Source organism: Sinocyclocheilus rhinocerous, unplaced genomic scaffold (assembly GCF_001515625.1).
Source record: "Sinocyclocheilus rhinocerous isolate Xijiao unplaced genomic scaffold, SAMN03320098_v1.1 scaffold357, whole genome shotgun sequence".
NCBI lineage: Eukaryota > Metazoa > Chordata > Actinopteri > Cypriniformes > Cyprinidae > Sinocyclocheilus > Sinocyclocheilus rhinocerous.
This window is the reverse complement of record NW_015649568.1, coordinates 729,923-785,930: the sequence shown is the minus strand read 5'-3', so window position 1 is coordinate 785,930 and position 56,008 is coordinate 729,923. Positions and strand designations below refer to the sequence as shown.

Below are 56,008 nucleotides of genomic sequence, written 5' to 3'. Positions count from 1 at the left end.
CCTTACCAAGAACAAATGAATGAAAGCGCCACTTTCCAAGTTCTGCCACAATCCACGTGAGGATTCATGTCCAAATGACAGAGTGCTCCAGTTACTGTCAATTACCATTATCTCTCCAACCAGGCATACGCTGAGCCTACAACTAAAACAGATGATAAGAACGGGCATAAAAAATGCATTCCACATTTATGAATGACCCTGTTACATAAGGGACTATAAACGCAGAAAATAATTTGAATTCCACTGCGACAGAATATTGGGATAAAAGAACAAGTCAAGGAACTGGAAATGGGAAGAGAACAGCATCAAGATCAAATACAAATATTGCAAAACCGTACTGTCAACCTGATTTCATGAGAATTCATATGTATTTTACGCTACAAATGAGGACAATAGAATCAATAAAACCAACAAAAGGGCAATAATATGAAAGTGCTGTGACAAGTCTCGGTTAGCCTAACGCATTACATGTAGCAAGTTTTTTTTTTAATAATAAACAAGAAAACTTAGTACATAGAATAGAAAAAGAATAGGGACCGCTAGTGTTAGAGGGTCATTTTTTATAATAAATAAAACAAGACAAGTAGCAAGAATAGAAATAGAATAGTGTGTAAGTCTTAGAGGGTCAAGTGTTTTTTTTTTTCTTAGAATTAGAATAGAGAGAGATAGAGTTAGAGGGTCAAACAAAGATGTATTTTTAGCCGTTTCTTGAAGATGGCTAAAGATTGAGTTGGGAAGGTCATTCCACCAGGAGGGAACAGTTAATGTAAAAGTCTGTGAAAGTGATTTTGTGCCTCTTTGGGATGGCACTATAATGCGCCGTTCACTTGCAGAACGACACATTATAGAGGCACATAATTCTGAAGTAGTCAATTTAGGTAAAGGGGTGCAGAGCCAGTGGTGGTTTTGTAGGCAAACATCAATGCCTCTAATTTTATGCAAGCAGCTATTGGTTGCTTGTGCAAATTGATAAACAGAGGTGTGACATGCGTTCTTTTCGGCTCGTTAAACACTAATCTTGGCAGCCACATTCTGGATTAGTTGTAGAAGTTTGATAGAATTGGCTGGAAGACCTGCTAGGCAATAGTCCAGTCTGGATAAAACAAGAGCTTGAGCAATGAGTTTTGTAGCGTGTTCCAAAAGAAAGGGCCTGATCTTCCTAATGTTGTATAAAGCAAATCTGCAGAAGTTTCTCTCATTTACTTAATATGAAATGATAACATTTCGTTCTGTTCTGTGTGATTTCTGCTGCCAACTTGTTTCGAAGAATAAATAATGTTAAACAAGACTACACTTTAAACCCTTAAAATGAATAATATTTCTGCAATTGTTTAACCATTACTAATCATGTAATATTTACTTTGTTTGCCATGGGACTCAAAAGGCGTTTTCTCCGACATGCTGTGACTGACAATAGAACCATAAAATAGAATACCTCAAAAAACGCAGCATAATTACAAAAGGAATAAATTTTATTCATGTGCTGTAATCCAAATCTTCAGAATCCATACGACTGCGAGGAACAGTTCCAAACTCAAGCCTTTATTCAGCGATCTTCATCTCCATCCCTGACGCGCTCATTACAAATTCAAAAGTTGCCACTTTAAGAAACTTTAGGACAGGTTTTACAGCAGAAAAATCAAACGCTCATTGGCTCTCGTCACAGATTGTGAAATGCCATGTTTCTGAGGTGTGTTGTTTGAGTGAGAAATGCGCGCCTTCACGGAGTGGATCAAGATACTAATCTGGATAATGTTTTCAGTGATTAACAACTTAAATTCTGTTCTGTAGCTACCTCACACAAAATGTTTTCCCTGCATATTTCAGTCAGTTAACGTTTTATATCTTTTTATATTAGCTGTAAAATGGGTAGGTTTAGGTTTGGGGGTAGGTTAAGGATCTAAAAATCTAAATTGCTTATCGATAAAATGATAAAATGCATTTATACAAATATCTTGATATAAAAGATTTGTAAATTTATGGTTTTTAGCTGTAAATGCGTTGCAATTTTATGCTTTAAACATTAAAATACGTCCAAATTGTACATTTCAGCATCAGTCAAAACATACAAAAATATATGTTATGTGCTGGTAAATTGTATGTACTAGTACCTACGTATAAACAATGAGACCAGGCTTGGACTGTGCAAGACAAGTGGCATAATATTAGCTTGGCTCTCTGGAATACTTAATCCTGACTGGCCATTTACAGCATGCTGAAGTCAGATATCCTTGAATAATAACCACTAAACATTGGGTCTCATTCACTTACTCACAAATGTGTCTTTGAAATCTGCGTATAAACGATTTCAAGAACAAATCATGATTCATCAATAATTGTTGTGCTAAAATGTATTCTATATTACGTAAAAATGTAGGAACAACTGAAATCACATGCCCACAATTATTACATACTCTGGGTATATATATATATATATATATATAAAAGAGTTAAAAAAGTGTGCATTATAGCTCGAGCTGAGAGGTTCCTCTGTATAAAAACACAAGATACATGCATGTACAGCTGGTTAATAAGAGGTCTGTAATCTAGGACACCTGCCGTAGCTCGAGGATCTCAGACGAGTGTGTCTTGAGAGAATGTCATTATGTTTGCTGAGAGACGAAAGGCTGCAAAAGGTTATGTGGAAAGCCCTTATATGCAGATGGTTTGGGCAAGTTAATGCAAATTACTGCAGTCGCTCATTTAGAATACTTCAAATTCATTAACATTAGAATGAGGTTTAGAACAAATTCTGCATGTATGGACGTTGTGAATCACGCAGAAATTTTCTGAGATATCCTGTGCATATAAATGCAAATAATCCATGCAATTATGAGTAAATGAGACCCATTGTTCAAGATGTTTTATTTTGTTTGTAGCTGTGCTAGTTCTACTTCTCTTGCACTAAGAATTACACCATCACATGGTTGAGAGCTCCATTTGTGATTTGATCTTGTAAAGTTCTTTGTTCTGCTCACTGCTGCTGATTGTTTCTTTGAAGCTTTAGTAACCTTTGATTATCTGAGTCCTTACAAGCCTTTTTTATCCCCTCATATATGTCAGCAAACCGCTGCCGTCACACCTGTTGTGCTGAGCGTCACAGTCAAAAGCAATTTAAAGCAGGTGAGTCCAATGGGCTGCATGCAGGAAATTAATTGTCTCTTCAGAATAACTAAAGCCTCCACTAAGTCAAATGAGATATTTCAGAGAGAAAGTGCTGCTGGTGGAGAGAGCAGATTTTCTCTGGTTGCTGAAAGTAATCTCTCATTGGACAGGCTGTGTAATCCACACATCTGCTATTCTTGAGAACACTGAGCAAGCATATGTAAAGCAGCCGTGGTTTAATGATTTATCGTCCCTCTTATTCATTAAATCATGGGCTCTAAGTGGAAAGCCATGAGAGAGTTCTGAGTCAGTACATGATCCAGCAGATGTTCTCTAATGGTGGGTCATGGGTCTGTTCTGATTGTGCTGTGGTAGGGAAAAACAAGCCTAAATAAAAATACAGCTACCCATATTGTGTATCTATCTACAGTTTTTTTCCCACAGGATTTTGTGAGACTATTGGGGGTGGATATCGTTCCCTCCAACCGGAGAGTACTTTTTTACAGAGAGTAAAAAGCCTTTGACTTGTACCTGGACTTTAAAGTGGACAAAAAAACACCAGATCTATCTATCCATCCATCCATCCATCGTTCTATCATTTTATCGTTCTGTCATTCTATCCATCTATCTATCTAAAAAAAAAAAGTGAATTTATTTGGCTTTTGCTATTAGGCACTTATCAGAAGGCAATGAAGTTTGGACGTGCCCTTTAATTGCCTCGCAATATCAATATGTTTATGCAAGCAGTTTCTGCTCTGGAAAATTAACTGTCAGCTTGTTTGCTGATGTACGTAAATAAACAAGAAATGGATGCGAAGACAATTTGTTTTCAGTCCTTTCATCCTGTTACGGGGTAACTGTCAAAACAGATAAAAGAAAATGCGGAAAGTTTGCCAAGTGAGGGGAACAAGGATGAAATGAGGATGACACAATATTATAAGAGAGCCCAATTTGCTGCCTTGATTTCAGTAACACATTGAATGTTGGGATGAAAAATGCCTCTCAACTTTAACATCCTGAGCTCTACTTACAATGTACTATGGAAGATACACTATAAAACAGTCCAGCCGTGAAATTGCGCGGCTGTTTCCATATAGCGCTCCGCTGCTTCATGGTTACCCTCTAACCTAGCAAAGACTAATGAGTGGTGTTTGTTAAGACTACCATCACTATTGTCATTGCTCTTACTTTTAACAAACCCCCATATCCAAGCCGATTCCTGGATCATTTCTACATACGTTTCTTAAATATTTCTGTCATGCTTTAGGAGCTCAATGAGTACACAATGGAAAACAAAAGAGACGCTGCATCCTTCTGAAACGTTAAACTCTGATGCTGCTGTTAGTGAGACTTTAGAAAAATTAGTGATTTACAGTACGTTATTTATGGAAGTATGTTTCCACCTTGAAGAAAAAAAATGAAAATAATTTGGACTTTTTCACATGTGTGGCTTTATATCGCACAATGTGACTTTGTATCTCAAAAATGCAACTTTTTTCTCATAATTACTACTTTATATCAAGTCACCTTTATTTACAAAGCACTTTATACCATACAGATTGTGTCAAAGCAGCTTTACAGTGTTAAACAGGAAAATAGTGTGTCAATAATGCAAGAGGACAATAACAAAACCAGACCATCATTGATTCAGTGATGTAATCGTCCAGCTCAGTTCAGTTTTCTTTAAAAAGTGTAATCAAGTCGACAGTTTTGCCAGAAATTAAGTGTCACAAACTAAGCAAGCCAAAGGTGACAGTGGCAAAGAACCAAAACTCCATCTGTGATAGAAATAGAGAAGAAAACCTTGGGAGAATCCAGGCTCAGTCGGGGGGCCAGTTCTCCTCTGGCCAGATGAAACCAGCATGGTGTGGTTTAAATTCCAGGCTGCAACACAAGTCAGATTGAGCAGAGGACTCGTCTGGTTCTCATAGTCTTTGCAGAGGAATTGTGCCGATGGCCGATGAGGTCTTCGCAGGAGATCTCTAGGGCTCATCTAGTTGACATGGTCTCCACTGACATTCAGGGCTGTAGAGATCATCTCTAGGTGATGATGTCCCACCATGTGGTCTAGATACAGACTGGATCCGGGTGGCTACGGTGACCTCAGAATAAGAATGAAACAGACTAATATTAGCGTAGATGCCATTCTTCTTACGATGTAACAAGTACTTTGGGTGTTATGGGAAGTGTCCCTGGTTCTGGTTGACCTAATTAATGCAGTCTAACAATCCTTTAATGGATTTGAATTATAGAAATGTAGGTAACGCTTTAGATTACAACCTGCAAAGAACTACGTAAGTATACTGAATTTACGTGTACATTTCTGCAATTATAGTGTACCTATAAAGAACATACGTGTAGGTATAAGGGAACAATGTGTTACGTTTGAGTAATAAGGGGGTAACAACCAGATATGCAACCTGCAAAGAACTGCGTAACTAAACTGAAGTTACAGTGTAACTTTTTTGTAATTATAGTGTACCTATTCAGTACCTCCGTGTAGGTATAAGGGAATAATATGCTAAGTTTGGGGAATAAAGGGGTAACAACCTGTAAAATTACAAATCATTTATACTGTAAGTATTTTGAAACCTATTCTATTACGTGGTTTGTATGGCCTAAACAACAATCTTATGTTTGGGAATGATTTAGAAAGACGATATATACTTTTTATACGATACTGTGGTATTTTTATGCAAAAAAAAATGTAGAGGGTTTAATTTGGCCATCGAACAATTAATTTAAAACTAGTGCAATATTTTTCTCTGTAATTACTGTGCAAATATACACTTGTTCTGTGTTTAAGTCCAACTTGTTCCTCCCTTGTTCCATGTAGTTACAGGGTAAATACAACATTTGCGGGCTGTAAATTAAAGTGGTGCTTTGTTCCCTCTTGTTCCATGTAGTTACAGGGTAAATACAACATTTGCGGGCTGTAAATTAAAGTGGTGCTTTGTTCCCCCATTGTTCCATGTAGTTACAGGGTAAATACAACATTTGCGGGCTGTAAATTCAAGTGGTGCTTTGTTCCCCCCTTGTTCCATGTAGTTACGGGGTAAATACAACATTTGCGGGCTGTAAATTAAAGTGGTGCTTTGTTCCCCCATTGTTCCATGTAGTTACAGGGTAAATACAACATTTGCGGGCTGTAAATTATAGTGGTGCTTTGTTCCCCCCTTGTTCCATGTAGTTACAGGGTAAGTGGCTACAACAAATTGCTCTGAAACGATTGTTTATACAGTAGGTCATACATACATAATATATCAGGTATGTATCAATAAACATGGTGGACTGTTTTATTTAATTCAAATATTGTTTGCAATTTACTATAGGCCTACTGCTGGGTTAAATTAACCCAAAATGGGTTTTAAAATTAAAATCACAGACAATATGACAACAGTAACAACACAGGCAACAGATAGCCTAATAACAGATTCAAATTTATTACACCAGTTCAGAAAAAAGCAAAGCAACTCCATACTTATACAGATTATACAGTTAAACCAAATTATTTTGAAAAGCTTGTTTAAGAATAGATTTTGTTCAATTTGTTCATGTTTTTCACCCACTGACGAATTTAAACTATTATGGCCAAACCACCACGCCAATAAATACGCAGTAATAAACACTGAAAGTCAAGATTAAACTGTGTATTATAGCGAACTGACAGGATTTTACTGTCTTTGATTTTACCGTTTTGATCCAGGTCCTCAAGCACCATTTTGACTAGCGTTAGTTCAGTTCCCGGTTTAACCGCTCATCAGTCGCTGCTCAATGTTGTGAGAACATACTCGGACAAAACCCTCCAGTTTTAAAAGAACACATTCCAGTCAGTTTCAAAAATCTCTCTCCTCTTCGTGTCGATTAGTTTTCTTGTATTTTCTACACATATTCCTGTCATGAGCGCCGCAAACACGGATAGACTCGTCTCATGCGCCATTCCAGCTGTTTCCAGTTCGCGCTCACCACACACTGCTGCAGTTTTAAAGGAACACACTCCAGACAGTTTCAAAGTTGACCCTCGTCTGCGCTTCGATTAGTTTTCTCCTATTTTCCACACATGTTCCCGTCTTAAGCACCGCAGTCACGGATTTCGTCGCACACAGAGCCGTTCACGTTTGAACTCACGTGACTTGCTGCATGCTCTCATTCACGTCCTCCACATTCATAACCCAGCAACATCGGGTTACTTATTACTGATATCAACCCAAATTGGGTCACATCAAGCCAGCTTCCTAACCCAACAGTCTCAACCGAGCGTTTGGATTGAAACAATTACCAGCGTGTTTTATATGTGTAGGCTATAAAAAAGTACACAGTGTATGCTTTTGCTTAATCGCTTGCAAATATAAGAGGTCATACATACCCTGTAATATTAGAATAGGTACCCCTTAGTTTCAAAATACTTACAGTAGAAATAATTTGTAATTTTACAGATTATTACTCCTTTATTCCCCAAACTTCGCATATTGTTACCTTATACCTACACGGAGGTACTGAATAGGTACACTGTAATTACAAAATAGTTACGCTGTAAATTCTGTTTACTTACGCAGTACATTGCGGCTTGTAATCTAAAGCGTTACCGTTTTGTTTTGTTACCTTAAACCACATAAACACATTTCATTAAACCAAATACACAACATTATGTTCTTTTTAGCAACATCATATGACCCCTTTAAACTTTGTAGGCCTATATGGTACTTTACATGATGTGACAGCAGTTTTATTGCATTCATTATTATTGAATTATTATTGAATATTATTGAATTCATTATTAAACAGAGCCGACAAATGTCTCATCTTGTACAGTTTATGCGCGCTCAGCACCGCCGCTCCCTATACACAGAGTAGGCCTACACGCGATAGCGAATTCGAAAGCGAAAGTTTAACGCGAGCGGGCGTTCAAAAACGATTTCAATTCCTCGCATTTTGGGAGCGCCTCCCTGATGCGCTCAAATTAGGCTATACAATATACCCCCATATCAAACATATCTTAGGCTGGGCTGTGTAGTTACAACCATCAAGCTCTGTCTTATGTTTGAAAAAAAAAAAGGTCTTTATTTGCTCGTTGAATATTGAGAGAATACTTTGATTATGGTGGCACTTATTGTTTGCATTTAATAAGACTAAGAAAAAAAATTATTTATGTTTTGTTATTTATAGGCTACTGTTTTTATTTCTATGTTCAATTTGTGGAAAGGAGTTCCTTTAGGAGGTCACACACAGCTTCCATCAGAAGTTCTAGAAGCTCATAATTCATGTACAGTTCTAAGGTCTGAGACTTATGTAAAATCATACAGGAGAGAAGCCAGTCAGTTGAGTGGCAAACCCTTTTACAGTGCTTGGATATAATTGTCTTTTGCTGCATATGATAATTCATTCTCAGAAAGTAGATATTCCCCAAACTTCGCATATTGTTCCCTTATACCTACACGGAGGTGCTGAATAGGTACACTGTAATTACAAAAAAGTTATGCTGTAAATTCTGTTTACTTACGCAGTACATTGCGGGTTGTAATCTAAAGCGTTACCGAAATGTAATAGTGTGTTATGTGTATGCCAGGTTAAAGAAATGGTCTTTAATCTAGATTTAAACTGACAGAGTGTATCTGCCTCCCGAACAACGCTAGGTAAATTGTTCCAGAGTTTTGAGATCGCAGCGGACGTGAAGGACTATAATGCAATAAGAGCTCACTCAAGTACTGAGGAGCTAGACCATTGAGGGCTGTATAAGTAATTAGCAAGATTTTAAAATGTATACAATGTTTAATAGGAAGCCAGTGCAGTGTTGACAGAACCGGACTAATATGGTCATACTTCATGGTTCAAGTAAGAACTCTAGCTGCTGCATTTTGGACCAGCTGGAGTTTGTTTATTAAGTACACAGAGCAACCAACCAATAAAGCATTACAATAATCTAACCTTGAGGTCATGAATGCATTAATGAATGTTTCTGTATGTGACATTGAGAGCATAGGTCGTAATTTAGATACAATTTTAAGATGGATAAATGTAGTTTTACAAATGCTAGAAACGTGGCTATCAAAGGAAAGATTGCTATCAAATAGCAAACCTAGGTACCTAACTTCTACTAGCACAGCCTTCAAGTGTTAGACAGTGTTCCAGGTTATTACATGCAGAGGTTTTTGGTCCAATAATTAACACCTCTGGTTTTTTTTCAGAATTTAGCATTAATTTAGGAAATTACAAGTCATCCGGTTTTTATTTTAACTATGCATTCCGTTAGTTTTTCAAATTGGTATGTTTTGTCAGGACAGGAAGAGATATAGAGCTGAGTATCATCTGCATAACAGTGAAAGCTAACACCATGTTTCTTAATGATATCTCTCAAGGGTAACATGTAAATCATGAAAAGCAACGGTCCTAGTACTGAGCCTTGTGGTACTTCATACTGCACTTGTGATCAATATGATACCTCTTCATTCACTGCTACGAATTGATGATGGTCAGATAAATATGATTTGAATAATACCAATGCCACTAATGCCAACATAATTTTCTAGTCTATTCAAAAGAATGTTGTGGCTGATAGTGTCAAATGCAGCGATAAGATCCAGAAGCACTAATAGAGAGATACAACCATGATCGGATGGTAAGAGCAGGTCATTTGTAACTCTGAGAGCGGTCTAAGCACTATGATATGGTCTAAATACTGATTGGAAGTCCTCACAGATAACATTTTTCTCTAAGAAAGAACAGTGTAACTTTATATCTCCCAATTACAATTTTATCTTATAATTGTGATTATTTATTCAACAATCCATTCATTTTGGATAATCCGTTTCAGTCGGATATTTGTCACAATAAAAAGAAAAAATCTGTTGCTACTTCCATTATATCGCAACATTTAATTACATTTTTTTCTAGTGATTTTATTTTTGAGGGTGCCTTGTCTCCCTTGATGATTCCCTTGAGAACTCTTACATATAAATGCACCTAATATGGTTATAATATATATATTTATATATATAACCATGAAAGCTGTTTACTTTGGTTCTTTTGAATTTGATTCAATGTGGCTATAAAATTTGTAGAGAGCTAGAGGAAGTAGATACAGTATAGTCATACAGACTGCATACAAAAAAGGGCATCAATGAGTAACCATTATGCATAATTTATACATATATCTCTATATATATAGAGAGAGAAGCAGTATTTTTTGGAATGAGAACAATATTGTAATCACTTGTGTTCTTTAACACAAAATCTGTTTGCTCTCAAACTCCCAAGAGCTTTGCATGGAAGCATTGCAACTTGCTAGTACCAATAGTACTTGTAGCCCATGAGCATCTACAGTTATACAACAATCTCTGATCAGGTCGGCCTCATATAAAAAGCAACTGCAGGAAAAAAAACATAATGCATAATTGGACGCACAGTAAACTGCCTCTCACCAGAAGCAAATGACAGGAGCTGTTGGCATGCTGCAGGCTGGCACATCACATGTCAGTGTTTCCGAACGCCAGCATATAAACAGCTTCACTGTTTCCTGACTGTAACGAACGATTTAGCTGACAAACAGGACAAATGACTGTCAAGGATCCAGTTGTATTTGAGTGACCGAACCAGAGCAAGGCTGACACATCAGGCTGATCTGGATATGTGACCCTTGGCTTGTCCGCAGCCAAGAAGTTCATCCGACCCTTCTGCAAGAATGCGATAACTGTGGATTTAAAAGCTCAGTCGCACGTGTAGTGAGGCTGTCAAGCAAGATACTAACAGATGGCTGTTCAGCATTCACAAACAGTTATTTTTCTGTTGATTTGTTGTTGTGCCGTTTTGTTTTCCTGTGACAAATGCCATGAATTTTCCTCCAGGGATAAATAAAGAATGTCTGTCTGTTTTTCTTTATAGTCATTTCAACAACAAAGCCTTTTATTTCAGTCCAATGACTGCTGCATTTTATTTTTCGGCTGTGTATTATAACTGTGCCAACATTTTATCATTATCCTTTTTGCAGAATACAGCAAATGGATTGTAAACTAGTTTAAATTATGCTACTTGTAAGTTTTTAGATATGAGTTATAAATGTGAAATTAGGTTTTGAATATACAGACATAAAAAAAAATATATTCCCAATTTTCCAGCATAGTTGGTTTTATTTATAAGGATTATAGATTTGGGTTCCCAATATGTTTAGAGGAACAGAGAGATTAGCCATTTCATTTCACACACACACACACATGTCTGGTTTGCTATCCTTGTGGGGACTCTCCATAGGCGTAATGGTTTTTCTACTGTATAGACCGTATATTCTATTGCCCTACACCAACCCTAACCCTAAACCTACCCCTCACAGGAAACTTTCTGCATTTTTAGATTTTCAAAAAACTTCATTCTGTGTGTTTTATTAGCTTGTTTACCCGTGGGGGCTACAATTTAGGTCCCCACCGTGACACGAGTCCCCATGAGTCTGTGTGTATTCAGGTTTAAGTCCCCACCAGAATAGAAAAACAGGTACACGCACACACACAAACACACACTACCCCTTTCCATCCAACAACAACATCATCATCGCAGTCAGATACACATTCCAAGAGCAAAGGAAAGAAAACAGAGCTCAGATCTTATCATAAATTAATGTCAGTTTCCTAATACATCGATATGCATGCTATCAGTATATCATATGAGTTACTTATTCCCTTTGAACTGTTTTACCTACAGTTTTACCTTCATCCTTTTGATTGGCAGAGGAACTGAGCTTTACCTCTTTAATGATGAGGTGAAACTGGCTTTCACTGAAGAAAAAAAAATTACATCAGTGTGAGGGTCATTTCAGGAAATAAACAATCCTACCAGTTCATAAATAAAGAAAAAAGATGATTCTTTAATTGCCATGTGAAAATATAGTTCGTTGTTTGAATTACTTATTGATTATACTAATGCTTTCAAATAGGAGGCACTAATTATTGTGCTAGGGTGGACTACTAATGAGAAGAATGTAAATGTGGTAAGAGAAGGAAGTGTCACAGTGCCCTCTTGCGGCGTAACTCTTGAACTCCTCGCCTCAGAGTTCAACTGTCAAGTCAGGCGCCTCATACAATATAGAGCAAATCCTATGCTGCAGTTTTTCACGTGTGTTTTCTGAACCGGGGGGCTGAGTTAATATTTGAAATGTAGCGTCTCTGAGATTTGAATGACATTTGCGGGGAAGAAAACTCTGGCAGACTGACAGCATCCATGTGTCACTGGATATGAGCACACATGAAAGATTCATTTGCATCGCTTCGAGAAAATGCTTTGTCGCGCTATGGACCTACAAGCACTCTAAAAAAAATATGAGTGACATATAGCCGCCAGTGTTTTTATTATTTTACTAAGATTTCTCCTCCCTGTAACCTCAAAATGTCCTAAAATTCATTGAGACAGATTTTTAAAAGAGGACGTGGTGCAATGAATCTGTCCTGAGGTTACAGAATGATTGGGACACATGTCGTTTTTTAAAAAATTATTATTATTATTATTATTGTTGTTGTTTGTTTGTTCGTTTTCTTATATTTTAACTGCAAAATATGGGGGGAAATGAAGGGGTTTGAATACTTTCAGGTTCATGTTCCCAGTTGTGGAGCCTTATTCCAGTTTTTAAAGCATCTAGATGAGCACACACTGATGAAATGCATTTGTGCACGGTTGCTCTTTACTCTTGATCTGATCTGAACTATCAGATTAAAGGCTCAGTAACTAGATATAAATGGCTAAAAGCTGTTTCTGATATCTGATAGGTGTCAGATGGCACAATAGTGAAATAATACATAGGCCTACTGCTGTAAAATACTTAAAGTAATAATGGCAGACTCACATATAAGCTGCAAATAGGACATTGCACAAAAATTGTACAAACAGATATTTTTCAAAATTTCATTATGAAATAGTGTAAAGATAGTCAAGACAAAACGCATTTAGGCTATTTAAAATAAATAAATAAATAAAGTTTTGGGTCAGGATCATGTGACACTGAAGACTGATGATGCTGAAAATTCAGCTTTGTATCATATGAATCATTTACATTTTTAAATATATATTAAAATTGAACAGTTGTTTTAAATTTTTATAATATTTCACAATATTACTATTTCTTTTTACTAGCCTATATTTTTGATCGAATAACTGCAGCCTTGGTGAGATTTCTTTCAAAAACCTTTATCCTTAATCTTTAAAGAGGTCATATGATAATCAGTAATTATGTCCCCACTGGATGCAAACAAATTTGTAATGGGTTTTCATGTTTATGTCTCGTCGCTCCGGCCGGCCACGGCATCAACAGTATGGTGAGGGGCGTAACATTTCCGTCTCACGCTTGAGGTATTCGGTCAATCACAACGCACTGGATAGCTGGCTAATCAGAGCACACCTCGCTTTTCAGACCGATTAGTTTTGTAAAAATCGACGCGTTTCAAAAAGGCGGGGCATAGAGGAGAAACAATAATGTACAGTATGTGGAAAATAATGTTTTTTTTTTACTTTAAACCGCATAAACACATTTCATTACACCAAATACACAAAATAATGTTCTTTTTAGCAGCATCATATGACCCCTTTAAAAATCATAATGACCCCAGATTTTTTTAACAGTATTGTTCTTTCACACCAAAATTAATATAAGTGATCTCAGAATTATTAACTTGATTGAAATTCTGTCCGTGTAACATTTTATTTGAAGTGCATTTAAAGAAAGTTGAGCACAATGAGCTTTTATAACCCATCAAATGCCTACAGATGCAACATAAATGATTTTATTAGAAAAAAAAAAACGAATTTCTTTAAAGTATTTTAATTACATGCTTTAAATTGCAATTAAATGTGAAAAACATTAATCTTCTATTTGGAACTATAAACATATATGAGTAAAAGCAACAGATATTATGAGATTCTGGACACATACGAGATCTTCAGTCAGTTTCCTAGAACAAACTTGTTGAAGCAATGTGAAAAATGAAATATTTAGCAATTGACAGTTAACAGGTGTTGGCAGAGGGCAAATCATTTTTCAGAGACTTTTATTAGAGATTTTTTTAAACTTTAAATGATGTACTCGCTCATTATATACATTTTGCAAATTTTGAACACAGAAAAAGTTACATAGTGCTGCTTTAAGTAACATACATAAAACATCCATCAAAGCACAAAATGCTATTCATGTTATTTTCTGACGCTTGAACAAAACAAACAAAAACAAGAACAAAAACTGACATACCTCAAATGACAAATGACAATGAAATGACATATCTCAAGTCTGAAAACATCTGGTTTCAGCAATCAAGCTCTGATTTGTAGAACATCTGGCAGATATGCTGTTAGAAAAGGGAACAACTATTAGCGTTGAAGGATCCATGAATCCTCAAATGCAAACTGTGTTTTTCTTCAAAAGAGCAACCATACGTGTTTTACTTTATTGTATATTCATTTATTCTTCATTCATTCGTTCATTCATTCAGTCGTTTTGTTATTCCATTTAATCATATAATCATTTGTAATAATAATTGTATCCACTTATATACCCATTTTATTGATTTATTCATTGATTAGTAATTTATATTATTTTCCCATTGTTATTTAGTCTTATGATTGTGTGTTTCAAGGGATGTTTGTCTTCATGAATAAGAGATAAGAGGGAATGTTTATGGAAAGTCAAGGTTTATGGGATGTTGTTGTGAAGCAGTAATTTCCCATTGCTATCGCAGTATAATAACACTTGTTGGATTTGTGCTGGCCAGACGAATCTGAGCATTGAGACATACACAACCAGAGGCGGACAGTAACTAAGTACATTTACTTGAGCACAGAAGAACTGTTGTGCGTCTCCTAATAAAACACAATAGGTGTTGGACTTGAAGCAGAACTGCACAGACTGTTCTGTGTGTGACATCAAAGTACAGCCAGAGCGATTAGACAGCATTTTGAAAATGTTTGTTTTGATGTCAAATACCAGTAAGTCTTGCTGTTTTGCTTTTTTGTTAAAGCAGTGTTGCTGTTGTAAAGTTATACAGCTACAGTTGTGTTGCTGGGGTTTATAGCAGGTTTGATTTTTTTATCTTCCTTATCACTCTAAAGGAAATGTACTTTTGGTACTCAAGTACTTTTAAAAGCAAGTACTTCTGTACTTTTATTTAAGTAAAAATCTGTCTTTACAACTTTTACTTGTAATGGAGTAATATTTGACCAGCAGTATCTGTACTTTCACTCAAGTAATGGAGTACAGTACTTTGTCCGCCTCTGTACACAACTAAGATTATTCAATAAACTCGTCTCCTTTTTATCATTTCATCTCCTGCATCTGCTCTTCACTGGCTTTACTCAGTCAGCTTCTTGGCTGATAGAAGACTGTTAATAGTTTTGGGTAGCAGACAAGACTAGCTCTTTACAGGTTTTTGGTATTGGACAATTTTGCTGACTAGTCGTATTTTCTGACAGGATCTGATATGTCTGGCGTGGAGGCGTGATCTAACAGCATAAAACTTCCAGGTTCATTTGACATGTTGCTACTATTCGGCACAATTCAAATTTAGTAACATACATGCGAGTTGAGTTTTGTTCTATATCTTGCAGAAACAAATGGATCAATCCATTGAAATGTTTTTAGACGCAAAAAAAAAGTATGTCTTCTGCAGCATGTCAACATTTTAATGAATTAATGAAAGTGTGCACTAAGTGTAATTTCAAAATTAATTCTTCCAAAAGCAAATTAAATAGAAGATGATTAAATAGGTGCACAACGCTCACGACTACCATAGAGTACAAATGATTCGCCATGCTGCTCCTTTTTACCAACTACACAACAGATTCCCATTGTAGAAGTGCTTGTGTTAAAAAAAGTGGATTTTTTTTTATGTTTGTACCAGGTTGCCATTAGAGAAAAACAAGTCAGAACACGTTTCTTGATATGGAGTAAAAAATGGGTCCCTAGTAACCAAAGCTCTCTCTGGGAGACCGCTGTGTACTACCCAACAAACAACAGCACAGGAAAATGACACCAGCCACCTAAACCACCTTCTTGCAGCCAATTGGCTACTCAAAAAAACAAAAAAAAACTTATCCAACATTTAGGAAACCAAGAACAACATTCAAAAAGGTTGGCAGAAAGACAGAAATGCAACTGTACTGAAAAAGCAGAAGAGCCTCAAAATAATCCATTTATTATGCCTCACTCGGAGAAAATGAGTCTTTGCAGCAGAAAATGGTGCAGAAGAGCATTTCCTTCAAGAGGAACAATTTTAAAGGGGTGTCTTGAGAGCTACAGCTCAATAACACATTTCAGTGCAGCAAAGAACTTAAATTAACATGAAACATAAGCATGTACATAAATTAAATGACAACAAACATTTCTAGTAGCTGATAAAATGTATACAGAATGTCTGCAAGTTCATAAGTGGTAGTTTTAATTCCAAGCTCTTAAACTCAACCCTTAAAACATAGATCTGTGAATTTCTTACACAGCATGTGAGTGAAAACCTCGCTTGGTGAGTCATAAATACAATTTATTAATCAATAAGAAACATATTACAAATATTGAATTTGAACGCAAAAGTTTTAGAACTATAAGACATGGCAATATGAGCAATCCCAAACTTCATGTGAGGAGGGGAGAAGAGGTATATCTGCTGTGTCTCAGCTCATGTAGGTCAATACAACTGACTGAATGGGCTCTCGGCACACCGGACACAACTTGTTCCGGTTCTTTAATTTCTTGGCGCAAGTGTAGCAAGCCATAAGGTGTCCAGTTCTTCCGTGGACGATGCAGCCATTCTTGGGGCGACTTTGACAGATGACGCAGGGCTCAAGGCAAGTGGCGGGCAGGCAGGCCTCTAGGCTGTTGTAGCGCTCTAGCTCTGGGGTCTCTTCCTGACTGCTGCCCCCACCAGAGGAGGTTGAGGGCTGCGATGACGAGGTCTGAGAGTCAGTCATAGAGCCGGTGGCAGTGGAGGAGAGAAGTTCGTCTTTAGCGGCGATAGGAGATTGCAAGCACTTGCCGTCGGGTACGTCCACTCCTTCGTCTGTTTCTGGAAGAGGGCTTGAGGGTTTGGAAGGAAGCAGTTTGTCATGTGAGGTTGAGCTGGGAGTTGTGGTGATGCAGGTGTCTTCTGTGCTGGGTTGAGTGTTAGTGGAGGTGTTTTCCATGTTGGAGTGTGTTTCTGGAAGCCAATCGGGTCGGACGTTCCAGCAGCTTTTGCAATGCCGAGGAAGAGGAGGGTTGAGCTCGTTACATTCGGCACACTTCCAGTAGTCCTGAGTGACACATTTTTATTTTAGATTAATAGATTTTTCTTGCTTTTTTGAAATAAAAGATCCTGTTTAAATCCGTGGGTCAGAGAAAGAATGGAAATGGTCATGAAAAATTGGATTTGGTGCAAAAAAACAGGACTAGAATTAAAAGTGGACTTTCAAGGAAAAGAGAACTCTATAAAACTTTAAATATTGTCCCATTAAAGTCAGCATGGCATGTAATTTCTTAATTCACATTCCTGGTTGTATCATGCAAAAATGTCATCATAATCTTTCAACAAAATGTAATAACTTGCGGCATCTCTGAATCAGCTGCCCTTTTTGGCAGACTCACTAAAGTTTTTTTCTTTCACCCCCAACCTTTTCACAATCTAATCTAATCCTGATAGATAAACGCAAGTCCATTTCTTGTTTTTTTTTTTTTCCGTCCCACTTAGAAAAACATCAGGTTATGGTACTAAAATGCTACATACTGCCTCAGATATCTCAGTATCCTCATCAAACGAATCTTCATCCTCAGCAAAGATTGTGACTTCATACACCTGAGTGAGCAAATACAGAACTGCAGTGAGTTGAGGATCGTCAAACAGGTTAGGTTAGTTAGGTCATCAGTTAATCTCTCTCTCAAAAGAACAGGAGTTTGAGTTGAAACCTCGTTCTCTCCTGGCAATGAATCCTCATCATTCTCACTGTAGGCGTCAGAGTCTATGGACTCCACCTCAAACTCCACACTAAAGTTATCAGAGGCAGAGTCCGAGTCTTCGCTCTCTTCACTGCCCTCACTGTGAGAGATACCTACATCCTGTAAAACAAACAAAACACTGGTTAGAAAGAGCCAAATGACAGCGCAGAGGAAGTTACAGTTTCTGGTAAACCAAAACAATGTGAATGAACATTTAAAGGTGCTACTTACAGAGTTGCTTTGTGCGTCCGAAGACTCACTGTTCCCCCTCTCCCGGTGCAGGCCGCCAATCACACACCAAGACAGGCTATCATCAAATGTCAGAGAGAAGCTGTCTGACTTGTGCCTCTTCCTGCGTTCTCTGGGATCGTCTTCGGCTGAAGTACTTTCTGTTGAAACAAAACAAAAAAAAAAAACTTATTTTTTGACACAAGAACATGCCCTCTTACGTGTCCGTCTGATGGTTTTCACATGCAGCTGCTCTGTAAGTGAACCACGCTGCTCTCTAGGCTTTACAAACATTTCCAATCGGTTTCTTTTTTCATTGTTAAACACAACCTTAAGTGTACACTGAATTAGTGTAAATCAATTTTTTTGTTGATGTTTCTGTTACATGTACTCAACTTTGGACACTTATGGGCCAAGCAGGGGCAATGCTCAGAGCAATAACCCTGTTTTAATGGTGCATCTGGTGCTGCTTGCTCAACAAACTGCCTTTGTGTGCATAGCTAAGGTTTAAAAATGGGCCATTGTCATTAGGGTTGGGTACTGTTCACATTTTAACCGGTACGGTATCGGTACCTGAATTTCGGTGCCGGTACCCAACGGTACCTTTTTTCGGTACTTTACGCTCTGTGTAATTACAAATACATTTATTTCAGTGAAAAAATAAGTCCAAAAGTCTCGATTCAGCATTTTGAACAATAGGGCCCTACAAACTTTTTCTTTCTTCGTTTTGTTTTTTTCTTTCCCCAGAAATTCTTGTTTTAATTTTTCTGAAAACATATTCAAAACGTAATAATCACTTTAATCTAGCTTGCGCTCACTGTTGTACACTGGATGCAGTTCCGGGCGGATGACGTATGGAGGTTGGCTTTGCGCATGCGCCGCTCAGAAGTGACGCACACGGAAGCGCTGGGGAGAAATCAAAACAAAGGTCACTAATTAGAAGTACAAAACGAGGATTTGTAAAGAAGAATGTCGGAGGATTTCGATATAAGCCAAGAGGAGACTGGTTTTCCTTTGCTAAAGTAAGGAAACTTTGCTTCCTTTGCTCCTGTTAACAAACGCTGGTTTTCACGAGACTCACTGGCGCATGTGCAGCGCTGACCTCATAGGTCATTCACCCGGAACTGCTTCCTGTTGTACTGCTTGTACAACAGTGAGCGCAAGCTATATTAAAGTGATTATTACGTTTTGAATATGGATATTTTTCTTACAAAAACGCATCGATTCGCTACAGAAGGCCTTTGTTCACCCCCTGGAGCCATGTGAGACACTTTTTTTTTATGGATAGGAACATTTTATTTAACTGCTTTTGGACTGATGCATGCAACACCCGCTGAGTGGCATTAAACAGCTTGAAAGATCAAAGACAATTTTTAATATAACTCCGACTGGATTCGTCTGAAAGAAGAAAGTCATATACACCCAGGATGCCTCGAGGGTGAGTAATTTATGGGCTAATTTTCATTTTTGGGTGAACTAACCCTTTAACATGTATTAATTTCTTCTCAAAAAATATCTTTCTGAATAGTACTATAATTGTCCAGTAACTTCACTAAAATTGAATTACAAAACATAAGAACCTCCCAGGAAGAACTAGATGAGAAACTGAAGACAACTGGAGGAGCATCTGAGGATTCAATGTGTCTTTGAATTTGCATGTGTGTTTATTCCACAGACTCATGATCTTTGAACACTTGATCTCTGAATGCCTAAGAGCAACGTAAACATGTGTAAGGGCTGCCCATTAGAAAGCCTGTTTCCTTCCTGTATTTACCCTGTTAGCGTGCTCAGATTTGCTCTCTAGGGATCAGAGTCTGTGTACTTCAGGACACGCCGCCTCTGCTTCTCTTACACATCCGTTTTGTTATTTCCATCCCCTGATCTCTTCCTTTTTCTTTCATCTAATGATGCAGCTAATAACTAACAGGAAGTTCATTTAGGTAGTTAAAGGAACAATTTACCCAATAATAAAAATTAATCTCTTCCTGTCTTTTGTGGAACACAAAATTCATTTTTGGCTGAACTATTCCTTTAAGAAACACTCCCATGCACCTGTTTCTATGCCAGTGCGATGGGAGGGTGCATTTAGCACATGTGTAAGTATGGAAAAGACATTTAAAGCTACTCCGCTGTCCCTCTGTGCTGAAACGGGTGACAGTTTATCTGACACCTGAGCCGCAACAGATGTTCAAAACACCATTCACACAAACACACCCCCTCGAAACCCCCAAAGGGCACATATACACACACACAAACTCACCACTTCTGCACTAACGATCGCTGCCTGTTTGCATGTGGTAATGCAAGTTCGCTGGTAAATTCCCCCAAAACAATTTTCCACCTCTACAGATGTCACCTGTTACTTCCTCTACATTATATTATGAGTGTGTGCTACATTAAAGTGATTATTACGTTTTGAATATGGATATTTTTCTTACAAAAATGCATCGATTTGCTACAGAAGGCCTTTTTTTTTATGGATGGGCGCTTTTTATTTAATTTATTTTGGACTGATGCATGCAACACCCGCTGAGTGGCATTAAACAGCTTGAAAGATCAAAGACAATTTTTCATATAACTCCGACTGGATTCGTCTGAAAGAAGAAAGTCATATACACCTAGGATGACTTGAGGGCGAGTAATTTATGGTCTAATTTTCATTTTTGGGTGAACTAACCCTTTAAGTTTTTGTGTTCATGCCGTCATATAGTGAGACGCAGAGGCCGAAAATCACCGCGAGCGTCACGCGTGCTTCAGTATTTGTGTAGTAAAAAAAACATGTTTCCGCCATTCATACATACGGAGGCAAGCGGAACATGCAGGATTCATATTTAAACCGTCTTTTTGCATTTTAATATTCACAGACACTAGTTCATATCACGATTCGAATTAAGTGGCAGTGGCTACTTTTGATTTATTCGTCCAAAATTGACGAATTCCGTGGCATTCTGCGCTACAGAGTAAATTACGTTTTTATGAATGGACTCCACGATCCCGTCTGCGTTTTCTCAGAAACCATATGGCCCTAGAAATGTAACCACACTTCAGAACATTTCGGCTTGCCCTGTGTGTTGTTTGAACGAGTTGCAGTGGTGACCTCACGTCACAGGGTCTCTCTTTCTCTCTGTAGCGTATGCGCCCAGATGCGTTCTCAGGTACCGAAATTTTGCATCGATTGATTTAACCTGAATCGGTACTCGGTAGTACTGCTGCAATTCGGTCGGTACCCTTAAAAGTACCGAGTTTGCTACCCAACCCTAATTGTCTTTTGAGCACATTCTGCACAGCCTTCAGATCTCCTTCTGGATGTCCTTTTGAGATGTACAGTGACAGAGAGAGCAGTCATTATGGTACCACATGTTTACTCGCATACAGTCCTCTGTCAGGACTGAAAGAATAGTACAAAATGATCCATCATGAATACTGGATGATTCACAAAAAATACAAGGCAGGAAAAATAAACAGTCCTTGAAAAAGAGAGTCGCCTCAACTAGAGGTCTGCGCGGGACTGTTTTTTTCAGTCCCGCTCCCGCAAGGTTCTATTCCGCACCCACCCGCTCCCGCTATATATTCACTCTTTGTTCACCCGCTGTCCGCTTAGAATTTTTATTCGTCTTGTCAAAATACTAAATTCGTTTGACATTTTTCTGTTAACACAGTAGGAAAAGTGTCGCAGAGAAAAATAAATAAATACGACATCTTTCATTTAAAATTATAGGCTAAGCAAAATATAAATAAAACCGAGTTAACGTCATTCAAGGACAGCGCATCCACACTTTGCTCCATCCTTATTCTGCTCTGTCATCGACAACCTGCCTGTTCTGTCTGAGGGCCGTATATTTACCACAGGTTCAGCCTGCTCTGAGCATCGTTATGCACAGACCAGGCAAATAAAACGTGTGACGTTTAAAGCATGCGTGCATAACAGTCCTGAGCGCAAGCTGTACCGGTGGTCAATAAGAATAAAGCGCAGATATGCTGTTCTAAATGGACGTCGGGAACGGGATATTGTTAGACCGCCCGCTCCCGTTCAAATTACACCAGAGTTACCGACCGCTACCCCGTTTTGTTTGGGAATTTAATCCCACGGCGCAAAAAATCTGGTTGGGTCCCGCGATAGCCGCGGGAATGCAGACCTCTAGCCTCAACCTTTTACAAAACTCCCGCAAAAAATTAACTAGCTTGAAATAATGAAACCTAAAAACAGGCATTTTATTGGATGCCAAAATTTATCCAAACAAACTGACAGTACACTTGTTCAAATGTTTACTTTTCAAAATTAACACATTAGTTCAACTGTAATTGTACCAGTCTGAGCTAAAAGCAGCTGGCTAGAGGGAAAAATGCAAGAAAAATGGACAAGCCCTTCCTGTTCAAACAGGAACTACGTCAACACTGGAATAAACAACTCTATCTGAAATCCTATCTAACCCAACTGATCAAGCATGTGCTTTCATACACACTCAACAGGACACAGCTGGTGTGTCTTTTGCTGTATTGTGTGCGCTTACCAGGATCACTGCTTCTCCTCCTCCTGCGCTGCTGTTGTGAGGTAGATGAGCGAGAGTCTGAATCCGTATCCTAGAACAGACAGTGGAGTTTCAGTCATGCTTCAATCTCAAACACAGCAGGGGCTCTATAAAACCCATTCAAGCACAAACACAGCACTACCAGGGCAACTCTGTGGAATGGGTCAATACTCTGTGGTTCTAAGTGTGTGAGCATAAAAGAACATTTACCCCGGGCCCTCGATCTGGTTCACTTTGACTCCTGGGTTCAGAGAAGGTAGACTGAATATCTGTAAAAGGAAACAGACAGTTTTAACACAAACAACAGATAAAAACAAAGAAAACAAAAAGGTTTAACAATCATAGTACCTGGATTTTTCACTGTCACAAGGTTTCTGTTGATCATTGCAAAGAGTGCTCTGAGGAAAAAAAAAAAAAAAAGATAAAATTACAAATGAAACTTTCATTTTCATATAGCAAATTTCCCTTTCAATTCTTAAAAAAAAAAAACAAAAAAAAAACACAAATATGAGAAACATGTATGCTTTACATGCTTTTTTTATCTACACTGGCCCCCTATTTGTATCCAAGGTATCCAAATAACTTCTGCAGGCACTTCATATCTTAAACAGGTGACAACAGACCCTTTCAGAGTTAGTAGGTCAAATGTCCAGGAAGCTGCCACCTGTTACTTTAAAGCCCCACCCTGATATTCCCAGAGGTCATTGGTGCTACAGCTGCTCTGCCTTAGAGAAGTTAGAGAGTCAATACACACCGGGGCTCTTTGACTGAGAAACTTTTCACCCCGAGAACGGCACCAAGAGCATCCTCTCCGCAGTGAACAATGTGTTGCTGCTGCTTGTCATATAACTCCTTGCTCATGATATACTTCCCCAAATAAAACATAACCTAAAAACACAGAAAAAGAAGTTGTTTAGAGATCGACAGGGAAACCATTTCCTGAAACAGATTGTTGACAGAAAGAATGGTAAAGATGTGGTTATTTAAATATTCAATATAGATGAGTAATACATTCCTGTTAGTCAGATAACCACAACTTCCAGCCATAAAAAAAGACTCATACCATCACAATAAAGTTGACAACAGATGAAAATATTTCAAACAACATCAAATATCAAGAGTAAAAAGGTATACAAATGATCTATATTGTTGCACACTACAAATCAAAGTTAGAAATTCGATTTTGTAACTGTTGAATAATGGCACTTGCCCATGCAAATGCTACTGCTATGATGTCAGTGCATTTTATACATGGTTCCTAAGGTGTTCTGAGTGGTTTCTTACTGGCCTAATTTTAAAAAAAGCCCACCCTAAATGACTCATGTCCTTTTTTTTTAAAAAACATATTCTATCATCCTCCAATCAAAAACTTACAGAAGTAATAAGTACGCCGTAAGTAAATATAATGGGCGATATATTGCGTCACCAAAAATGATTGAGGGTATGTACATATATTGCGCGATAAGTCGATATATTGATTATTGCGACAGGCCTAGTAATAAGCTCCAACTGGCATTTGACCACAAACTCATTATTTAAAAAACTATCTAGGTGTCACTGCTCAAGTGCTTGTATGAAAAATTATGCATACAACATATGACAGGGTTCAGCATTACTAACAACTGGCATAAATCCACTTTTATATACAGCCATAAAGCATGACACGTATACTACCGTTCAAAAGTCTGGGGTCAGTACGTTTTTTAAGAAATAAACCCTTTAATTCAGCTAGGATGCATTAACTTGATCAAAAGACATTTATAATGTTACAAAATATTTTTATTTAAAATAAATGTTCTTCAAAATAAAGGAATAAATTGCATTTTAAAATATATTCAAATAGAAAAAAACTTTTAAATTGACATAATATTTCAAGATATTGCTCTTTTTACTGTATTTCTGATCAAATAAATGCAGCTTTAGTGAGCATAAAAGACTTCATAGGATATCTTCCCAACCCCGAACTTTTTAATGTTAGTGTATATCAAATAAAATGGACTTAAACTGCTGTCAGCAAACACATCTCCTCACCTCCTTCATGGTGAAAACATCTTTATCTGCACCTGCATCCTCTAACAGGCTTTTCAGCTGCACTTTTGGTCTTACCTAAAGTTACAATAAATAAAACTCAAGTCATTTCAAGGTACAAAAACGCACTTAAATACACAAAGACACACCTTGAATGCTACATTACCAGTTTTTCGTTGTCAACCTTGTTGATCTGAGAACTGCTTAAACAACTTTCTGTTGCCATATTGGTAGTTAATCTGTAAAAAAACAAAGTTAGACTACATAGAACAATTTAGAGGCAATTCAGTACAAATGCAAACTTCAGAACGAATATTACCTGTGCAAATAGAGGTAAATTGGCTATTTTAGCAAAGAATCTTCTATATATACTCTGCTACATGTACATAAAGTGCTTGAGCTCTGGCGTAGTGATGAGTGGGAGCCGGCTGAGAGCCGGTCTATCGTTTAAATAGACGCAGAGAGGCATGTCAGGGCTAGAATCACCGCACCAATCATCATGTACAGGGCGGGTTCGGGCATGACATGTCAAAGCATGACTGCCTTCAGACGCCTAGTGGTGGTAGACGATCTTTGCTGAGTTGTCTGGCTCTCTGTGTTCATGTCCGGGCATGTCCCGTCTCACTACACCCGCCCATTGCTGGCTAAGCACTTGGATTTGAGGCTTATCAGCCCAGTAACAGGTGAAATAACGGAGTGTTTGGACCAAAGCGACGACCCTCGTGGATTATTAGCTCCTCAGTTAAATAAATTCAAGCCGAAAAGACTAAAAGTTATTCATTACAAGTGCTACGGATGCCCTTCGAGTAAAGCTCCAAATGTCTCTGGACTACGACAGTGCAATGCTCATTTTTTGAAATGCTCAGTACACACGCAAAACACAACAATCTCAAGTTTGTTGTCTTCGGGATTTATAACTGCCATCTGTATACATGGAACTATCTCCATTCAAATTAGCTGCACATAAGTAATGTAAAGCCTTAACATCAAGGAACATCAAAGTCTTCCCCCAAGAGGTAACATGAAAACAGATCGACGTGTAAATATTGTTCGTTTTACGAGCTGTAACGTTACGTGTGATGAAACGCTTGACGTTTTACGTGCTTTTGACATGTCAGGTTTCAGTATGACATAATAATGGTGTAACAAATAACAACACAAAGTGCGTAGTGTGCTTTCCTCCAGTTAAAAATCATAAACATGTATACGCCGCGGTTGTTTGTTTGTTTACGTAATAACTCATTTATACACATAACGTTACTTATACATTTATATACTTATAGAACTTATATACATTTCTTAATTTCTTTACAAGTAGAATAGTAACAGTAGTTTTAAATACACAACTTAAACGATTCTTGCCTAATGTGGAGCATTGCGCATTTGAACAACAAGACTAAACTAACTTATATTAACAACGCCACAAACGCCCGCACTCCCGGGTGTCTATTTCCCGCTGTGGACTATCAGGAAAACCCGAGGCTGCAGTAGGCCGCGCTTAACGCAAGGCTGAGGCAAATTATTTTAGGCGACTAAACGGACATTAAAGCCTCATACGGTGTTAAAATAATTCGCTGGAGAGTATAACAATGTTATTCAGATATTTACAGCTTTACAGGTGTAATAAATATATGAGAACGTACGAAAAAGGCTAAACTGAAAGTGTTAATGTCTTACCTGCTGTTGACCGTTGAGCGTCGCGAACTCCCTCTACTGGCGCCTGTTTGAATTTGAAATGTTCTAGCACTTGCGATCGTAAGCGCGCGGCGTAAACATCACACAATACACTCACGTGAAGGCGAGTTGGATATTATTTACATTAGTCCTATCTACATTTGCTGTTTTACTGTTGTTTGTTTAATGCGATTAAACGAGTTTGACCATGTGAAGTTCATTTTATATTTAACACGACATTTGTATGCGGTTGTCTGTGTCGTACAAAGTTGTTGATTCCTTATTTCAATATTAAACCACACTGGATAAGTTTTAGTAGGCTAGTCAGAGTTCTGCATTTATCAGGTAATATGTAAGAAATTAATGAAAAATGAATATGACAACAAAGTCGAAGTAGGCCTACTAAAATTATTCATGTAGCTATAGCTGCATTTATTTTCTGCTTGCACATAATTTTTTATTTATTTTTTTGGTAGGTTATTGTAAGCAGAAAATACGCATTGCTGTTGATGAAAATGAACAATTAAAGACAAATATTTATTTATTAACATCTCAATCGAAATTGACTTAAATTTTGAGATAAAGATACTTGACAAAGTTAGGAGACAAACAGCACTTTGGGACATTATTAAGCTTTTTAAATGCTTTAAAATATATTTACATTCTCTCTACACACTTTATGAAGTGTATCCTGCTTTTTAAAAGCTTTCAAATATATTTTCATTCTCTCTACACAATTTATGAAGTTTATCCTGCTTTTTAAAAGCTTTAAAATATTTTTTCATTCTGTACACAATTTATGAAGTGTATCCTGCTTTTTAAAAGCTTTAAAATATTTTTTCATTCTGTACACAATTTATGAAGTGTATCCTGCTTTTTAAAAGCTTTCAAATATATTTTCATTCTCTCTACACAATTTATGAAGTGTATCCTGCTTTTTAAAAGCTTTAAAATATATTTTCACATTATTTGTTATATTTAATATGGTTCGGTTTAAACCTAATCCTCTTGGGTTGAATTTAGTCCATTGTTTAATCGTATGAGATTAATCAAAAACATTATCACTTGATACTAATTGCTTACCATTTGTAGTTATAATCATGATGATATTAAATGCATCACCACTGGTTAATTAATTCCTCCTTTGATTAATGAACTATTTTGCGTTCTATTCTATTGTGCTAACTGAAAGAACTTTGATCAGTTTTGATTTCAAGATGATCTGTTCTTTCTCTTATGATTCTGTGAGTCACCTGATTGGTGACAATGCTGGGAAGTCATCAGCTGTGTGTGAAATCCACATCAGAAAATATTCATTTGTAAAGTGAGTCTGTTGTCATGACATAACTACACAGAAACTTGCTAGTTAGGGGGTGGTCCTGCTTGCTGAGTGACATCACCGCTTTATGAAGGGGACATGGACTGTGCCATGAAAACATGTCTTGTACAGTCCCTGTGAAAGGATATGTATTTAGGGCCCATGCAGGGAGAGTGACTCAGAGTTCATTTTAGTACAACGTTCCTTTAAGCTCAACATGTTTGGGCTTGTACATCTGTAATAATGAGGAAATTCCATGGACCACTGAAGTCATCAGAAAAGCCATTAATTTAATTAATGGAAATAAGGATAAAGGCAAATCCTAAAGATTAAAGTTCAAGACTGCACTGTCAGAAGTTTGGAAACAGTTACTCATCTATATGCTTATTCAATATGCAACAACACATGGATGTTTGATAAAAAAGAAATTGCCATACTGTATAGATTACATCTTTGTTCATTCTCTCTACACACTGAGGTGCTTCTTCCTGGGATTAACCAGGAGTTTCCATGTTTTTAGGCACTTGTTGGCTTCTTTCCTTTTTACATGTTTTTAATACTTCATACTTTTATTTAGCAAGGATGCTTTAAAGCAGCACTATGTAACTTTTTCTGTGTTCAAAATTTGCTAAATGTATATAATGAGCGAGTACATCATGAATTCATCTTCCAAACCGCGTTTTTGTCTTATTCCGTATCACTACGGTACACTTATAATAAGTACTTATATTTGGACTATTGTAGCCTGGTCGGGTCTTCACCGCTGCGGAGTAACACATACCTGCGTGAATCGCAATAGACATAAACTTAGAGAAGTAGCTCCGGTTGGAATGTTCTTCCGCGGGATGTGTGCAGTTCTGTTTATTAACCGCTAGAGCGCCAAAAGTTACATAGTGCTGCTTTAAATTGATCAAAAGAAACAGATATTTATGTCACAATTTCTAATTCAGATAAATGCTGTTCTTCTGAACCTTCTCAAATATTTTGTTTCTACAAAAATAGTAAGCAGCACGACTGTTTTCAACACTGATAATAATAAGATATGTTTCTTGAGCAGCAAATCAGCATTTTAGAATGATTTCTGAAGACTGGAGTAATGGCTGCTGAAAATTCAGCTTTGATATCACAGGAATAAATTACATTTTAAAATATATTCAAAAACAAAGCAGACATTTTATATTGTCATTATTTCACAATATAATTTTGCATTAAATGTAGCCTTGGTGAACATAAAATGTTTTAAAATCATTAAAAAAATGTACTGACACCAAACTTTGTTAATGTTATATAGCATATATTAGTATAAATGTGTATTTATTATATATTTTTAAAAATAAATCATGTTATATAATAAGTAAATAAATGTAGACACAGTTTAGACCAGATTGAAATAATTTTCATAAACCTTTCAGATCATCTTAAAGGGGTGTCAACTTTAATTGTACAGAGAATAAAACACATTTGAAAAATATATTCTTTCATATTTATGAATATACTCAAAATATATTTTTTCATGTTCCATGGAAGAAAATAGGTCATTTTTGGGTAAACCGTCCCTTTAAGCAGCATAATTTGCAGCATTTTTGTTTACCACCTCCTTTTCAAAATTAGGACGAGTCTAATATTCACACAAAAAAAGCTGAAAAACATCTAGAGTTTAGACTGGAGACAGGACTTTGGAATGTGACTAATGTTTCAGCTGTGCATTGCAAAAGAGAAAAACAAGTTGAAAAGCCCTCATCATGAACTGAACAAATGATTGACATTCCATTTCACAGATACTCAAGTCTTTTTGCCAAATAGGCACTGACCCTTGTCCTAAAAGTCACGACTTAGACTCGACTAGATAAGATAACATTCCATTCTTGAAAAATCTGACAAAAGAAAACAGTCGTGTTACTTTCTATACAATGTTTTATTGTTGTACAGACCGTTTGAAAAATACATTATAAAAGAACACTTACAAACTGCTTCAGCAGTTTCAGAGTTTTTCTCTCAAACGGCATATTTTTGCAGGTTTATTTGCAAATATTGAATACTTGGAATACAAATTAAACTCTTAAAAAGATTGAAATGCTATTAAAAGTTCTCAGCCTCTATGGCTTAAACCTACATCCTCCCAGTCTATGTTTGGTTAGTCTTCACGCTCCTGTGCAGGAGCCATCGCTAGCTATTCCTGAACAAATCAGGCACTGAACACTGGCTTTCTTGTTGATTGGCACATCAGCGGGCCTATGGCCTCTGTGTGAGCTTGCTTTTGCCCTCCTCCTGCTCTGCCAGTTTGAAATGAGTGTATGCCAGGATGCCACTGAGTGTGCAGAGGATGCCCAGACCTTGATTTAAGGACAAGGGGTCCTGGAAGAGGACATACCCACCCAGTAATGTGATGCAGAACTTGAAGTGTCCAAACATGTTGTAGCTGTGAGGATAAATGTTAAGGGAACTTGTCTGACAATGACTTTTGGAGATTCCTCGAGACTTGCACTTGAGAAACAGGCTTTGAGGACATGACTTGAGCTTCAGAGATGAGTCAGGGACACACAGAATGAGCTTCTCTGATTCTTTCTCAAAGTTAATATTCTTTAGACCACTTTACAGTTAGGATTTTTATGTTTTATAGTTCGGCTTGTGAATATGATATTTAAGAGAAATCTTCACACACAAAAATCTGTTAATAAAATAACAGATAGTTTTAATATTGATCTAAGGATATATCAGTCTTGTTAGTATGCAGCAAAAGTGAATAAACCTGTTTAAAAAAAGTATAATCTGTTAACAAAATAACAGATGTTTCTGGATATAAAAGATATTTCTGGATATGTCAGTCTTGTGAATGTGTAAAAAGTCAATAAATCTGTTAAAAAATAAACAAGTATAATCTGTTAATAAAATAATAGACGGTAGTTTTAATATTAATTTATGGATATAACAGTCTTGCAAATATGTAAAAAGTTAATAAATCTGTTAAAAATAAATAAGTATAATCTGTTAATACAATAAGTTAAGTTTTAATATTGATTTATGGATGTGTCAGTTTTGCGAATATGATATGCAAAATAGTTAATAAGTTAAAAAATGAAAATACTATGTAAAAAAGTTAATTAATCGGTTAAAAATATATTAAAAAGTATGTGTTAGCAAAATAACATGCTGTTTTTAATAGTTATTTATGGATATGAGTTATGTAAAAAAAAAAAAAGCTGTTAATAAAATAACAGATGCAAATTTTTATATTGATTGATGGATAAATCATCAATTTAAATGTACATGAATTATTAGTGAGTTGGATGCATGAGTTTGGGCATTGGCTTAACTGTAACTCAGTACTTCTATTTATATTGATACATGAATATTCTACATGAATGTCATCACAAACTTATTAAAAGTATCTGAATTTGTTAAAGCATTGCAAAAATGATGAGATGACACTGTCTATGTTTCATACAGTATAAATGGTATTTTACATATTAAATTATATAGTTGCCAGCATATTTTAGAAAGACAGCTAACAGAACATAAGCTAGCATATTTCCACGTCCTTGGCTTTAAAAAAAGTTTGAAAACCGTTGGTTGAGATATAATAAGTGGCCCAAAAGTGCAGTTTAAAACAGATGTTAGTAAAGTGCTCCCTCTACTGCGTACTTTGAGAAAGGTCTCACTCTTGAACTCGCACTCAATGGGTGTATTCAAAACCATGAAATGTTTTCAGTATAGCTCAGTGCTAAAAAATGTGCCTTGATTTACAGCTTTCCCTTTCATTATTAAACAAATGTGTATCTACATGTTACTATTTGCCAAGCTTTGCCAAGTCTCTGTAAACAAACATTTGCTTGCATTATAGCCCTAATCTCATATTTAACAAACAATGAAGTCATGTTTTAGAAAGCACTGTTTTTAGATGCGTGTCTAAAGGGTGCGTTCTGCACCAAAAATAGAAACAAATAAATAGCCACAGCTGAATGACTGATATTTCAGAGAAGTAACAGAAAGGATACGTAACAGGAGACGTGTTCCCAATGATCCAGTAAATGGACAAATTGACCAGAAAGGCAATAACACCAGACAGCAGAACCATGCCCTTGATGAAGCAAAAAAAATATCAAGAATCAACCATTCAAAAATACATTTCATCTAAATACTCAAAACCAAATCCTATGGAAATACATTTTGCTTATTTATTTAATAAACAAATAAATAACCATTCACATAGTAATATTTAGAGCAATAAACTGAACTTGTAAACTTTTTTATATCTATATATATATATATATCCCCAAGAAATTTAGGCAACGCCCTCTTGTGGCCTCGGGAGACGAGACAAAAGTTTCCTTAAGACCTATTTAATCTGCATATAGAACATTAGAAATTAGATTTTTGTTTAATTTTTATTGTGTGTTTGACTGTTAAAACAAAAAAAATATTTGTTGTTTGTCTCAATAAATTGGGTTAATTTAAAAATACAGTGGTTAAATAAAAAATCAAAAAAATTCTATTGCTCTGTTTTAAAAAAGGTTATAAAAAATGTCAATAATTATCGATACCGAACGATATGAAACATTATATCGTTGATAATTTTTTTTAGCTATATCGCCCAGCCCTAGCAATAACACAAGGCGCTCTCTGTTACTGTGTTTGTATATGTATGAAATTGCTTTGGATACGTGCAGAAGGAGTGTGTGAGCCATTGAAAGAACAGTCCCTTTCTCACTCACTCTCTTACCAGGGCCTGAAATGACCAGGGGCCAAAGATACCACCCTCTCCGGTAAGGGGTTCGAAGAATGGCACCAGGACCAAGAGAAACGCTGAAGACATGGGTGCTTGATAATACAGTAACTGCATAGAGTTCACCTGAAGCTCATGCTGTTTGGCACCGACCCACTATAATAGGAGAAATAAATGATTAAATCACCATTCAGATGCAGTGTGAATATCTGAATAATTAATGAGGGAAATAATTTATGGTCAGAAATTTCAACTCTTTTTTAAAATTATTTATTTATATAAAAAAAAACAACACTTGATAATATTTGGTTGATTCGGTTACTTCTATAGATGTCATACACTAACATTCAAATGTTTAGGGATAATTTTTATTTTTTTTGGAAAAAAGTTATCTCTTATGCCCACCAGGGCTGCATTTATTTGAATCAAAATAGTGTAAAAACAGTAATATCATGAAATATTCTTACAAAATAATACCGTTTTCCATTTTAAATGTAATTTATTCCTATGATGGCAAAGCTGAATTTTCAGCATCATTACTCCAGTCTTCAGTATCACATGATCTTTCATAAATCATTTAAATACACTGTTTTAGTGCTCAAGAAACATTTCTTATTATTATTTATCAGTGTTGAAAACAGTTGTGCTACATAATATTTGTGTGAAAATCATGATGCATTGTTTTTCAAGATTCACTGTTGAATAGAACGTTCAATAGAACAGCATTTACTGATCCTTACTGATTTGGTCAACATAATGTGACCTTGATGGAAAAGTATTAATTCCTTTAGAATATATGTTTTAAATATTTAATTTAAGTTATTTAAAAAATTTTATTTAGGTTTCACATTTCACAGTAAATACCAGCATTGCTTTACTGGGGGTCTCTGGTTTGGCCAGTTCCTGACCACCTGCTGATTTAAATTAACGATACAGAGTGAGAATGCAATAATGCTTACCACTTGATACAGCGAGGTTACAAAGACCCCAAGTGTGGCAAAGATCATCCCCAGAAGATTGAACTTCACGTCATAGTAAGAGTTCAGTATGACCCCTAAAGTGATCGGCACCTTTTTATAAAAAAAATAATAAATAAATAAAAGGAATAAATTATATGAAGTGGTGTAAAATCACATGTTTTGACCCCATTACCTTAAAACAGATAAACAAATCAGCATGTAACCATGACTTGCTTTTATCAGCATTTACCCAGAACATAGTTCAAACTGATGCATAGCATGTGCATGCTATAGAAATGATGGTTAAAAACAGGTTACAGTTATAATAACACTCATTAACAATCAACACGCATTATTACACAGTGCAATGCTGAATACAGTGCATTCCATGAGTATGAGACTTCTACTATATATTTTTATTGTTAATTGCACACACACGTGAATTTTAATTTTTAAACTTCAAACTGTTTATTTCCAGATTCTGAATGACAGATTTTAATTGCAGTCTGAGATTTCATTGCATATGAGCAACTGTTAAGTAATATTTTTGAATGATTTCTTAGACAATACCAGTCAAATAAACGAAAGCCCACTTACTAGAGTCAGTTTAATCTTTGTGGAAAATGTCTTTCTGTAGTACATGGTCTGGATGACTATAATCACAGGTGTTGTCATGGTCTTGGCCAGCTGATATGTTCCTATAGTGTTGCTTTGGAGAGACAGATTGGTGAAAACAACAAACCCACAGAAACTCAGAGCCAGCAGGATGATTTTAGAAGGTCTGAGACTCTTGGGGGAGAATATATCCATCTTCTGGCACGTGAACAGCCCCAGCCATGTCACTACGAAATGAATGAGAGTCAGGGTCATGTTGGGAAAGCCATAGTGCACATAGATCCATTTGTTAATGAACACTATACAGATCGAAGACAGTAAGTTGACCAGCAGTCCTGCAATTATCCGGCTGTTTCCAAACAAGTCAGAGAGTCGCGTCGCCATAGCTGAGCTCATTCAGACGCACTTAAGTCTTCTGCAGGCAAATATTTCTAGAGAAACCGTTTCAGGTGTCTGCTTTGGTACTGCATCAGCAGAGAGACATAAAGCTCCACCGCTTTCTGTGGATGAATGTGTGAAAGCGGTTCAGAGCGGCTTTCATTATAAGACTGTCCCTAATAGAAAGCCGTATTGTCTCAAATCGCTGCCTGCCACTGAACACACGGGCGTGACGTACTCAAACGCGACGCGACGCTCGCAAATGATGGACGAGTCTGGAAGGTAACGGTCCACCGTGCAACTCTCGCGAGATTCACATGCGCTCAAACACAATAGCAACAATGCGCATGCGCGAGAATTTCGCAGTGGGGTGGTTACCTTTCTGTAGACACCGCTGTAAATGAGTGACACGCCACGTCACTGCTCGTATGCGCCGTCTAGTGGACAAAAGAAAAAAATTAAAAGAAGGCAGAGATTCATATTGTACTCTTTTTTTTGTCTTTATTGTTTCTTTTTGTTATAAAATCACTGCTAATGTGTCACCCTATCATCAAGATCATTGTCATATTAATTTTTATTGGCCCACAGTCCTGTGTACATTGTATATTGTGTATTATGTATCACAAATGTCTAGAGTTACTGTCATCAATGCAGTTTGTATTGTTGCTATGTTGTACTGCACATTCTTTGTAATTACGCTTTTCCACATGTAAAGTCATCAAATTATGAAACAACACAAAATGGAGTATGAGAATCAGGCTTAAGTTTACCCCAAAACAACGTTAAACAAATCAAAAGTATATTTTAGCTTCTTTAGCATCACAATTTGTCTCGATTCCAACTCTGCACACTCTAAAAAAGTGATTTTTTAGATGACTCTTGGGGGAGAATATATCCATCTTCTGGCACGTGAACAGCCCCAGCCATGTCACTACGAAATGAATGAGAGTCAGGGTCATGTTGGGAAAGCCATAGTGCACATAGATCCATTTGTTAATGAACACTATACAGATCGAAGACAGTAAGTTGACCAGCAGTCCTGCAATTATCCGGCTGTTTCCAAACAAGTCAGAGAGTCGCGTCGCCATAGCTGAGCTCATTCAGACGCACTTAAGTCTTCTGCAGGCAAATATTTCTAGAGAAACCGTTTCAGGTGTCTGCTTTGGTACTGCATCAGCAGAGAGACATAAAGCTCCACCGCTTTCTGTGGATGAATGTGTGAAAGCGGTTCAGAGCGGCTTTCATTATAAGACTGTCCCTAATAGAAAGCCGTATTGTCTCAAATCGCTGCCTGCCACTGAACACACGGGCGTGACGTACTCAAACGCGACGCGACGCTCGCAAATGATGGACGAGTCTGGAAGGTAACGGTCCACCGTGCAACTCTCGCGAGATTCACATGCGCTCAAACACAATAGCAACAATGCGCATGCGCGAGAATTTCGCAGTGGGGTGGTTACCTTTCTGTAGACACCGCTGTAAATGAGTGACACGCCACGTCACTGCTCGTATGCGCCGTCTAGTGGACAAAAGAAAAAAATTAAAAGAAGGCAGAGATTCATATTGTACTCTTTTTTTTGTCTTTATTGTTTCTTTTTGTTATAAAATCACTGCTAATGTGTCACCCTATCATCAAGATCATTGTCATATTAATTTTTATTGGCCCACAGTCCTGTGTACATTGTATATTGTGTATTATGTATCACAAATGTCTAGAGTTACTGTCATCAATGCAGTTTGTATTGTTGCTATGTTGTACTGCACATTCTTTGTAATTACGCTTTTCCACATGTAAAGTCATCAAATTATGAAACAACACAAAATGGAGTATGAGAATCAGGCTTAAGTTTACCCCAAAACAACGTTAAACAAATCAAAAGTATATTTTAGCTTCTTTAGCATCACAATTTGTCTCGATTCCAACTCTGCACACTCTAAAAAAGTGATTTTTTAGATGCCAAGATTCTGTTACGCTTTTGATTTTACTATATATATATATATATATATATATATATATATATAATGTGAGTAAATATTCACATTAATGACAACATTCTTTAATTGGTCCAATAATATTTAATCTTTGTAAACAACAAAAATAACAATAGTAACCATCTGCGAGATGTCGATCTACTGTATAGAGTATGTATATTTCATTTATGTGTAGACATAGATACTGATATTACATGGATGTGTTGAAGAGAAAACACCTTTTCTGTGCAAACTAAAGTCTTCTGTGCACAAATATGAAAATACTTGAACAAAAATCATGAGATGACAAAAAGTCTTACGTGTAAAAAAAATGCTTTTGAGCAATAGAAATACAATGTCTTCTGTGCAAATGAAATGTTGTCTAAAATGCATAAGTAAATGTTCATGAAATTGCTCTAGTAGAGAGGTTCTCAAGCAGGGGGTGGATTCATAATTATATTTAAATATACAGCTCTGGAAAATAAAATAAGACACCACTCCAAATTGTTCTTAAATCAGCATCTCTACATGTATGGCAGCCATTCCATTCCAATGTCTGTTGAATTCCAACACAGACACACCTTATTATGCTTAATGAAGTACTGATTATGTGATCAGGGAAAGTATAAAAACCACTGCTGTGATCATCACTATGCTCCTGCAATAGGACCAGCTGGATGGCAAAAATAGTGCTAGTAGTACCTCAAAAGTAATTGGAATAAAATAATAACTACTGCCCATGCCAAAAGAGTTAAAAAGAAAAGTTTTGAGTGAGGAAAAGAAGGGTTCAATTCTGGCTTTACTGTCACAAGGATACATCAGGTTGCTTCCATCCTTAAAATTTCAAAGACAGTGGTTCATAAGAACAAGTTCAAGCTGCAGACATTGGGGACAACAAAGCTACAGACTGGCAGACGGCGAAAACAACTCTCCACTGACCAGGATGACCGCCAACTCATTTGAACTTCACTCAACAACTGTAGGATGACATCAAGTGACCTACAGAAAGAATGGCAAATGGGACGAAGTGTACAGCGAGGACGGTTTGAAACAGGCACCTAGGGGCAGGGCTGAAGTGCTTAAGAGGGCTGAAGATAAAACCCTTCATCAATGAGAAGCAAAGAAGAGCCAGGCTGAGGTTTGCAAAAGACCATAAGGATTGGGCCTTCTCTGTTGAGTCCAGTATTCAGCTTTGCCCAACACCTGGTCATCTAATGGTTACACAGAGACCTGGAGAGGCCTATAAGCCACAGTGTCTTGCACCCACTGTGAAATTTGGTGGAGGATCGGTGATGATCTGTGGTGCTTCAGCATGGCTGGAATCGGGCACATGTGAAGGTCGCATGAATCAAGCCACGTACAAGGTTGTCCTGGAAGAAAACTTGTTTCCTTCTGCTCTAAAAATGTTCCCCAACTCTGAGGATTGGTTTTTCCAGCAGGACAATGCTCTGTGCCACACAGCCAGGTCAATTAAGGTGTTGGTGGAGGACCATTAGATCAAGACCCTGTCATGGCCAGCCCAATCTCCAGACCTAAACTAATTGAAAACCTCTGGAATAAGATCAAGAGGAAGATGGATGGTCACAAGCCATCAAGCAAAGCCGAGCTACTTGAATTTTTGCACCAGGAGTGGCATAAAGTCACCCAATAGCAATGTGAAAGACTGGTGGAGAGCATGCCAAGACTCATGAAAGCTGTGATTGAAAATCAGGGTTATTCCATCAAATATCGATTTTCGAACTCTTCATAAGTTAAAACATTAGTATTGTATTGTTTAAAAATGAATATAAACTTGTTTTCTTTGGATTATTTGAGAGCACCTTTTTTTGTTATTTTGACCAGTTGTCATTTTCTGCAAATACATGCTCTAAATGACGATGTTTATTTCGAATTTGGGAGAAATGTTGTCAGTAGTTTATATATAACAAAACAAAAATGTTCATTTTACTCAAATACGTACCTTTAAATAGTAAAACCAGAGAAACTGATAATTTTGCAGTGGTCTCTTAATTTTTTCCAGAGCTGTATTTATATTAGCTTTAATATTTTACCAATTAAAATGCAACATATAACATCAAATAAATCTAAAACACAAATAAGTCCAATAAAAATAAATATACAATAAATCTGCTATACCAAAGACAACTTCTCTGAAATAAGCATAAATAGCAATTAGCCTGAAAATGTGTATCCTAAAATGGGTTAACTCTTCACCGTGTCTTTATAATTTAGAGCAGAGGTCTTCAACCCTGCTCCCATGATGGGTCTAAAATCGAAAACGATATACTACATTTGGTTTGAAACTTGCTTTGTGACCGTTAATGTTCTATATAGTATGACGCTCTATATAGTGTGTAGTATGAATGAAATTCAAACATACTACATCCGCCATGTTGTCACTGTTAAGTGACCTGCTGCGGCATCAGTTGCATCACTTCACTTTATAATTTAGAGCAGAGGTCTTCAACCCTGCTCCCATGATGGGTCTAAAATCGAAAACGATATACTACATTTGGTTTGAAACTTGCTTTGTGACCGTTAATGTTCTATATAGTATGACGCTCTATATAGTGTGTAGTATGAATGAAATTCAGACATACTACATCCGCCATGTTGTCACTGTTAAGTGACCTGCTGCGGCATCAGTTGCATCACTTCATTGCCATTCACAGGCTGTGTCCGCCCCTATTCGCCCCTATACTCCTAAATAGTGCAATATTTAAGGGGACAGTTATTTGCAGTGGTTCCCCGAAACCATAGTGGATGTTATCGAGTGCACTCATTCCCATAATGCACCTCAATAACGAGTTCACAACCGATGTACACTCAACGGCTAGAGCAGGGATAGGCAACGTTGGTCCTGGAGAGCCGCTGCCCCGAAAAGTTTAGTTCCAACCCTAATCAAACACATCAATGTGCCCACAGGTGGCGCCCACAGCTGAATCATCAATCCATTTGTTTTCCAAACTGATGGTCCAATGTGGGTTCATAATAATATCATACAGATACAGATTTATTTTTAATAAATAGTTTAATTGAGGTCTATACATGCTAGTTTCCATGACAGAGTGACGATACGGAGCCTCGCACATGTCATGCAGAAAAAAAATGGTAGGCTAAATCGTGTGCACGATTGACTATTTCGCTCCCTCGATTTATAAATTGTGCGCACGATTTACTAATTCGTTCCATCGATTTGCTAAGTCGTGCACATTATTATTATCTCGATTATAAATCGAGAACGAATTAGTAAATTGTGCACACGATTTAGCAAATCGAGGGAACGAATTAGCAAATCGAAGGAACGAAATAGCAATCGTGTGCACGTTTTAGTACATCGAGGGAACGAATTAGTAAATCGTGCGCACAATTTATTTATTTTTTCTTGCATGTCATGTGCGGGGCGCTCCGTATGATGATTATTAAACAGCAAGCACAAACTATGCAAAATCAATGACCATGGAACGCTGAGAATAGTTCATTAGACTGACCTTCATTTTGGACACTCAATGTCACCAATAGGTGGCAGCACAGTCCTACTGACTCTAACTGTGCCTCATGAGATGTTATAATTCAGACAGCACACTTTCCATCAATAAGTAAATGTCTTTTGTTGTAAAAATTGGACCCATTCCCAAAATTCTGCAACATCAATATGTTGATTTCTCCTGAAACTGCCTGATGACTGTAATAGTTCATGAGTAAAGATGCATTAATTGCCTCTAACTGTGTCTGCATGCACACAGAACTTATCCTGCAGACAGTGTGTTAGTGTGATGAATCTACTACCAGTTCATCACAAATGAATGTGTGTGTTTTCAGTCATTCAGTGAGCTATGGATGCCGCAAGCAATCGTTCATCTGCATGCATCTGCATGAAATTGTTTCCATCTTGAATCATTAAGGGGGCTTAATTGACTTTTTAAATGAGGATGAGCTGCTTATCCTTGCTGTATTGATTTGAATTTCAAGGAAGTTCAGATCTGTGCAGTTACTAGCGGTCTTGATAGATTTTCATTCATTGTTCCTTCCCGTAACCAAATATGAATAATCCCCCCCAGCCCGTAAACACACCAGATTTATATGATCTATATGAGGGTATTACAGGCTCAGTGAGTCACACAGAGACTAAGCAACACATTTCTTCATTGTTTATCTGTTCTGTTTTCTGTAGCTCAGCTGGTAGCCCTTGTGAAAAAGAAGTACACTTCAGCATATTTTAAAATTACAGAAATAATTTACTTTAAAAGAATAAAATTGAGAACTGAATGTAATGTTTTCAGACACTTAATTGCATGTTCATTGCAATTAAATGATTGTCATGCAATTAACATGCAATAAAGTGTCCAAAAACATGGCTTGAAGTTTGCTTATACTTTCAACATTCCTTTAGTATTAAGTTAAAATGTATATTAAATGAATTATCTGAGTGATTAATTTTGACCCACTTAAGAGTGCTTAATTTTGACCCTGTCATTTATTACTCACCCTCATGTTGTTCCAAACCTGAATGCAGTTCTTTCTTCTGCTGAACACAAAAGAAGATGTTTTGAAGAATGTTGGTAACCAAACAGTTGATGGTAGCCACTGACTTCCATTGTATTTTTTTATTTTTCATTTATATGGAAGTCATTGGCTACAGTCAACTGTTCCTACATTCTTTAGAATATCTTCTTTTCTGCTAAACAGAAGAAAGAAACTCATACAAGTTTGGAACGACTTGAGGGTGAGTAAATGATGACAGAATGTTCATTTCTGGGTGAACTATCCCTTTAATCATACTTCTTTTTCACAGAGGAGGAGAACGTTGTGCTGGGAACGCCATGGGCACAATGTATGAACTCAAGGAATAAACCAAATTTTAACAATATTTGTGACTGCCATATATTTTGTATGTATATTAGTGCATATTGTGCTTTTTAGCATAGCAAAATGCTAACATAAAACGCTATTGGAATCAATTTGCCAGTCAAGTCTAAATGTGTTTCACAAAATCACATCATACCAGCTTAAGACATAGTCAAGCTGATTTTGGGAACATCTTAGCAGGTTTGTTGCTGCTTCATGGTGGTTTAGCTCTAACCAGCTGCTGTATACATCACTTTGTATCTGCCAAATGCACAAATGCCTTTTCTTAAAATCAGTATTCACTGAAAATCTTAATGACCATTTGTTATGGAAAAGAGCAGTGTGAACATTCTGCTAAACTTTGCTAAAATGCAATTTGGAGAACCGAATACTGACTGTAAATAATATAGTGTGGTGTATTGATAGTTGCTAGTTTCAACTGTCTATGGCAGTTATGACCCTGGTCTGAGGTGATAAAAAAAATATGATTTCAAATGAAAAAGATATCCAGAAGTATTGAAAAACTCTTATACACAATTTACACTTGCCCTGACATGTAAATGATAGCTCAAAACTCCCTCTAACTTCAAACACATACTCAAGTTCTGTCTTAAAACTTAGTGAGCTGCCTACCTAGACATCATTCTATTAAGCAATGAATATCTATTTGTTTATACTGTACATTATAATACTGTAATGCTTAAATCCACTGTTAACATTTAAAACGACTGATTTTAATTTATAGTGTTTTATTTCTTTCATTTATTTAGACAAAACACTATAAAAATCATTTAGCTGATAAAGGCTAAGCTGTGAGAAAGACAAAACTCCAGGGTAACACGCAACACTAAAAGAACGCAATAAATATCAACTAAATAACAGAAAATGTAACACAAACCACCCTAATGTACATTATAACAAAAAAGGGAGAAACGAAACTATTTAAATAAAATAGAATCATGTGTGAAATCTGTCCTTTTACTGTTTTTCACCATAAATTATATGGTTATTCATAGTTTTATCTATTTGAATGAATGTAGAGAAGTTCTCTTTTTTTTGGTGAAAGAGACACATGTGAAGAAAGCTGTTCACTATAGAGTGTTTTTATGAGGTTTTATTTTGGTTAGGTTGCTGCCTTCAGGCTATGTAGACTGTTGACAGCAAAATGACTCAGTATAGAGCTACTTTTTGCCTTCATTAGCTGCATTATTCCAACTCTCCTTCCTCCCCAGACAGTTTGCTAGTCAATCTACATGAGGAATGTGACAAATGCTACATCCAGCACCCTGACAACTCTCAAACATCACTGAAAAGGACTATCAACCCCCCTCCAGTCTGTTCCTCGCACTCTGTTCAAACACGCCACGGCGCTGAGATTCGTTTTTTAAAAAGGCTGTGAATATTCCAAACATGACAAATGAGATGTTCACCACTGAAGGCCGAACCGCTATATCAGAGTGAAACGGCAACCTCCGGCGCAGATAATGTGAGTTTTCACATTAATTCAGACATCGTTCAGAAAACAAAGGAGTGAGAGAGATGGTGGGAGAGAATGATGACTAAACAGTGACTGAGAGCAGGGCCGATGGCTTCCAATCACAGAAGCCATCAAATGAGTTCACTTTGAAAAGACAGCTTTGGTAAATATGAGGCAAGGTGGTGAAGATAAATGCCCTCTTTGAAGCCATGCATTACAAATCTCAGTGAGACAGGAGGAATTAGCCTGTCGCATGCAGAGCTAACCTTAAAAGACAGATTTTGAATTAAGCTGTCTCAGTCTGACAAATGCTGCCGTGACATGAAAAAAATGTCATCTGTTTTCAGATTTCAGACCATAAGGAATCGGTTGTCCTTGAGTCGCATCATTATTGTAAGTGTCACATTAAAGGAATGGAAATTCTGTAATTTATTCTCCTTTAAATTTGTCAGGTTTCTTTGGTGGAACAAAAAACAGAGATGTTTGACAGAATGTGCATGCTGCTCTTTTCCATACAATGAAAGTGATGGGGACTGGGGCTGTCAAGTACCTGGAAGACAAAAACACAGTAAAAATAACATTATGCACTAAAAAGTCTTGCCCTCTTCCATAGCTCGCAAATGGGTCAATGACGTGACCCTCAATATTTTCTCACTGAGAAAAAAAAAAAAGTCTTATTAAAATGAGAACCTTAAAATTCTGTCATCAATTGCTCATCCTTGTGTCGTTCCAAATCCATATAATTTCCCTTCTTCTTTGAAAAACACAAATGAAGACATTTTTAATGAAACCTGCAAGATTTGTCTGTCCCTCCATTAAAAAGTCAATTTACTGCTTATGGAAAACTTTTGTCCATAAAATCAAATGTGCAACCAATGAAGTCGTGTGGAGAAAGAAACAAACAAATACAGGAAGTTATATGATAGCAAGGAACACTGCAGACCCTCATGACTGACAATAAGTATTATAAGATGACAGTTAATTTGACAAATTAATGATTGATGTCAGAACCAATGGCATTGGGGATCCTTGACATAAATCCTGGTACACCCCATCTTTATGTGCCAATTTTGACAAATTGTTTTATACACTGGTTTCTCATTTAAATTTTATTATTTGTTTAATGATAAAGAGCAGTGTGAACGTCTCATTTCAACTGTTCAACTGAAGAAAGTAAGAAAGTTAAAAAAAAATGTTTTTTTTTAGGTGAATTTTGTATCTTTGCCTCATTTTTATTGGATTTAAAGGAACACTCCACTATTTTTGAAAATAGGTTCATTTTCCAACTCCCTTAGAGTTAAACAGTTGAGTTTTACTGTTTTCGAATCCATTCAGCCGATCTCCGGGTCTGGCGGTAGCACTTTTAGCTGTAGCTTAGCATAGATCATTGAATCTGATTAGGCCGTTAGCATCTCGCTCAAAAATGGCCAAAGAGTTTCTATATTTTTCCTATTTAAAACTTGACTCTTCTGTAGTTACATCGTGTACTAAGAAAACTCTTGAAACTCTAGAAACTCTTTGGTCATTTTTGAGCGAGATGCTAACGGTCTAATCAGATTCAATGATCTATGCTAAGCTACAGCTAAAAGTGCTACCGCCAGACCCGGAGATCGGCTGAATGGATTCAAAAACGGTAAAACTCAACTGTTTAACTCTAGGGGAGTTGGAAAATGGGCCTATTTTCAAAAATAGTGGTGTGTTCCTTTAAAGTGTACATCTTCCTACCCGGTTCACCCCGCACCTCTCTTTCTCACACTTTACCTTTAATTACTCTCTCAGTAATTAATTAGTTCTCTTTGAGTTATCACCATACGAAGGGTCTTGACTCTCAAGGGAAGACGAATCTGTCATCCATCACGACCATGTGAGCGGTTTGTGTGTGCGCAGGAAATAAATGCATACTCGTCTGTCTTTCATAATAGATGCTTTCAGTCTAACAACCTGTGTGAGTGTGATCATTATGATCATTATAGTGGTTTATTCTGTTTGACCGAATCTCACATAAGATGCATGACTGAAGTATGATGGTTGCATGGTGTCTCTTCCTCTTCATATCTTTCTTCTTTACAACAATCAGATATCCTTTTGTAACATATCAAAGCTCATAGTCTTGTTGTCTACTCCCAACATGGGCAGCTAAATTGTTAGGCAATAAAAGTGAAACATCAACAACTGACTGATTTGAGACAATAAAACTGAGATAATGTACATCAAAACGTCTTTAGTTTGTAATGATATATTACTAGTATATTATTGTTTTCATTGAGCTTTTTGCAATGATTAAGGGAACTGTCTACTCTGTGGATGATACATTTGATTTTTGCTAGACATTAATATCTTTAGAATGTGCCTTTAATTATAGCAAGTAAACTTAAACATCAACTAAGTGCAAATTCTACTTTCATATTATAGCTAATTTAGCTTTTGTTAATGGTGAAATTAAGTAGGCTACATTAAGTAACATTTTGGCTTATGTCTAAAGAAAATATATTGATTAAATACTGTCTTTATAATAAATAATTTTTTATCAATGATTTGTTTTATGAATTTTTGTATGACTTTTTGTCTTTTATGAATGCTTTTGTCTTTTGGGAAAATAAATATTTTTGAATAGTATATATAGTGTAATATAATTTGAGAAAAACTATTAAATTTGGTTTTAACAAATTAGAGGGTTTTTTTTTTTCAAAAGTATTTTTTTCAGTGTGCTTAAGCTGATTTATTAGTTAACTGTGTCTGGCTTTTGAATCAGTTTTGTTATTGTTAAAGCAGCACTATGTAACTTTTGGCGCTCTAGCGGTTAATAAACAGAACTGCACACATCCCGCGGAAGAACATTCCAACCGGAGCTACTTCTCTAAGTTTATGTCTATGGCGATTCACGCAGGTATGAGTTACTCCGCATCGGTGACGACCCGACCAGGCTACAATAGTCCAAATATAAGTACTTATTATAAGTGTACCGTAGTGATTCGGAATAAGACAAAAACGCGGTTTGGAAGATGAATTCATGATGTACTCGCTCATTATATACATTTTGCAAATTTTGAACGACGAAAACTTTAAAGCAGCACTATGTAAATTTTGGCTACTTCTCTAAGTTTATGTCTATGGCGATTCACGCAGTTATGTGTTACTCCGCAGCGGTGACGACCCGACCAGGCTACAATAGTCCAAATATAAGTACTTATTATAAGTGTACCGTAGTGATTCGGAATAAGACAAAAACGCGGTTTGGAAGATGAATTCATGATGTACTCGCTCATTATATACATTTTGCAAATTTTGAACACAGAAAAAGTTACATAGTGCTGCTTTAATTAAACTAAACTGTAACTTAAAACTAAAACTGTTCAAATTGTTTGTATTAATTTAAATAAATTTGAAATAAAATATAAATAGTATATGAATAAATAAATAAGTTAGAATAAAGATAAATAAAATAAGACCAGTCCAGTCTGTGCTGAAACGCTACTGTCAATCAACTATCGTGGGACGGGCCTGTCTGTGTGACGTCACACAGACAGGCATTTAGACACCAGTCCAGTCTGTGCTGAAACGCTACTGTCAATCAAACTATCGTGGGAGGGGCCTGTCTGTGTGATGTCACAGAAAACATCACATTTAACAGGGGAAAACATTTAACCAGATTAAAAAAAAAACACCGGGTGGATTTTTATCATTATAGGGTGGTTGTGTACACACACTGCCAACACACATTTCAGTTAAAACAACTTGTAAAAGTGCATGTAGCATCCTATGACCCCTTTAAGCTCCAAGAGAAACGTCAAAAAAGTGAACTTTGTAGAAAAGGGCGCTTTAAGCTCCTCTGTGGTCTGCCCTTTTTTAAAAGAGAGAAGATCTTAGAAAAATTATTCAGCTGATATTTTAAACAGATTTGGCATTCTGAGAAATCTCTGTGGATATGATTCAGAGCTAATGAGGGCAAATATGCATGCTCAGGAGAAGCCATATCGGATCTGTAATAATGGGGATTATGCTAAGAATTATTTGTCATTTGGTCATATTACTAGTAATATCCATCCAGAAATAGCCATTCATCATATTTTACTAAAAACATCCCATCTCCAAGTAGGTCGCTTCAAATAAGTTATCAAATATGCTCAGTTATCTCATGTTCTTACTGATTGACATGAATGGGAATATTTGAAATTGTAGCAATGTCCATCTACGCTCAAGGACATGAAAGCACTCTTAGAAATATGTACAAGAGTGATGAGACCTATAGGGAATTTCTGTCTATACCATTTTTAAAGTACAGGCATTGATGTCCATATTCATTGTGACAAGCTGGTAATAGGATTCTATGGAGCCCCGATGATGGAAAAGAATATGAGATGGGATGAAAAATTATATTCTAATGGTTTTGCATTCTCTTGTAAATGTCCTGCATTCCCCGAGAAACTTTGCAGTTGCTAACAAAACTTTAGAATTTACTCGTAAAACTTTAGTGTTCCCTTAAATACTTTGCATTCGCTCGCAAAACATTCCCAGAGAAACCCTGTATTTGCTCACAAAACATTTGGATTTGCTTGCAAACTGTTTGTGTTCCCCCAAGAAACTTTGGGTATAAGTTTTGTGTTCCCCAAGAATTTTTGCACTGACTCACAAAAGTTTTGCAATCCCCCTTCACTTACAAAACGTTTGTATTTGACCACAAAACAATGAGAAACTTTGCTGGCTCGCAAAACTTTTGCATTCGCTCATAAAAGTTGTGTTTGCCAAGAAACTTTGCATTCTCCTGGACCGCTTCAATAAAAGAATGGTATAATTATTTCAGAAATATTGCTCTTATAGAGAGATCGTTGGCTGTCATTCATAAAGCACAATGTTCCACTCTGGATGTTTGGGATAAAGTTATTGTTGCACTTTTAAAACCACCTGTTTTTCTTCAGGTTTAGCACATAATCTAAATGGGTCTTAACATCAACACTACTGCTATTGTATTTATTTTATTTATTTATCTTTTAGCTTTACGTCTACGGTATGTCACCTTGTGTTGTTTCAAAAAAATTATAAAAAAATAATACTTTTTTTTTTATTTTTTACAAAAATCAGTTATAATGAACAAACTGGAATTGGGCATCAAGACCTGCAGTTTCATACAATTCTTATGAAGCAAAAAAAAAAAAAAGACAGTCAATAATGCCTTCCTATTTCATTGTTGTCACAGAAATCTTAGGGTTCCACCAGATGCTGGCTTTTACAAGAGAGATCAGTAACCACGTATATGTTTACAGATCTGAAAAACCCTTTATATAAAATTAATCCTTTTTTGAAATTAAAGTTCTTCCCTAAGCACCCCGGGGTCTCTGTGTAATGAATGGGTGACACCAGGGCCTCAGAGCTGTGCTAGTGCAACAGTGCAAGACTGTCAGTGGTTCAACCAGTAACCCTATGAGAAAGCGTTTTGAGGCACTTAAAATACATTTTGAAGTTTCTTGAATACACCTTGAGATATTTGAGGCCCCTTTAGTTTTTACAGTGTGATGGGACACCTAAGTCCACAAGACCCTAGTTGTAATGTCATGTTTAAGAAGCGTGTTCACCTGCACCCCCTTCACTGCATCTTGACAAATGTTTTGACAATTCGAAATTCCTTTTGTTTCATGAAAATGTGGGAACGATTGCCGCTGTGAGTATTAACGTTAGATTAATGCAGAATGAGTGGAGCATGAGTTGACATTTTCAATGAATTCTCTGTGGAAGCTAGGGGGCAGTATTGCTCAGGGGATTGACAGCAGGGCTGAACAAGTGGTGAGAGCATCGAAAAGTCGGGAAATACCAAGCCAAATTTATGAAAATGTAAATGAGAGCGGAAACCAATCACTGAGTGGCAATGACAAAATTAAGCTGTATCTGTCCGAAAAAGAAAACAAAACATTTTGACTGTTGGGATTCAGCCGGAAATCAGAGATACCAAACAGAAATGTCCCATATCTGACTCTGAATGGAACAAAGGATTAACACACACCATCTCATATTCAATATGAAACCTTTATAGTAGCTTCTTATTCACCCAAGTTGACCAGTTGGGGGCACTGTTGAGTTTGGCTCAAGTCTCTGTGCAAAACCCTGAGCTCAAGGCAGGACAGAGAGACATAAACATGATTTAGTATCTGGGTCATGAGAAATAATTTAATTTGATTGGCCAGGGAAAATATTTATCAAACTGTGTGAGGCTCACATGGTGTGTAGGTGAGAAACAGAAAGAAAATGACAATGATTACAGCCGAGTAGATAAAACATGCTCTAACAAGTTATCGATAACCCTGTGTCAAGTTGTTGACAGGCTTTCACAACATATTTGTGACTTCAAATGGTGAAACTGAAAGGTTAATTCGTACATGTCAACCATTTTTGGTTGATTTTGACTGTAATTTTTGTATATGGTTATGCTCCATCTGCCTTTATTATGTTTTGACAATGTTGTTCCTCTTTGAATGCAAAGTACCATTGGGACGTGGTTTATTTATTTAGTTTTTTCTGTTCAACATCTGAAACGAATTACCTGTGCTATGCTAACTACCGTACAAGGGCTGACTGGGCTATGCTAACTTGGGTCAATGACTTAAATAAATAAAATGATTAGAAGACAAGTAAAAAGAACAATCTTTTTTTTTTAAAAAGAGAGTTTAAAATAAGTATGACAGGTTCTTAGAAATGTACTTTTTATGGTTTTGAAAAACTTTCATTGCATTTTTCAACAACAGTTTAAACTGAATGACTGTAAACATGTCATGTTGTGTAACCATCAAGTAAAAAAAACATATTTTCAACATGTGAGAGCACAAATAATAATCATTATTTTTAAAACCAGTTTTTTTCATTGTAAAATGTATTAATTATCAAAATAATGTTAATACAAAGGCAAAATTTGTCATTATTATAAGTATTTTGTGAGGTTATATGCTATATGACATTTACACCTTAACTAATCTTCCCTTGTCAGAAACCTGTGCTATGCTAACTACCGTACAAGGGCTGACTGGGCTATGCTAACTTGGGTCAATGACTTAAATAAATAAAATGATTAGAAGACAAGTAAAAAGAACAATCTTTTTTTTTTAAAAAGAGAGTTTAAAATAAGTATGACAGGTTCTTAGAAATGTACTTTTTATGGTTTTGAAAAACTTTCATTGCATTTTTCAACAACAGTTTAAACTGAATGACTGTAAACATGTCATGTTGTGTAACCATCAAGTAAAAAAAACATATTTTCAACATGTGAGAGCACAAATAATAATCATTATTTTTAAAACCAGTTTTTTTCATTGTAAAATGTATTAATTATCAAAATAATGTTAATACAAAGGCAAAATCTGTCATTATTATAAGTATTTTGTGAGGTTATATGCTATATGACATTTTACACCTTAACTAATCTTCCCTTGTCAGAAAAAGTATTTTTTAGTGTAATTTTAGAAAACATATTGACTTTGACCCACAGATTTTAATCTATTATCATTATTAAATATTTGTAATGAGTTATGTTTATAAAAAAAAAAAGAAATAAATAATGCTAAAAGGTTATGCCAAAGTACTAAAGAAAGTAAGGTTTCCTTTTCAAGAAAAAATTGTATTTTTGAGGTTATATGCTATATGACATTTACACCTTAACTAATCTTCCCTTGTCAGAAAAAGTATTTTTTAGTGTAATTTTAGAAAACATATTGACTTTGACCCACAGATTTTAATCTATTATTATAATCTATTATCATTATTAAATATTTGTAATGAGTTATGTTTATAAAAAAAAAAAGAAAATAAATAATGCTAAAAGGTTATGCCAAAGTACTAAAGAAAGTAAGGTTTCCTTTTCAAGAAAATTTTTTATTTTAAATAGTAATTTAGTTAATTAATTCTATGTTCTATGATCAACAAAAAATGTCAATCATTGAAGAGATAGTTTCAAGCCATTGTATGTATGAATTGCATGTTTAATGTATTGTAGACACACACACACACACACACACACACACACAAACAAACAAATAAATAAATGAATAAACAAAATATATGGCATCTGCCTGTTGGTAGATAGCATAAATAAACAAAAAGCAAACCAAGATCCAAGCTTTCTTCAGGTTTTATGGACCTCCTTTACCGCAGTTCACACTTTCAGGTTAGTTTTTCCCATCAAATGCTTAATAAAAACATCTCCCAACACCTGGAAGTCCACTTGCCTTTGACTAAATTACACCTGAAAAGGCTTGGCCAGCACTTGAATGCTGCAAAAAGTATCCAGTCGACGTCTTAAACTGCACGTCTGTCAGTGAGCTTTAAAATGTTTTAGCTGTGCCGTTTGCAGCCTGCCTCATTACATAAAGAATGGAGGCCGACATCTGAAGTGGGAGGGTTACATAACACTCTCAGTCCAAAGACTGTGTGATATTATGGGCTCATTTCATGTAAAAGCAAGAAAGATTCTGAGAATTCGGAGCACTGAGCACCGTTAACATCTATACAGAGCATTACAGGACAATGATGGGTGCTTCAGAGAAATGCCACATGCCACATTGTCGTTTTTTTCCCATAGCCTGGCATTAACCGACTCCTGCTGCACTATAAATTGCACAAACTGATAGGTGATTCTTTAGAGCATGCTTTTAAGAACTCACACTTGTATATTCAATTTCAAGTTGTCTTGTTAAAATAATAGTTCACTCTGCCACCATTTACTATTCCATTTAAGAATGAAAGAGTACCATAAATGTGGTACTAAGAAAGCTTCATAAAAGTGGTGCAAGATATTGCATGTCTTCTGAGGACTTTGATAAATTTATGTAAGGTACAGACCAAAATTTAAGTCATTATTTAATAAAAATCTTTCCCTCAGACCCTGTGCAACTTGTCAAAACCTAGAGCAATATACAAGGGTAAATAGGATTGGAGAGTTATCATGAATGGCAAGGTTTTCATTAATAACACTAAACGATAATCCTTACGATAAGCTTCAGAAGACATTTTTGTAGCTTGACAGCATTTGTCCACATGCACTTTCAATGTTCAGAAAAGAGCAGCCAGATTTGGAATGACATGATGGTGTGTAAATATAGAATTATAATTTGGGATAACATACCTGATTTATTATTAATTAAACCCAACAGCAATCATTGTAATATACAATTATTAAATGACTGCTTCCGCTATCTCCCAACCAGATCCCTAACAAGTTTTAACTCTTGTGAAACCCAGTGACAGCAGCACAGTGGCTCTGTTCCAATAACCTGACACATCCAGCATCCTCCGTCACAGGTGATTTAGACTGGAGTCCATCATGTCGCAGCTGTCATGCTCATGATGTATGCGTGCAAGTAACGTACTCCATTTTTCCTACTGACACTCCTGCTTTGGACTCAAATAGAGTGCGTTACAGGAAGAGAGGAGGGGAGTGACTCTCTTAAAAGCTTAGAATTTGAAAGCAGTTAAAAGCATTTTGAAGGTAACTGATCATGCAGCTGATATTGGCGGGAAAACACTCCCTTGAGGTCTATCCACATACCACAGCAACCTACCTACAAAAATGGCCCAAATTTGTGGACCTCAGAATAGCATGTTTTTTAATTGAGTTTTGTGACAATGTAAATCCAAGAGACAAATCCTTCAGCTAATGAAGATATATATATATATATATATATAGTTGTTCTGATTTGAAGAGTGCAATCCTGACCTCTCGCAGCAGTCTGTTCTGGGAAACCACAAGTGATCTCCCAACAACAGATTGATGGAGGCATAGCTTTCTCTCAAGTCAAAAAACAAACCCCTTTCAGTCATTTAAGATGCACATATTTTGAGTTCCACAGAAGAAAGGAATATTTTTAAACATTAAAATTAACATTAAATTATTTAATCCACTTTATTTTTATGCTTTATTTTAATTACATTGATCTTTATTTTTAATTAAATGTAGTCTTACATCAAATATACAGTATTTAAATGTAAATTTTACAGAGAAATCATATATTTTTTTATAGAATAAAAATAACCATAGCAGCCAGTTTTTACACTAAATTTAAGAATGTTTTTAACAATTGCTGCAGGTTTTGTCCTTCTCATTCAAATATATGGATGCATACACTTTTACCTAACACATTTCTGTTTTAGTTTTTTTGTTTTAATAAATAAGTGTCAGTGGTGCTTGTTTGTGGTAGGGCATTGCTATGTGGTTGCTAAGGTGTAGTGAGTTACGAGTTAAGTTTAACAATTAGGGTTTATTAAAATCCCTATAACCCTATGAGTAATCACATGTTTGCCTTAGCAAACACCACTAATAAATTCATACAAACTCAACCAACTGCAGAAACCGACTGAGGTTCTTGTTTCAATCTGAATATTGCTGTCCCAAATGGCGCGCAACAGCCATTAACAGCTCCTATCTGCGTCCCATTCTGCTCCCGTTAAAACCATCAGGCTCTGCCTCTTCATTCCTGGATGGCTTTAAATTGGCTGAAAATTACGCCTGTCATAATCATTAGATCATGTTGCCTAGCAATATGTTGCAGGCCCCACGGCGACATCACTGTCAGGACCAATGTGCTCCCATCTGGTGGAGTGCATAATGGGAGCGAGAGATTGCTCCCTCCAGCTTTTGGTTCTCTCTGACTCGATTGTCCTGTTTAGGAAGGCCACCTGCTCTCTGATGTACCAGCAGGGATGGAGCGTCTCATTTTTGGGAGCACTTTTCTCTTGGATAAAATTGTGTGAGAGTGGGAGTGAACAAAAACCAGATTTGGAACAAGCACCAGTAGTCCTTTTGCAGAAAATGGAGTGCACATGTACAAAACAAAGCTCTGACCTAACAGAATTGCATACTGCTCATACTTAGGTTTAGGGATTGGAACAAACCCCTGAGTATTGAACTTCAGGACACATTGTTTGTACTATGAGCATAAATCATAACTTCAATCATGTGGCTTGTTGAGGAGAAGTCTGTTATTACTGTAGTTTTTTTGGCACGATGGATGATGAAATCATATAAACTTACAGTGAGGGAAGGTATCTATAACTTATAGTCTATAAGCATAGCAACACCCTGGAAACCACTCATATCTCCAAAGCACCACTCACATTTTCTTCAGAAAATGTAGTCTAATAGAGTATTACTACTAGAGCTTTTGTTTTAGTAAAAGTTTTCTTTGTCAAAAATGTACTTTTATCTTATATCTTACTTCAGAATATATATATAGCACACTCGTAATTTTGCTCGTCCGAATATCACGTCCACACTGATATTTGTAACATTCAACAGAACGCATTTTTGCATTCCACTGCGCTGCTTTCTCATTGTCTTTGAGTGTTTGCTTTAGTCTCATGCCTTTTGCACATGATACAGCGTTTTAAAACCACTACTACACGACTTTTCAAATCTGAACCAATTTAAAAACACTATAGGCATCATACATTTTCTAACTTTGTAAAGGATTACAGAGAAAAATTGGGCATCATATACTAAATGACTGAGGATCACACACTGCCAGAGTTTCAAGAAACTAGGAGACACATGACAAATATGCGTTCCAAAATCAACTCAAAATATCAAACATTTAACGTTTAATATCCTCCGACTGGACAGAATCATAGTCTGAAGCTAAAAAATCTGAGTCTGTGTCCATCATACACTATGCGATTTTCTGTGAAATCTGTCAACACCGGATGCCCAAAATCTGCAGACTGGCTCTGAAATCTGGCAAAATTTTCTGTAGTGCTTTTCAGGCTTTAAAATATGAAAAAAAAAAATTTCCCATTCCACTGTCCTGTGTCTCAAGTTTTTATAAACGCATTCTGTGTGAATATCCGCTTACTCGTGTGATAGGCTAAATTGCTTATGTGTCTTTTGTGTGGACATGACTTCCATTTTAACAGCACCAACTCCTCAATATCCTTTTGCAATGCTCAGGGAATTCCTAAACTTGTTTAAAACCTCCTTGTCAAAAACACCCTCCTCTGCGTGCCCTCTCTCACTCGCTGTCTGTTTGTCTCCCACTCTCACTGAGCGCTCGATACTCCCATCTGTGGAATGCAGAGAGCTGCTCCTCTGTCTCAGGGAGCGAAGGTCACAGCACTGGCCATTATTCCTTCCTCTAAACATCACCTAAAGTTACCTCAGCATCATCCTAAAGTATTCCTTTCAGTAAGAAGGAAACCTATAAGCCTGCATGCGGTACACCATCATTCACTTCAGTTCATTTTCAGCATGAATTCTGTTATCTAAACAAATTAAGTCTGAGAATAGAAGATAGAGAGTATTACACATGCAGATATCAGTGAAATAAGCAGTCTTGGCTGTTTAACAGATAATATGGAGTTTTCCCAGTATGGAGTTAAATGCTCTGTAATAATATTTCTAAAGCGACTCAGGGGAACTGTCTTGGAGACAAAGTGCCGACTTGAAAGCAAGTTTTGTGTGATGATGGATTATAGCAAAACAAATAATAACTTAAACTCATTTGGCTTGGTTTCAACCTTGTTGTGTTGCTACTTGAAAACCTGGTGCTCTAATAAGAAAAACTGTACTGCGCAAGATTAAAATAGCTGTACTGCCATGATATGGGTATGCATATATGCATAAGGTGGCAAGAATATGTTTGTGAACCCTTTGAAAATATCCAAATTTACACATTGATTACGCATAAAATATGGTCTGATCTTCAAATCACACAGTTACAATTTTACACGCGTTACGACTTCTCAGATAGCTAATTGGAGTCAATTAAGGAGATGAGATTGGAAGTGTGGTTTGGACAGATGCTCTGCCCTTTAAAGGGGTCATATGATGTTGCTAAAAAGAACATTATTTGGTGTATTTGGTGTAATGAAATGTGTTTATGCGGTTTAAGGTTCAAAAAACACATTATTTTCCACATACTGTACATTATTGTTTCTCCTCTATGCCCCGCCTTTCTGAAACGCGTCGATTTTTACAAAGCTCATCGTTCTGAAAAGCGAGGTGTGCTGTGATTGGCCAGCTATCCAGTGCATTGTGATTGGCCGAATACCTCAAGCATGTGACGGAAATGTTACGCCCCTTACAATATTGTGATGCCCTGTCAGACCGGAGCGATGATTCAAAAACATGAAAACCCATTACAAACGAGGCATTTGTTGCATCCAGCATACATAATTACTGATTATAATGACTTATACTGTCTTTTTACACGTTGCGTATCGCGCCGCGTAAACATAAAACCATGTCTGAATTTGTGATC

The 56,008-nt window shown here is 36.6% G+C and overlaps 2 protein-coding genes across 2 annotated transcripts; both read right to left on the bottom strand.

The window, feature by feature from the left end:
- Positions 1-16,587: 16,587 nt before the first annotated feature.
- Positions 16,588-26,731, bottom strand: mdm2 (MDM2 proto-oncogene). The gene is made up of 11 exons (XM_016515513.1): positions 26,494-26,731; positions 24,983-25,055; positions 24,820-24,894; positions 23,543-23,676; positions 23,137-23,186; positions 22,999-23,057; positions 22,771-22,840; positions 18,263-18,420; positions 18,002-18,151; positions 17,823-17,891; positions 16,588-17,352 (listed from the first exon to the last, which is right to left on the bottom strand). Exons 2-11 carry the CDS (start codon positions 25,040-25,042, stop codon positions 16,735-16,737), a joined length of 1,443 nt encoding a protein of 480 aa, XP_016370999.1. The 5' UTR covers positions 25,043-25,055; positions 26,494-26,731; the 3' UTR covers positions 16,588-16,734.
- A 3,011-nt stretch (positions 26,732-29,742) lies between these two features.
- LOC107710682 (solute carrier family 35 member E3) lies at positions 29,743-34,757 on the bottom strand. Its single transcript, XM_016515515.1, has 5 exons — positions 34,088-34,757; positions 33,491-33,601; positions 32,529-32,687; positions 31,804-31,886; positions 29,743-30,227 (listed from the first exon to the last, which is right to left on the bottom strand). Exons 1-5 carry the CDS (start codon positions 34,499-34,501, stop codon positions 30,041-30,043), a joined length of 954 nt encoding a protein of 317 aa, XP_016371001.1. The 5' UTR covers positions 34,502-34,757; the 3' UTR covers positions 29,743-30,040.
- Positions 34,758-56,008: the final 21,251 nt, after the last annotated feature.

Bases quoted from the DNA above. Each gene is read 5' to 3' on its own strand.
- LOC107710682 (XM_016515515.1), bottom strand. From the start codon at position 34,501: ATGAGCTCAGCTATGGCGACGCGACTCTCTGACTTGTTTGGAAACAGC. The intron at 33,602-34,087 runs GTAAGTGGGCTT...TTTTATAAAAAG, and splicing joins CAAAGATTAAACTGACTCTA to GTGCCGATCACTTTAGGGGT. The intron at 32,688-33,490 runs GTAAGCATTATT...CTCCTATTATAG, and splicing joins TAACCTCGCTGTATCAAGTG to TGGGTCGGTGCCAAACAGCA.
- mdm2 (XM_016515513.1), bottom strand. From the start codon at position 25,042: ATGGCAACAGAAAGTTGTTTAAGCAGTTCTCAGATCAACAAGGTTGAC. The intron at 18,421-22,770 runs GTAAGCGCACAC...TTGTTTCAACAG, and splicing joins GAGGAGAAGCAGTGATCCTG to AAAGTACTTCAGCCGAAGAC. The intron at 17,892-18,001 runs GTTTCAACTCAA...TTGCTCACTCAG, and splicing joins CATTGCCAGGAGAGAACGAG to GTGTATGAAGTCACAATCTT.